Source organism: Rhinatrema bivittatum, unplaced genomic scaffold, assembly GCF_901001135.1.
Source record: "Rhinatrema bivittatum unplaced genomic scaffold, aRhiBiv1.1, whole genome shotgun sequence".
NCBI lineage: Eukaryota > Metazoa > Chordata > Amphibia > Gymnophiona > Rhinatrematidae > Rhinatrema > Rhinatrema bivittatum.
Window position 1 is genome coordinate 4,431 of NW_021821160.1, and position 70,683 is coordinate 75,113.

At 48.7% G+C, this 70,683-nt stretch overlaps 3 protein-coding genes across 5 annotated transcripts in view; all 3 read right to left on the reverse strand.

Moving 5' to 3' along the window:
• Positions 1–3,356: 3,356 nt before the first annotated feature.
• On the reverse strand, positions 3,357–20,843 carry LOC115082495 (SLAM family member 8-like). Its single transcript, XM_029586724.1, has 5 exons — positions 20,706–20,843; positions 9,000–9,326; positions 6,443–6,748; positions 5,766–5,879; positions 3,357–4,358 (listed from the first exon to the last, which is right to left on the reverse strand). The coding sequence occupies exons 1-5, from the start codon at positions 20,746–20,748 to the stop codon at positions 4,300–4,302; spliced, it is 849 nt and encodes a 282-aa protein (XP_029442584.1). The 5' UTR covers positions 20,749–20,843; the 3' UTR covers positions 3,357–4,299.
• A 4,482-nt stretch (positions 20,844–25,325) lies between these two features.
• Positions 25,326–50,054, reverse strand: LOC115082493 (Fc receptor-like A). 3 transcript variants are annotated; one of them, XM_029586721.1, is made up of 6 exons: positions 49,908–50,054; positions 45,962–45,982; positions 43,099–43,371; positions 40,710–40,976; positions 39,137–39,421; positions 25,326–27,976 (listed from the first exon to the last, which is right to left on the reverse strand). In XM_029586721.1, exons 1-6 carry the CDS (start codon positions 49,999–50,001, stop codon positions 27,600–27,602), a joined length of 1,317 nt encoding a protein of 438 aa, XP_029442581.1. In that variant the 5' UTR covers positions 50,002–50,054; the 3' UTR covers positions 25,326–27,599. The 3 variants fall into 3 exon arrangements, with proteins under 3 accessions (XP_029442581.1, XP_029442583.1, XP_029442582.1); XM_029586723.1 differs by lacking the exon at positions 39,137–39,421 and having other exon boundaries at positions 49,908–50,053; XM_029586722.1 differs by lacking the exon at positions 45,962–45,982 and having other exon boundaries at positions 49,908–50,044.
• Positions 50,055–69,370: 19,316 nt separating this feature from the next.
• The window catches only part of LOC115082496 (coxsackievirus and adenovirus receptor-like), a 14,515-nt gene continuing 13,202 nt past the window's right edge, over positions 69,371–70,683 (reverse strand). The window contains exon 6 of the mRNA XM_029586725.1: positions 69,371–70,201. Coding sequence (XP_029442585.1) covers positions 69,703–70,201 — 499 coding nt within the window. The 3' untranslated portion in view covers positions 69,371–69,702. The remainder of the gene's footprint in view (positions 70,202–70,683) is intronic.

Sequence of the window (70,683 nt, forward strand, 5' to 3'; positions counted from 1 at the left end):
CACCTGGGGGCAGATGGCGGCACCTTCCTGACTGGATGCCAGAGAGGGCACTGGCAATACGCAGCGCCAGCTGGCTCTGTCCTGTGCAGGGCAGGCTGACCCTCTTCTGCTTTTCCAGGGGGGATGTAGTCCTGCCACAAAAGAAAACACGTTCTGATTTCCTTAAAGCAAGTTCTTTACGTCTTTGTGTGCCCAGTGGGGATGGGTGGCAGGGCTTTCACCTCTCAAGTTAAACTTGTGCAAGCTCTCAGTCTCAGCCCAAAACCCAAGATCGAGCTCTACGCTGGGATCTTGCTTAAAAAAGGGACTGAGAGTAATAGTCCGGTTTTATTGGATCTGAGAGGAAGTCAAGGACACCTGTGCGATGGGGGGGGGGGGGGGGGGGGGGGGGGGGGGGGGGGTGAAAACCCGACTGGATCAGCCTGTCAGGGAGCTGGGAACCCTCCTTACATTCCTGCGGTCCCAGCATGGGCGAAGATCTGGGCTTCTAGTTACGTCAGTGGTGCTCCTCAGCTCCCCCTCTTCTCGCGCCGATTAATCTAGTTTTCAGGTTATCCCTAATGAAATAAGATATTTATATACAGGAGCCTGGTTCTCTACTGCAATACAGGCAAACCTCTTATTGCATATTCATGAGGGGTGTCCTGAAAAAAGAATCCGGGGGGCCTGGGAGGGCCTGCTGACCAGTTGGAGCACCGCTGCGCTAGGGTGACTGACCGCTTCCATAATTCAGGACAGGCCGAGCCAGCCCTGGTTCTGTCTCGTGGTCTTGCATGGACCTGTAGATCGGATTTCACCTAAGAAAAGCCAAAACGGCCCAATCCGTGCAGGTAGCGGGGTAAAACCAGGACTGGATCTGTAAAAAAAACAAAACAGGAGCCATCCTCCATCTTGCCCCGCCACAGCTCAAGCCTGCAGCTCCATAAAGGCGCCCCCGGGGCTGCGTAGCCTCAACGGGCAGAGGTAGGAGGGAATAAAGAGAGGGAGGAAACTGAAATGGAAAAAAAAGGATGAAACCCAAAGAAACGAAGCAAAGTCCACCCGCAAAGGTGACCAGGACAACTCTTTATTTATTTTTCTGTACAAAAGAAACATTTCCAAAAACAACTGAAGCTAAGTTGATAGAAGGGCTAGAAAAGCAAGTTATTTAATGCCCCCCCCCCCCCCCGGTTGAGCACTGGGTTGTGGGCCCTTAGACCGCAGGGGCTCACAAAATCACCCCCATGTGGCCCCCCCTGGTTTTAATGATTCGAGTCAGATCAACGTCCTGGGCCTTCCTCCCCCTATCCTGCTTGGAGGTGGGGGGTGGAAATCTAATTTGAACCAATTTATCCATTCCTGTATGATCTTAGCAAGGGGGGGGGGGGCCGCAGAAAAACGGCTCTGAACTGGCTCCGGGTGCTGGGGGGCTCAGCCTGGACCGGCCGGGTTTTATGCCTCCCTGTGGCCCCCTAAGGATCCCTGCATCCCAAAACCCAAACTACAAGTTCATGGATACGAAGGGGGGAGGGGAGGAGAAACGAGGCCTAGCTCAGCCTGAGCCCGGTGACCAGGCCGTGGTAATATCGGGGCAGCGAGGAACGAGGGGGGGGGGGATATTATTATTATTAAATACGCCTCCTCTTTCCGTCTCCTCACTGCCTTCCCGCTCTGCTTTCTTTCTTTTCGCAGAATGACTATTTTGTGACTTACGCCAAGCTGAACGACGTGAATCCCGCCGGGGCCCCGCCCCCAGACACCTGCGCATCCTCTTCTAACATCTATGAGAATTTTTAGTGCCCGCGGGGGATGGTAATTAAGGGCACCTCTCGCAGAGGCCAAAGGAAGATCCGACCTCACCAAACACCCTTTGACGCAGGTCATTAAATTCCCTTCCCCCCCCCCCCCCCCCCTCGGCCATTTCCTCTTGCTCCTTTGGGCTTCCAGGTCAATTGGAACCAAGGCCGGGCACCTGGCAACCAGGAGCCGTCGTCTGCAACTGCCCAGAGCTTCTTCCCCTTACCTGCATCTCCCCTCCCAGCTCCCTCAGTCACGTCATCGCAGCGATGGCCCTAGGCCGGGGGCCCACGCACCCGCACTCTTTCCAGAACCCTGCACTCGAGGGCCACCCTTGTGCAATAACTGCAGTGTCCCCCTCAACCGTGGGCTGTGCACACTGTGACCCTCTCCTCCCCAGCCCTGGCCATCCTAGGGACTGAAATCCTGACCCAGAAGTCAAACCCAAGTCCTCGGCGAGGCCGAACGCAGCTTGGACACCAAGCCGCAGAGCCGGCCGGGAGATCCTCGCCACGGCCTCTTCCTCTCACGCACTGAGATCCAGAAAGGATGAACACTGCCCTGCCAGGCACAGTCAGGAAGGCAGGAGAAGCGGCCAGATGCACAGCATGGAATGGGGTTCCCTGCCCCAAAGAGCTTACACTCTGATCAACTGACAAAATACTGAAGTCTGGTAAAAGAAGGGCCTGCTGATGGCACTGCTATGTGCATTCAGACTGGGGGAGGCCTATCCTAGCTCAGCTCCTCTACTGCGCCGGCCGAGAGGAAATCATTGACAGGTAACGACAGAACAGGCTGTGTTTTAAAGAATGTGGCATCCATTAAAGAAATTCAAAGCAACCCTGGGAATATTGTGCTACACTAAGAGGAAGACCAAAATACATCTTGTCAGTGCTCCATCATCTCTGGTTACTGCTTCCTGTCTCTCATACAGTACATGGCTCGGTCCCTGCTCCATCATCTGGTTACTGCTTCATGCCTATCATTATACAGTAAATGGTTCTGTCCTTACTTCATCATCTCTGGTTACTGCTTCCTGTCTCTCATACAATACATGGTTCTGTCCCTGCTCTACCATCTCTGATTACATCTTCCTATTTCATGTTATACTGCACATGGCTTGGTCCCTGCTCCATCATCTGGTTACTGCTTCCTGTCTATCATTATAAAGAACACAGCTTTGTCCCTGGCTCCATCATCTCTGGTTACTGCTTCATGCCTATCATTATACAGTAAATGGTTCTGTCCTTACTCCATCACCTCTGGTTACTGCTTCCTGTCTCTCATATAGTACACGATTCTGTCCCTGCTCTACCATCTCTGATTACATCTTCCTGTCTCATGTTATACTGCACATGGCTCTGTCCCTGCTCCATCATCTGGTTACTGCTTCCTGTCTATCATTATAAAGAACACAGCTTTGTCCCTGGCTCCATCATCTCTGGTTACTGCTTCATGCCTATCATTATACAGTAAATGGTTCTGTCCTTACTCCATCATCTCTGGTTACTGCTTCCTGTCTCTCATACAGTACACGATTCTGTCCCTGCTCTACCATCTCTGATTACATCTTTCCTGTCTCATGTTATACTGCACATGGCTCTGTCCCTGCTCCATCATCTGGTTACTGCTTCCTGTCTATCATTATAAAGAACACAGCTTTGTCCCTGGCTCCATCATCTCTGGTTACTGCTTCATGCCTATCATTATACAGTAAATGGTTCTGTCCTTACTCCATCACCTCTGGTTACTGCTTCCTGTCTCTCATACAGTACATGGCTCTGTCCCTGCTCTACCATCTCTGGTTACTGCTTCATGCCTATCATTATACAGTAAATGGTTCTGTCCTTACTCCATCACCTCTGGTTACTGCTTCCTGTCTCTCATACAGTACACGATTCTGTCCCTGCTCTACCATCTCTGATTACATCTTCCTGTCTCATGTTATACTGCACATGGCTCTGTCCCTGCTCCATCATCTGGTTACTGCTGCCTGTCATTATACAGAACACAGCTTTGTCCCTGGCTCCATCCTCTCTGGTTACTGCTTCATGCCTATCATTATACAGTAAATGGTTCTGTCCTTACTCCATCACCTCTGGTTACTGATTCCTGTCTCTCATACAGTACATGGCTCTGTCCCTGCTCTACCATCTCTGATTACATCTTCCTGTATCATGTTATACTGCACATGGCTCTGTCCCTGCTCCATCATCTAGTTACTGCTTCATGCCTATCATTATACAGTAAATGGTTCTGTCCTTACTCCATCACCTCTGGTTACTGCTTCCTGTCTCTCATACAGTACATGATTCTGTCCCTGCTCTACCATCTCTGATTACATCTTCCTGTCTCATGTTATACTGCACATGGCTCTGTCTGGTTACTGCTTCCTGTTTTATCATTATAAAGAACACAGCTCTGTCCCTGCTCCATCATCTCTGGATACTGCTTCCAGTCGCTTATTCAGTGCACAGCGCTGTCTCTGCTCCATCATCTCTGGTTACTATTTCCAGTGGCTTTCTATACAGGTTGCATTTCCACATTTGCTCTGTCTTCTGAGGCTTTAAGGGTTTTTTTGCCTGTTGGAAAAAAATAAAGACTAATTATTACTATGATATGATGTGTTGAGGTTCAGAAAGAAACCTGATTAATTTTGAGGGTCCTATCACTTGTGCTATGAATGTGTACTGCAACACTAACTGGTATCCTGGAAGGTGACTTTTCTCCAAATGTCATCTGGAGCTACTTCAGATAAAGCCACTAAGGGGGGTCAAACTTCAGAAGCTGTACTTGGGCTCGACCATCAGCCTTTGGGAAGTCTCTTACAAGGATCCGAAGGACCTCGAGCTCGTACCTTCTCAGTTCGACGACTCAGGGCCTCACGTCCCCTTAATGCCTAAGTCGGGGAGTTTATATTCTTTTTTCGTTTTTGATAAAATACGCTCTTCCATACCTGGATACTAGAGCTCAGTATGGATGGGAAAGGGAGCAGCCTACTGATTATAGAGTAATGGGCTGGAAACCAGGGTTCAGGTTCCACTTCTCTCTCTTCCATGCCTTATGACCTTGGGATAGTTACTCCGGCTCCTGTTGTCTCAGGTACCTACTTACAGGCCGATTCAGTAAAAATCGCGGGAGAGCGGGCTGCTCTCCTGTGCGCGCGATTCAGTATTTAAATGAGGGCCCGCGGTAAAAAGAGGCGCTAGGGACACTAGCGCGTCCCCAGCGCCTCTTTTTTGACAGGAGCAGCGGCTGTCAGCGAGTTTGACAGCCGACGCTCAATTTTACCGGCGTCAGTTCTCAAACCACGGGTTCGGAAACCGGACGCCGGCAAGATTGAGCGTCCGTCTTCCGACCCACGGGCCGCGGGAAGATTTTAATTTTTTTATTATTTTAAATTATTTTTAACTTTTGGGACCTCCGACTTAATATCGCCATGATATTAAGTCGGAGGGTGCACAGAAAAGCCTCGATCTTCACCGACAACTTCAGCGCGCAATCTCACATTTCGGAAACGAGTCGGCGCTTAAAATCACTAAGAGTGCGGCCACCTCCGGGGGTAGAATCAAATCGTCCCTTTTCGTGCCTCGGTGTATTCAGCAACAGTGGCCTAGTGGTAGGAGCCAAGGGGCTGAGAATCAGGGAAACCAGTATTCAAATCCCGCTTCCCCCACCAAGGCAGCTTGGGCAAGTGACGTTATCTTCCATTGCCTCAGGGGCTCGCTGAGATTGCACATGGTTTGGGGTAGAGACTTATTGTACCTGACTGCTTATTGGACAGCACTGGCTAGGTCTAGTAGTAGGATAGATGATATTACAATGCATCCATCATGCAGCCCTCCCCTAATACCGCCCTGCTGTACTGCCCTGCGAGAGGGTCAGCAGTGGAAGGACAGAGCCCTCCAGTCGCAGGATATCCCTCCGGCAGCGCAGCCCATCCCCCTGGTGTGCTACATTAGGGTCTATGCTTTTCTAACCAGTCTCACCTGAACACCTTGTGCAGAGAATGATCCCCAGGACAGCAACCGCGAACAGTAGGATCAGAAGGGGCAGGAGGATGAGCAGAAGGTACTTAGAGTTGTGTGAGGTGACCTCGGCGTCTGTCGGACAAAGAAGAGAGTGTTTTATACAGCGCTGCTTAGTATCCTAGCACTTTACGATGATCGGTGAACCACGGCTGTTCCTCCCTCAAGAGAGATGGCTGATCGAGGCCGTGAGGCCCAGGTGCACACAGATGTGACAGGCGCACACCTTAAAGAGAGCAGCACTGTCGCTCCGTAAAACCAGCCCTCCTTGTTCCATGTAACTTCTCGTTCCTTTTCTAAAGTTATATTACCCCAGTTCCACGTAAACCGATGTGATATGCTTTACGAATGTCGGTATAGAAGAAGTTTTTAAATAAATAAATAGCACTCTCTTTGTCACAGATGTCGTGGAACCTGTCTAGCATTTTCTCTGACTTCCTAGCATTTCTGTAAATCCGGAGCGGGAGCACCGTATTAAGCCCACACAAATACAATACGCCAAGAGTAAACCAGGCTTTGCTAGGCTAATGAAGGCTTCCGGATGGGAGCTTCTGAGACCACCACCGTTTCCCTCTGTGGCCCCTTCACAGCCTGCGCCAACCTAAGCAGCGCTTGGGCCGAAAGAGGGACCGAGATACCTGCTCTGCCTTCGCAGCTGTCCCAGGGGACGACCGCCGTCGATTCTTGGCTCACGGGATTGGCCGCCGTGCAGCAGTAGGACGCGCGATTGTCCGAGGGCTCCAGGCGAACCTTCAGCACCTTCCCCTCATCCAGGAAGGTGTGCGTGCCATTGCCTAGCGTGCCGCCTCCCCTCTGCCAGCTGTACAACACGCCAGAGCCCCTCTCCGCAGCACAGGTCAGGAAGACCTCACAGCCGGATCCAGCAGAGTGAGGCGGGTCGCTTCCTGGGGCAAACACTCTGATCGTCGGCTTGGACACGGCCTCTGAAGGAGAGGAATACAGGGGCAGAGAGACTTAGACCGTGTCCTAAAGTGCAGCAATAGGTTATAGGTTACTATGAGGTCCATATTCAAAAGCCATGTTATCCATCTTAATGGCTTACTTGGCTATATTCAGCCTTTATCCAGATACATTCTAGCCGGCTAGTAAGTTAGGGGGCTAGAATTTAGCCGGATAAGTTAGGGGCGGTCCAGGGGCACAACCTGAAGGAGTTGAGTTAGCCGGCTAAGTTAACCATCTAACTCCAATATTCAGAGTTGGCCAGATGACTTAGCTGGCCGAGCTCTTTATTTCTATGCCATAGCCTTTATTTCTATGCAATAGCTCTTAGGTGGCTCAAAAAAGAACAAACACAATACAATAGTTAAAACATAAAACAAACAGCAATAAAAATAGTTAAACAGCATCAATAAATAAAATGAGGTCAAAATAAGATAAAATTGCATTAAAAAAATGCTATTCTAGAGATTTCTCAAGCGAAACCTGTCCTTGTGGCAGAAGGATCGCTCGACTCTTCTTCCAGGTCATTGCAGCCTCATGGAAGGCCTCCCGGGGGAAGTTTCCAAACTCGTCGCACTGGGACAAAGACCCTCCTGCACAACCTTTACCTGCAAACCCTGCCCCGTCTTCCTCTGCCACGCAACCTGCCATGGTCTCTTGCACCTGCGGATAGCGTCTGGCTGGGAACATACGCGCTGAGCTTTCAACGTGCCATTTCTGCACGCACTCCTCCTCCCTGGGCCTGAACGCCTTCCATCAGTGCGGCTAGAAGTCTGCGCATTGTGGAAGAATTTTTAGCCACGTGGCAGGAGGAAAGTTCTCAGATAGCCAATCATTGGTGGTAACATAAAATTTGCCCTCTCTGTGACCACTCAACTCTTTTACACATTGCTACAATTCAATGGCAAATCTATCCAGTCCTGCTGTGTTAATAGGGCAGAGGCTGTGGGAGGGAGAACAGGCAGCAGGAAGAACTCTTCTATTGGTCAGAGGCTGTGGGAGCACAGGCAGCAGAGAGCTCTTCTATTGGTCAGAGGCTGTGGGAGGGAGCACAGGTAGCGGGGAGAACTCTTCTATTGGTCAGAGGCTGTGGGAGGGAGCACAGGCAGCAGAGAGCTCTTCTATTGGACAGAGGCTATGGAAGGGAGCACAGGTAGCGGAGAGAGCTCTTCTATTGGTTAGCAGAAGTCTCCAAATCTACATATCTGGGAACTTTTGAGTTGTGTCCCTCTGAGATTGCTGTTGATTAGAGGGTGGGAGAGGGGGGTGGAATGGAATAATATGTATTAGCATTCTCTCTTCCACTGCCCCCTCACCCGACTAATCCACACTTTATTTTCTCCCACCCATCACCTGTCCCCCCTCCCGAGATGACCCAGCATACTCCCCCTTCATCTCTTCCTCACCCTGGCACTTTCTTTGCCCCCTCCCCCTATAAGTCACAGCTCCATGACTTCAGCATCCTCACTCTACCCTTAGCTGAGGGAGTCCCAAGACCTGGAATCACAGCAGCAGACTGAGTTGTGTGTGTTGCAGCCCCTCTCCAGTTTCTCCCCACATGCTGCTTGCAGTGACTGCTCCAGGCTGCCTGAGGAAGGGGAGTGACTGAGCTGTATAGAACCAGGCCCTAAGGTTTCTAGTGTTTCCCCTGAGACCCTGAAACTGATGCAAATTCCTGAGACTCAGGGTGAAATCCTGAGAGTTCCCAGGTGTGCAAATCTAGTCCTGGAGGGTCACAATCCATTCTGATTTTCAGGATTTCCACAGTGAATATGCATAAGATATATTTATATGCACTGCCTCTATGATGTGGTTTGTGGCCCTCCAGAATCGGATTCAGGGGTTCCTATTTGGCCAGAAACTGTGGAAGGGAGTATGGGCAGTTAAGACGGCACTTTTATTGATGTGGAAGGGATCACAGTGGGGACAGCTCCTCTGCTGGTGACTGTGCTCCTGCTTTTGCTAATATTAGCTACTAAGTTAAATGTTATTTTTTTATATTCCACTTTCTGGCAATTCATGAAAACATTGTTTGCTCGCGTGAGCTCTAGGTTTGGTTAAGTGAAGTTCTCTTATTCCTGGTATCTCTTGAGGAACCTACATTTTCAGCCCTAACCCAATCATCTTCACTTTGCAGAGTTCATTCTTGGTTACTTGCACATCGCCCCTCTTTTATGTTGAGGGGAAACAGGACTGAGAAAAAGATAAAACATCTTAGCCTTAGCTCGTACCTACCATAGACAGTGAGTTGGAGCGTGCGCGTCAATAACTGTCCCTCCGTGCCCACCAGCAGTGCTTTGAAGGTTCCGCTGTCTCCCAGTTCCAATTGACTGATTTCCAAAGAAAAGTTGCCGAGGAGCCAGATTCTCTGAAAGAAGTGGGAGCGGTACATGGTCTCCACCGAGCCCTTAAAAAACGTGGCTACGATCTCCTCCTTGGACGTCAAGTATTTCCAGATGACTTCCCTGACCTCAAAGTCCGGGGGGAGATCAGCTGCCAGAGACACTGCTTCTCCCACCACTCCTCTTACTAGGATGGAGGCCTCGGCTGCTGCAGGCCAGGCTAGAATATTGGAAATTAGTATCGTATCATTAATACACACTCTCCTAAATGTTTCATGAAAAAGTCATAGTACAGTAAAAAAAAAACAAGACCCATAGACATTTACATAATAAAAAGAACATAGGGCGGGTAACTTCAGGAGGCTTAAAAGTCTTTGGACCCGCAAACTTTAGCCCGAATTATCAAAGCAGACTTATGTGAGTAAAGTCCACTTTGGAAATTTCCAGATACCGCCGGCAGGCACACAAGACATACGCGCAGGAAACTGCACCTTGCTCCCGAGCGGGCATAACTTCCCATGTGACTGCACGTAATGGGGTATAAATGCATTCCCCGCTCCGACCACCGCTCCCCCCATCAGAACGCCTTTTCCTAGGCCGGGGAAAAGCTCCTGGAGAATTGTGTTCCATGCCTTTCTTTCCCCCCACCCCCCATTGTAATTTTCAAAAGCAGATTTACAGGCATAAACCGGGGTGCAATGCACGTAAGCCCTTTTGTAAATGACCCCCGACGACTTTAATGCCAAACCCAGCTGGTTTTCGGTGGCACCTTTTCTCTTCTTATCTGCATTTGCTGAGCTCTCTGGGACACAGCAAGCAAAGCCTTTTGCTGTCCACGGCGACGGGAGTGTTAAGAGCCCTCAGAACCAGGCCGGTCCTCCCCCCGCCGGACCCCCCGAGTGACCGCTGGTTTCCCCTGGCTAGGTGCACCCCCTGCCTTTCAGAGTTCTAATTCTGCCACCCACCAATTTACCCTTACCCCCTGCCATTTGCCCTGGCTCCCGAGGAGGAAAGAATACACTTTATATGTCAATAAATGTATAATTTGCTTTATCTACGCCGCAGTATCCCCTGCCAGGGGTCATTCACTGGGCACCGGCCGAGCTCTTGTACCCGACGAGCTCCAGGAAGAAGGCGTTTGGCACAATGAAAGCGTCACAAAGACATTGAGCTCGTGCCCTACATACCCTGTCTGGCCTGGCGACTTATATACTGATACGCCTGTCCTGGGGAGGGGGGTGGTCAGTTTCTGAAAGGCTAAGATTTCTTTAAGGAATGGTCAGTCAGGAGAAAGAGCGACCACATCCTCCCTGTGGCAGCACTGTCGTGGCGGCAGCTGGTCTGAATTGTATGTATGGAGTCCAGATTTCCATTAGGCTAAAAATACACAGATGAGTAATTGCATTTACAATTTGAGTGGAGAGGTAACCCCCCCCCCCCCCTCAATGTCTAGCAAGGTCATAGGCCACTGTTGCACTCATGCTCCCGGGTTATCCCCACACAGGTGAAAGGGACAGTATTTCAGACCCCTTATTATTAATTTTTTTTTTCTGGAGCTCCTTTGCAAACAAATCCAACAGAAAGGACAAACCCTCCCTCCCCTCCGAAACTGTTCAACATTAACATCTTTTACTGGTGAGCTTGATTGCAGGGAGCAAAACTCACAGAGGTCACAACATGGTTCAGTGCACTTTTGGTACAGAAAAAAGAATATAAACTCCTTTTTGTCCTCGCAAGTCGCAGCCAACAGCAATTTTGCACCATCCCTGTGAGGGGGTACTCTGGGCGTAGGGCAGACCTCCCTGGGCACGTCTTCTGACCCCTGCCCTTCTGGAGGCAGCTGTAGTGACATCCAGCAGGTCAGAACAGGATCCTGCCCCCACCCTCCCACAAGGAACAAGCCACTCTAGAACCAACTCCTTTTCAGTCCCGGAATAATTGGTCAATCTTCAGAATAGCTCGGGAATCCATAACCAGACGTCCCTGGTCCCGGAGGCCTGGGAAGCAGGACAAGCAGTCCCTCTCCCTTTAGAGAGCCCATCCTGCAGCCCCTCGCTCTTACCCAGAGAGACCCCCGAAGGCGCGGGAGGTTTCTTAAAACACTGACACCTGCTACTGGGCAGAGCCAAACACCTTCTAGCTCTCCTACTTTACTCTTGACCTCTGCCACTGATGCCTTCAATAAGGGACAGGTTAGGATACACATTTCTAGATTTTTCCGTGCTGAGCAGGTGGGTCAGTGTCACAGGTCCGTTTCAGAGACCAAATATTTAGCATCGCTCCCTTTCTAGCGCGCAGGTTCTCCCGGCCTTCCCGGGAGAAGTCAATCTTTCAATCCGCTCTCCGGGACAAACTTCCTCCCGCCGGTGGCTTTGACTTGGAGCTTCAGGATCGCGGGTTACAGTTCAGTGGTAAAATCATGGATCACATCTTACTCCATCTTCAGATCTGCCACTCCGATAAAGCTCTGGGATTTTAGAGCGCGCGCCTTCTCCTCAGCTTACCCAGGACAAGGATCCTCTGACTCGTTCACTACAGAACGCTTTCAGCAGGTCCTACTGCGCGAATCCTCTCTGCAGTGCCGTAAGACAGGGTCTGGCGTTGTCCTTAGAGCGTGCGCGTTGTGTGAGTTCCCTGTTACTCGCTATCCCAAGTCCTTGCTGATTACACAATCTTACAGGTAGGGCTCCATGGGCTTCCCGGGAGCTCTGGCCTTCACTAGGAGATTGGCTTCCCATGCCTCGGCCATCTCTTCTGGAAGTCTCTGTATGTCTCAGCTCCAGGGCAGCAGTGGCTCCGTCACGCTGCTTCGCACCCAAACTCCTGCTTCAGCCTCACCGAACTGTTCAGCTCCCTCTCTAGAGCATGCTCACGACATCGGTGCAGGACACAACCACTGGGGCTCTAAACCGGGATCGTTCTCTTCTGGGGCGTACCCTCGTGTCCCAGGTGCTCCATGTTGTTCAATGGCAGGCCGAGATATCAAAGGAAACTCAGTAACCCCACCATCACAGCCGGGTTTGAGGCAACCCACAGGGAAACAAAAGGGAGGAATGTAAGAAATATGCGTTTTCTCCAGGGCAGCAAGGAAGGGTGAGACAAAGCAGAAAACATAAAGAGGGAAGGAACATGGGGGAGGAGAGCCCAGCACCATCAGAGACTTCTTGTGTCTCATTAATCTTCACCCCTTAAGCCTCACAACATCCGTCAAGTACCCTGTTGGGTACTTGTGCCCCAGATTGGCCACGGCTGGGAGACAGGATGCTGGGCTCAATGGACCATGGTCTGACCCAGCAGGGCGCTTCTTATGTTCACTATGGGGCATATAATCTGTAGTGGGCCCAGCTGTTGACCACTTGTGCATTGCTGGGATGAAGGGATACCATGGATTCTTGCATTGCTCATTATGGGTGGGCACGTTTTTCCTTCCATTTCGTTTCAGTGGTGGGATGGTGGTCGTTTCGTTACATTTCGTGTTTTCTGTTTGTTCTGGCTTGGTTTTAGTGGATGTGACTTTACAACAATGCACACTAAAATCAACATCTGTGCCACCTAAATTTATAAAAATCCCCCACCCCTCAGGGCTTTATTCCACCCCTTCCTCCCCCAACTATTCCCCAACTTACCCGCAGAGTTCAGTTCCAAAATGGTGCAGGAGTGATCCCCAGTGCTAAATTTCAAAATGGCGCCAGCTGGATCACCCTTGCCCCTCTCTGGATCCCAGACTATACAGGTAAACTGGGATAGGGGAGGAGCACAGCACAAAAAAAAAATCACATTTTGGTTAGTTTTTCTTTCATAGCTACATTGAAACAAGATGAAATAGGAACGCTCACTGTTTCAAATGAAAGGACGTCCATCCCTAGTGCTCATATTGGTTTCTACGAGACACTGTTAACGTTTTCTAGCCCAGAGATTTCCCGGCTTTAAGGCAGTCCTGTCTTGGGGTGAAGGCCCCTATTTAAGTTTTCCATTTTCTTGCGATTGAGTTTTGCTTGCCAGCAGTACTTGGGGGCTTGATAACGGTGACGCGCTTGATTACATGCGAGCATGTCCCACTCCTAAAGGACGAGGTTTAGGAAGTTAGTGGATGTCTCTCTCCTGAGCTCAGGCTTTGTGTGGCGGCATCAACACGATGGCACGAACGCAAGAGGACTTCAAAGGGGAGCTGCCAGGCTTTAATTCGAGGGTAACACTCTCAACAGGGCACATAACGGCAACGCTGCCCGCGTACCCCTTACACGCTGCAAAACGCTGGCGTCAAGTCCGTGTCTCAGAGGCAGGCCCACGGCGCGTGGACCTTTCTGGAGATTGAGCGCATCCGTGGAGCTTCCGGGCACGTTTCCGAAACCCCTCTTCTCTATGTGGCTTTCGTGTCCAGCCACGCTTTCAGGAGGCTGGAAATCCACCTACCCAGACATGGTTGAGCTAAAGGGGTTGACTGAAAATTTACACTTATGTGGGTGTTGATGGAAGACGACAACAACACAGCAGGACACTCAAGTTAAGAATGTTTGACTTTAAAAAAAAAAAAAAAAATCAAACCATCTCCTGATACGGTCAAAGCGGATGTGGAGTCTTGTTGTAGCTTGGTGAGGTTTTCGCTGGTAGTCACGAAGCCTGGTTTCACTTCCCTTACAAAATCTTCTTCCGTTTGTTGTTCCCTGAGCTGCAGAGAGGTGGGGGGGCAGGCATCCTGAGCAAGGAGCCCCGAGAAAGGCCAACGCAACGATTTCGGTGCCTGGAGGCTGACGTTAGAAAAACTGGGCGAGGGCAACGGCGTTCCGCTGGGTCCTGCGGGTCAATCAGGCCAGTCCCCTTCTCTCACAACATCCAGAACAGTGATGCAGAAGACGTTGGCACGCACAGGATTCGGATTTCAAGAAATTTTCAAGATTTAGGGACCCGAGATTTCTGCTAAAAAATTCTTCTAGATTTAGGGGCCTAACTTAGGGGCCTAAACTTGGGCTTTCAGTTACTTTCCCAAGATTTAGGCAGCTAAGGTCTAGATTCACTAAGTTGCGATTTTTCATTTCGGGAGGGGCCCAGTATTGCCGGGGGAGGGGGGGGGGGCGGTCCCATGATATTGTGCCCTTCCCCAATACGATATTGCGGCGCTGTTTTATTTTATGAAGAATTTGCTGTGCATTAGCTGCTTTGCATGCATTATGCGATTTTCTGCATGCAAAGCAGCTAATTATAATAGGGGCGGCTGGTATGCAAACACAATGCGTGATACTGAGCGATACACGCTATTTAACGTGCTATAGTAGCCTTATTGCAGCTTGACAATCTCCCTATAAGTTAGAACATAAGAACATAAGAAATTGCCATGCTGGGTCAGACCAAAGGTCCATCAAGCCCAGCATCCTGTTTCCAACAGAGGCCAAACCAGGCCACAAGAACCTGGCAATTACCCAAACACTAAGAAGATCCCATGCTACTGATGCAATTAATGGCAGTGGCTATTCCCTAAATAAACTTGATTAATAGCAGGTAATGGACTTCTCCTCCAAGAACTTATCTAAACCTTTTTTGAACCCAGCTACACTAACTGCACTAACCACATCCTCTGGCAACAAATTCCAGAGCTTTATTGTGCGTTGAGTGAAAAAGAACTTTCTCCGATTAGTCTTAAATGTGCTACTTGCTAACTTCATGAAGTGCCCCCTAGTCCTTCTATTATCCGAAAGAGTAAATAACCGAGTCACATCTACTCGTTCTAGACCTCTCATGATCTTAAAGACCTCTATCATATCCCCCCTCAGCCGTCTCTTCTCCAAGCTGAACAGCCCTAACCTCTTCAGCCTTTCCTCATAGGTGCCTCGTGCCTAAGTTCTTTCCCCCGCTCTACCTGTGCTCCTGTAACTCCGCCACCATTCAGGGGCCCAAGGAAATCAGCTTAATTTAAGCGCTCGGCCCTCGTCAGCTTTCAAAGGAGTCGATTTAGGCCCTAAATGTCTGGCACCTAAAATCTTTAAGCCCATCACTTCTTTCCTGTGCATGTTAGAAGGTTTGAGGTCATTGTTCACTAAGGTCATTGCCTTAGTGAGCCTGGGGTTATTAAAGTCGGAATCCATACCTGAAACGTAATTAAATCAAATGTCTCTCACGCGTATTCCTTGTGGGGGTCCTGAAAACCAGACTTGCCAAGTGCACCCTGAGAACTGGGTTTAGCCCCACTCTCCAAGGGTCACGTTCAAGAGAAGTTGGTAAACCTGGGCTACCCCGCACCCCCCCCCCCCCCCCCCCCCCGCAGCCAGTTGGGATTTCAGGATGTCCCCAATGCATACGCCTGAAACAAATGTACATGCATTGGAAGGGCATTTCTCTCACTCATATTCACATCCTGAACACCCGGAGGCAGGGGGGGGTCACAGGACAGGTTTTGGGGAACTCTATGGTAAAAATGTCTATGGTAAAAAAAACTCTATGGTAAAAAAACTCTATGGTAAAAATGTCTATGGTAAAAAAACTCTATGGTAAAAATGTCACTTAAACTGATCAAACAGAGCCCCAAACCACTATAAATATTTACATTAAAGGCTTAAACTGTTTCTTCAGTTACTAGATCAATGCAAGACAATTTATAGTGATCATTAAATTTAACAAAAATAACCAAGATTACAATAAATTAAAAAAAACCAGAAAAACAACATCAATTTATCCAATTTTGCTCTGTGATGATGAGCAAAAAAAAACATTGCGATCCAACTTTTTAGGTTGCAATCAACAGAATCTGAAGCTGGGAACACACACACACACGCACGCACACACGCACACACACACACACACACACACGCACACACACAGCTCTGCCTGCTCCTCCCCACTCCAAGACCCCTGGGCACACAAGATGGCCAGTAAAAAGAATGACCCAACAATAACGAGGAGGACAGTGGCCAGGAAGGGATGGAAACAGCACAGACGAGAGCGACAAGCTTCCCGTCAGCATCCCAAGGACTCCCGTCACAACTGCAAATGAAGCTCATGGGGAATTTCGAATGATCAGAACTGCTGAGTAGAGGAGGTGGTGGGGGAATTATGGCTGGAAACTATTTTGCCAAAAATAGACATTTGTACGAACATTGTGTGTCATCCCAGAAGACAATATCAGCTGTACTGTAAATGCAAAATGAAGCATGCAAATGTGCTTCATCTATATTCAAAATTGGACACAGCCAGAATATGTCGATAATTGCATTTTTGAGTGTCGATAATTGCATTTTTCCTTTGTAAAACTGTCAGAGGGTTGAACCGGTGGCAAGCTTCTTCTGCAATAGGCTGCCACCTTGCCATGGTCATCCAAGAGAGGCTGATCCAGTCCTGGTTTTGCCCTGTTGCATGCTTGGAAGTGTAGTTCCTACTTTTCTTAGGGGAAATCAGAACTATAGCTCCAGGCATGGAACGAGGCAGAACCAGGACTGGATCAGCCTATTCAGGCTGACCCAGGTTAGATGGCAGCCCTAATTGTAATAAATTTGCTGCATATTTCAGTGTAATAAGCAGATATTTTACTAGTTACCCATAGTTACAGTAGTTGAATGGCATGGACCTCCAAATCATAAAAAGAGAACTGGAAGGGAACTGAAGATGTCATCTACCTCAGGAAGTTATCTACAATTATAGCCAGCGCTGGATGAGTCCTCAAAGTCATCTAGAATCATAGAGAGAGAGGACTGGAAGCGACCTTAAGAGTTCATCTAGAACCATAGATAGGGCTGGAAGAAACCTCAATAGGTCATCTAGAACCATCAATAGGGCTGGAAGAGACCTCCATGTGTCATCTAGAACCATAGATAGGGCTGGAAGAGACTTCAATAGGTCATCTAGAACCATAGATAGGGCTGGAAGGGATCTCAACAGGTCATCTAGAACCAAAGATAGGGTCGGAAGGGACCTTAATAGGTCATCTAGAACCATCGATAGGGCTGAAAGGGACGTCAGTAGGTCATCCCCAGGCAGGATCCGTCTGTACCTAACCCATCCCACTGTTCTTAAAACCTCCAGTGCCAGAGATTTCACCACCTCCTTGGGGAGTTTGTTCCAGCGCATGAACCCCTTTAGAAATGTCTTGCTAATGCCTCACCTCCTGTGATTTAAGTTAATCCCTTCTTAGCCCATCCTTATTGGAGAGGAAGGATAGATTCCCCTTTGTGTATTTGAAGGCAGCTACCAAGTCACTTCTCTCTCCCTGAGTTAAGGCTTCAAGCTAAATTCTGCTTATCTGGAAATGAACTGGAAGCTCTGGGTGAGAAAATCAAAATTGGGGATATAGAAAAAGTGTGCATTAAAGCAAACTGTGCACACAACTGAAATGCTCTGTCCTTGAAAGCTCCTGCCCCAATAAACGGGTTCGTCTGTAAGGTGCCACCTGCCTCCTGTCATTCTGGCTACACCAGACTAACATGGCTACCTCTCTGAAGATTTCCATTTGGATCGTGTAATTCTAGATGCAGAGCGAAGCTCTTGTTGAACGTGGCTATCTTATGCATCCCACACCCTCTGATTCTGTCAAGACCGCTGCATCACAAAGAACATTTTAATGTTAATTTTAGCATCTAAAGAACAGAAAACATTCATGTAAAAGTGCAATACTCTTAGATGTGCCACGTGAAGGCCGACACCCCTCATGTATTCCACCAAAAAACTGTTAGTGATAGCTCAAGCCAGACGAGCATGAGCTGCCAACGCTAATGTGCAGCCCTCCCTCCTCCCAAAGTGCAGCTCCTCCCCCTGCCACCATGCACTGCACCACTCCCGTACCATCCGCTTCCATGCATTGCACCACTAACCCTGCCACTCCCCCTCCATGCACTGCACCACTAACCCTGCCACCCCCTTCCATGCATTGCACCACTAACCCTGCCACTCCCCCTCCATGCACTGCACCACTAATCCTGCCACCCCCCTTCCATGCATTGCACCACTAACCCTGCCACTCCCCCTCCATGCACTGCACCACTAACCCTGCCAGTCCCCCTCCATGCACTGCACCACTAACCCTGCCACTCCCCCTCCATGGATTGCACTCTATCCCTGCCACCCCTCTCCACATACCGTATCACTCCCCTACCATCCCCTTCCATGCGCTTTATCACTTCCTCTGCCCACCCCCTCCATGCATTGCACCATTCCCCCTGCCACCTCCCTCCATGCACCACCAGGCACCACTAATCCTGCCACCCTCTCAATGTACTGAACCACTCCCCTTGCCACCCCATCCCTGCCACACACCCCATCCCCTGCGACTCCCTAGACGCACTACACTATTTCTCCGTCTATCCTCCTCCATGCAATGCACTGCTCCCCCTGCCACCCCCTCCATGTGATGCATGCCCTGCACCACTCCCCCTTCTGTCCCCCTGCCCGTGATGTACTGCCCCCCTGCACCACTCCCCCTGCCACCCCCTCCAAGCAGTATTGCCATATTCCCCTCCCCTCCACACGTGCATGAGCTGCCCACGCTGGTTTTCTCATTTCATTTAATTGTTTGCTTCCATTCATCCATCTGCATCGCTCCCTCTCCAGCTTTTTTCTCTCCTTCCCATCCAGCCTCCTTTCTTTGTTCTCTCCCTCCCTTCCCTCCCCTTTCCTCCTTCTGGCTTCTTCCCTCCCTTCTCTCTCTTTCCAGTCTCCTCCTACGCCCCCTTCCCCATACTCTTCTCAATGGCACTTCCTCTGCTCTCTGCCCTGGGCTACAGAGGCAACCGTGGCTTCAACCCCTTCTTCTTAGCGAGCTGACAAGAGGGGGCAGTAGTGGCAGCTCCATCCCTTGCTCGCACAGTCGTTAACGGCGCTTGCTTCTAGCGAGTGGAGAGCTGGAGGCTAATCCATAACCGCATCATATTCCTTCTGCCAGGACTACAGCAGCCCACTAGAGCAGGACATTATCCTGAGGAACCAGCCAGGCTGCAGCCCATTCCTGGACCAGACCTGATATCAAATCTAATAACTAATAGTAATAACTGCAGGCCCTGGCTTCTCCACTCCCAGCCCCAAGCATTCTTGGGAATTGTGGTCCTATGTTTTCAGCTGACAAAAAATAAAAACTACAGGAACGCAAATTCCAAGAGGCGTTCAATTAAAAAACCAGGATTGCTTCAAAATGTTCCTGATGGTTTGGAGTCAGACAGGAACCTGTAACCTCTCCCTTTACTATTTAATCACTATCAGAATAACCAGATTTTTTTTTTGTTTTGTAATCAAAGTTTTCATGGGAGAAGTATTTCACAAAATAAGAAATGGCACGGTTCTCCTGCCCCATGTTTTAACCACCTCCTACCCACCCAACCTTTCCCAAACGTTAAAATGTGCCCCGCGCGTTCTGGAAACTCCTGAAATTTGGCAGCTGTCTCTTCATGAGATGCATCAATCAGGCCCTGGACAGTCTGAGACGAGAGCACGTGGTGTGTATTTTCCACAGACCCGTCCGGCCTTTCCCGGGTTATGTGAAGCAACGCTGATGGTTTTCTAGGCGGCTACCAACCAACCTGCTCTAGAGTTGGTTAGGGGTTTTTTTTTTTGGGCTATGAACTAAGGAAACCCAGGGGGTTCAAATCCTGCTTCTCTCACTGATGCTCCCTATGACCGTGTGCAGGCCGTGCTGACTCCTGTTGCATCGGGCACCGACACGGACTGTAGGTTATTTGGGACGGGCGATTATGGGACCTGAATTTAAAAAAAAAAAAAAGCTCAAAACTGTCCCAAGGCTGACTTGAAAAGGAAGGCTAAACCCCCAAACTTCCCTTGCTTTTCTTATTTCTGTGTATAGCCCCGGGGGTGAATTGTAAGACAACTCCCCAAAAAAATGCTGGAAAATAAAAAGGTGATTTCCGAAGGTCTTGTGATCATGGCTACAAGCTGTCGTGTTTTGTATTTTTTTATTCCTCCTGCGTGGTCATAAGATAGCGACATGCCCGCTGGGTCAGATGGCAGGACATTAACTCGCCTGTGCTATGGAGGTTTCTCTGTTTCAGCCAAAAGGCCAAGCAATGAGCATCCCAGAGTTCATGGCATAGGCCTTGGCCTTGCCTCCTCACTAACCAGCAGTAAAGGGAGGGAGAGCGGCCAGCAGGAAGCCGGTACCCGCTTATTGGTTCATGGTGGAAGCGCAGGAGAGAAGCAGAGGACGTCCCCCGGGCTCCTGCTGGGTGACCCTGCCATGTATCCTGCGCGGGCAACGCACCAGGTCTGCAGGAGAGCCCACCCCTCTCCCTGTGCCTCAGGGGAGTCTCCACTCTAGCAGGAGGACCAAGCATCAGTCCAGCAGCCCTTCAAGCCTTGCCGCTCTCCCTCCCTCCCTCGAATTTTGGTTCCCAAGGAATGGGGCCAAGACAGAAAAGAAAAAAAACAAACAAACCCCAACAACAGGCGTCTAAGCTGCAGAGACCCGATTTTCAGACGGGCAATGGGGGAGCTGGGGCTTGTGGGATGGAGCTTTTCTGTTCCCAGCGGGAGATTCCTTCATCTCCACCCCTGGGTGTCTCGGATCCCGATTCCTTTCCTGGCACCAGAGTTTTACAAGTGGTGCCAATAAAAAAGGGGCGAAAACCTGTTCTACAATAATAACAGTAATAGCCCGGTCTCTCTCTCTTACCGAGGTAGTGCAGTGACATCAGTAGAGCCCAGGCCGCCTGCATCGCTGCCGTCCGACCGGGTGTGTGAGCAGGAAGAAAGTGAAACTCCTCGCCCGGCGCTTAAACGCTTTCTAATTCCTGTTTGAAATTCCCCGTGCTTTTTTTTTTTTTTTTTTTTTAAGCTTTCTGAAAGAGGCCCTGACTCATTTCTCGCATGAAAACCACGAGCCGGAGCGGGGGGGTGGACAGAAGTAACTTTCGGAGCGATTCCTCTAGCTCCTTAGGTTTTCCGAGAAAGCGACGGGGGCTGCGGGAAAGCCCCCAGGATTCCTGGGACTCCTCGCAGCAGAACGGGGGGCTTGGAGAGCTCTGCAGGGATGAGCCTGGCCCTGCTTTCTCTGTGGACTTCAGAAGCCACCCCCAGGAGCCACGAAGAGGATGAGGTGAAAACCGCGACAGTTTTGGCACCGACGTCAAGCCTGACCACATTCCTTTCTTAACAACAAAACTGTTTTGGGTTTTTTTTTCTGACAGTGACTGTCACTGTCAGAAAAAAAAAACCCAAAACAGTTTTGTTTTGTTGCATGAATTCGGTCGTCAGCGTTTGCTTGCATGTGGCTGCTCTCCCAGCGCAGAGCCGCTCAGTTTACTGCTCCCTCCCTGGCCTTTAGCTACTGCAGAGGGAAAGTGGCAGGCGGCGCCCAGGATGTGTTCCTTCTGCAGCTGCTGTCACTCTGCAACAGTCTGCTTTTTGGCACATTAAAGTGGATTGCATTCAGGCACTGTAGGTATTTCTCCATCCCCAGAGAGCTTTCAGTCTAAGGGCCAGATTCATTAAAGCTGTTCTCCCATTTTGTCTCTATGGAAAAAACCCTTAGGGATTCAGGTACTCAAGTTTGTACTTGAGGCAGTGGGAGATGACTTGCCCAAGGTCACAAGGAGCAGCGATGGGATTTGAGCCCTGGCTTCCTGCCTGCTGTTGTAAGCAGTAGGCTACCCTTCCATGGCCTCACTTTGCAACAATATTGTCCAAGTGATGGCATCAATTAGGGAAAAAGAACACATCCCGTGCTTTACCTGTCATTGTCTCTGTGCAGTAACTGAGGAATGACTTTTTAAAGGAGTCATTCCTGCACAAAAAAAAAAAAAAGGGACGATCTAGGGGCATTCTGGGGGCAGAGCACATAAGTTGCTATTTTAAGAGATTTGCATGACTACATTCGGCAACTTATTCCTGCAATTTTATACCTGCTAATTATCTTGCGCAATTGAATCAGACTTGCCTGTTGTCTGCTATTGGCTCAGTGGGTGAACTGGGGGGGGGGGGGGAGGGGAGGGGAGGAAAAGTTCAGGGTGAAGAACCAGGAAGGTCTCGATGACCTGGAGAAGGACTGGGTGAACTGGTGGAGGCGCCAGCAAACTGGCGATTCCAATTACGCGCGCGTGTTTTAAAATATACCGACTTCCGCATATAAATCCGGCTTTTCTGGAAGTTATATTTTTTTCCATGCATAAAATACGCAGGCGCATGTTTATAAAATAAGTGTTCACGTTAACCTTGTGACTTCTTATGTGGGCGGGAGAGTGTCATACCAGAGACCTTTTTTTTTTTTTTTTTTTAAAGCCTATCACTGAAAGCCAGCCCCGTTGATCACTCCCTATAGCAGCCGGGATTCTGCTGAAAGAAGCGGTGGCAGCTTTTACAGTTGCAGGGGACGTGTTCAGGACCAACACCTGAATGCAGAGTGCCGCGCTGACGTTCAAGCGCACCCAGAACCAGCCCGATCGGCACAGGCCCAGGCCGGCTCTGAAGCTGGCATTGCCGAGCAGCTAAATAAATGTACATGCAGGACTGCGAGTGTAAATGGCAGGCCATTGATGTGCACCCCCCTCTATGAATTCAGGTTGCACGTGTAACCCCCCTGCTGGGGTACATATAATGATGGGGACCGGGGGGGGGATTTCCTGTTGTTTAGGGGGTCACCCCTTCTTTCTTTTGTGTGGGTTCTTCAGCTTTGCTCATAACAGATGGGAAAGTCGACCCCGATGCTCCACACGCATGCTCTTTTAATTTTTGATGTATGGACAGGCAAGATGTCCCTTCTCCCTCCCCCCCCCCCCTCCATGATCTCCCACAAACGCCCCCCCAAAAAAACCCAGGCTGGCTCAATGCTGAACACTGATGCACTATCAAATTTCAAGCAAAACTCGCAGCTTTATTTTTCTGGAAGATCCAGCCAGCCATGAGCTCTTTACCTGGATGAGAAGTTACTTCAAAACATACGGAACAAGCCATAAAAATCCTGGGATTATTACAATTTACTGCTGACCATAAGGTGTCGCCATATCCTCTCCATGGCCTTTTCTCTCCTTCAGCCCTGTTGGAGGCTGAGTTGTTCAAACATTGCCCTTAATCAAAATCATCATCCAACGGGCACCAAACCACAAGCACCGTGACAGCACCGCCCCTTTTCCCAGAGCACTGTGCACCCTCACAACAGTCATGGACTTCATTGAACTAAAGTCTCCCTTCCGAGCTGGTTCCCCCGCACATAGCAGCAGCACCTCAGTCCCATTCCCCCTCTAATTACCTCAGCTTCCTCCCCTCTCGAAGCTTTCTGCTCCACATTCTCGGGTAACTCCTCAGGAGGAGGACGAGACCTTTCCACTCTCGGGCCACTGCCCTCTTGCTTCACCACTCTGGTCGACTCTTCTAGGGAAGGAGGGGACCTCGCCTTTCCATCTCTGCTTGGTTCCCCCGGACCCCACACTTTCGGAATATTTCAGGGCAGTTCCCCACTTAGGTAACTCACCCTACACTGCACTTTAGGGACGTGCATTTGTCTAGGATGAATTAGGCAATTTCAATGAAACTGCCTAATTCGTCCTGATTCGGGGACCCTGAATCCGAGTTTTTCCCAAAATTTTGGGAAAAACTCGTTTTCGGGTTTAGTGTGCACGTAAAAAAGTTAGCGCGCACTAACAGGAGTTAGCGCGCCCTAACCCCATTAGTGCGCACTAAACCGAAATTCGGGTCCCGCTGAATTTAAAAGGCCCAAACCGCGGGAAATATGAAATTTCCCGCAGTGGGCTTCGCACACCTTCTCCCTCCGAGACGTTTGGTAATTCCCCTGGCCTCTCCTCTTGAGGAGGAGGAGAAGAGCCCCGGCAGGATCCCACTTCACTTGGATGGGCCTCTGGCCTCCCAACCCTTAGGCTGTGTATCCAACGTGGTCACATCCCTAGAAGTTCCTAATCCCCATTCTTTGTAAAGGGTAGGGAAGGAAAAGGGCAAAACGCTTCCTAAATCTTTCCCCTTTATACTGCCCGCTCTCTAGAATCCACCAATAAGAGGGTCCTGAGCTGTTAAAGGAACATACATTTTTCCTGAAAACACCTGAACAATTTAAATCACGGCCACCCAGTGGTCACTGCGTGGTACTACATGATAGCTGTTTAACCCTCCCTTTGTCATACCATGATGAAGGCAGCGTCTCCTCCAGACACGCAGTTTTAAAATACTTCAACCTGGCATAATTAGGGTCACCCAAGGGCCACATCTCCCCTCTCTAGCCACCAGGAGGAGGAGAACCACCATGGCTGACGAGGTCTTCACGGTCCTACCCCTCCTGATCTCTCTCCCCCACCCCCTTACTCCTGGCTTCTCACTCCACAGTGAATGCCTCGGGTGGGGTCTGCCTTTCCCTGGCAACCACCAAATGTCTAAATTCGTTCACTGTCGGGGATGTGAGCGTGGAGAAAAGCCACAGTAACACACAGGGAAGCAGGGGATTCCTCTACCCTGGCCGGGTCTCGAAGGTCATCCTTCCCCCATCCTCAAGTAGGAAACACCCCCCCCCACCCTTTGGGACAAGAAGGTTGTGAATGTGACGGCTGGAGTTAGCCCCGGGATCTATAAATTGTTTTACGTTTATTATTAGGGAAGAGGAGAATTTTCCCACCTTTTAAGGAGAGGGCACATTGAGTCAGATCCGAGGAGGAGAGGCAGGAGGAAGTGCACCCTGGATAAAGAAACTGCAGCTGTTAAGTCTCTTCTTCACACTCATGATTTGTTTCCATTCCGCCATGGACCCTGATTTTTTAAGATGAAGTAAAGCCATTTTTTTTTTTGTTGGACACCAGCCTCTGACCTCTGGCTGTGTTTCCTCTGGACGTATCAAGTTCACCGAGACTTTCTCAATGTGAGAACCCACCGGAGAGAGCGATTGACCTTGTCCCGAGTCCTCACCAGCCCTGGGCGCGGAGGAGATGTAGGGCCCCCGGAGGCCCCTACATCTCCTCCGCGCCCAGGGAACCCCGACATCCCAGTGGCTAACATTCGTTGCGTGATGACAGAGAGAATCAGGGGTCTGGGACGGTAGCGACTGGCCCTGGGAACCGCTGTGGCCCTTTAATCCGTCTACCGGATCTTAATAGTGAATTAAGGAAAAGACATCATCCCGTCAGCCTTATAAGTGACCAATCGCATACACCTCTCCGGCCTTTCTCCCTGTAACACAAGTTCTCCAAGAGACAGACTTAGCAACGAAGAACATTCATTGGCCCAAAGCAAATCATTTCATTAAACAGGATTTTAAAAGCATCAAAAATTATGTTTATAATAAATCAACCAAAGCATCTTTACTAGGTACATTTCTTTTTATTGCATTTCAATTTACACATAATATATAATGTGATAGGAAAAAGAAGGGTGATACAAGGTAATCAATAATGTACATTGCAGCACATTACAAACATCTTCTCAGATTATTCATGCAAAATAATACTGTGCCCCCTTTAAATCTAGGCACGCATGGGGGAGTAATAGCCACACGACAAGGAGCGAAAAATAGGAAAAATGCAAAAAGAAATTACTGAGAGAGCCTAAACGCTGCCACATGTACTGATCAGGTCACATTAGGGTGAGTATCAATAAAGAATTTTAACTGTGAGGGTTCAAAAAAGATGTAGTCAGCGCCACGATGCTTTATATAACATTTGCACGGATAATGCACTGTAAATTTAGTACATGTCATTAAAGCCTCGGATCTCAAACTTAAGAACTTCCTTCTCCTTTCCTGTGTGGTCTTAGTGATGTCAAGGTACAACCACACTTTTTGGCCGTAATACAATTCTGTTCTATTTCTAAAGAACATTCTAAATATATTATTTTTCTCTGTAACCCAAATGCAAACGTCACCAATAATGCACCTCTCTTTACGACTATATCTTCCTGAGATTCTTCCAGCAAATCAGTCACATTTCATTGACTCTGTTCTTCCGCCTTTTCTTGAACTCTCTCCAGCTGCTTCTGGGGCAGGTCATAAGCCTTTGAAATTAGTGGAAGAGCTTCCTTTGGAATTTTCAGCTTTTCAGATAAATAGTTCTTAAAAAGATCTATTGCCTATATCTGTGGTATAATTGGAAAAGTTACCACTCTGATATTTGAACTCCACAGGGATTTTTCTATGTTCTCCAGTTTCTTATTTTGAACATTTTCCACTTGAATTAAATTTTGTTGATGATTTTCAATCTGTTTTACTTTCTTCTCCATTTCTGACATTTTTTTCTCTTGAATGCTGATCCTGTCTTCATTATTCCGACTACGTTTATTTATTTCAAAAGCAGATCCAGATAAAACTTATTATGGCATTTTCTATCAAAGCCAAGGCATCCCTGATGGATTCCATAGTTATTTTAGCTGGCTTAACCAAAAAGGATTGTAATTCTGTTTATCTGCTCCCCTTTCCTCGTGGCCTCGGTAACATTGTCCCGATTTAATTCCAGCGCTGGGTAGCGGGGTTGGTATTTCTTTACCATCCCCCCTCACTTGCTTGTCCTAGACTGCTCTCCTTCCGGGCTTCCAGCTCAGTGGGGCTGTCTTGAGAGAGCCGACAATGCAGCCTCTCCCCGCTGATCTCATCCGCTGGGGTGGGGACTTGGCGCGCCGGGGCTCAGCGAGATTTCTTCGGCCTGTACGGGAGGCGTTCGCTCCGCGTCGCCCATCTCTGCGGCCCTCGCTCCCGGCTCTGTCGGTGTCGATACGAGAAACGTCTCCAAAGTCGGCTGTTTGGTGTCCAAAACTTTCAGCAACCGCCTGGCTTTCACGAAGCCCGGCCTTACGTTTGGTGTGAGGCATGAAGGCATTGAAGAAAATCCAAAGTTTAGGAACTAAATACCAAACAGTGACAGCGAGACCTCTTCGCCTGCCGCCATCTTGGCTCCTCCCCCGGTACATTTCTTTTTAATAACATTTTTTAATGCAATAAAAAGCTAAGATGGCATGACAGATATTCCCCGCACCAGCCAACCACAGCCTAAAAAGTATATCACAGGTTTGGTTGAAAGATGACGTCAGACTATCGAGTTGAACATTTTTCCAACCTCTCTCATTTAGGCCACCGTAAGCTTGTGGTGATCCTCGGGAAAGCGAGTGACCTGAATAACTCTCCATAACCATTAACCTCATACAAGCCATGCAGAGTCACTGCACAGATGTTCACAGGCTGGAGCGTTGTCCATCACCAGCACACCCCAGATATCCCCTTACTAATCGGCCTCGACAAACTGCTTCCCTTGTGGGCCTGTTCACAGACCTGGAAGAATGCGTCGGACTCGTGGCACCTGCAATTCTGCCAGCCACGGGCCACGCCGACAGATGAGTTGGCAAATATTTATCAGACCAAAGTATCCTTAAAGATAACCAGGGGTATTTCCCCTTAGAAGCTGCTGTGCTTAATTTTCCAAACTTCAAGTACAATACAAAAGCAAACTCGTGTTCAACATGTGAGCGTCTGTGAAGCTGCTAAAATCTGCCAGCCTTGCTTTACAGGTTACCCGCGCAGGTTGGGCTGCTTTAGCACTCAGGGGGCTCCCTTGCCGATAGGCTGCCTGCTGCTATAAGCCTCCTATGCCTAGGCCGAGTCATCGACAGGAGCCTTTCTCAAGGAGCTTGCAATCTGCCGGAGGGAGCCAGTGATGCTGGCCAGGTATGCGCTGATGGTCTGCATTTCCACGGCTATTTTACCTCCGTCGACCAGAGGATCAGTAGTGCACGCAGGTCTGGCTTCAGCTGTTTTATCTTCTTGAATGGCCTTTACAAGCTTCTTTATAGAGGCTAGAATTGAGGTTTCATCTCCTGGATCTTCCTTGCTGGCCTTCACCTGATGTCCAACTATCTCCTCACAGAAGTTGCCTAATGGTTTGTAGCTGCACCTCTCCAGGGTGGGAGAGGCAGGAGAAGGGGCAGGAGCAGGTGACGTGGACGTCTCGTCAGTGAGGCTGATGGAATCTACAAAATAAAAGAGGTGCGTATTCAGACACAGCCCGGGTAACAGAGCTGGCCGGATAAACTCAGCCGGCTATCTTGGGAGGCACATTCAGTAGTGCAGCCACGCTGTTGGATACAGCCGGCTAACTTTAGGACTTCACCAGCTAAGCCAACTCCTGCCAGTTGTGCCCCAGGAACGCCCTGGCTTAGAATTTAGCTGGATAAATGTTTTTTGAATGTGGACCTCACTATATTAAATGAACGCATTTCCAATAAGAAATCTGAGAGAAGACCTATGAGTCCAGGGAGTGGGGGTCCGGGGACCAGTCTGGACCACCAAGGCCTAATTTTTTGGGGAGAGGGTTCAGTGGAGAGGGGGGAGGTTGGGAGGGCACTTTTTCCACTCCGCGCTGCCTCAATAAGCAGTGGGGTGGGGAGAGGGGATATTTTTTTTTTACTCTGGGGAAGTCTACTTTTAACTTCAGATCCCTTTCATTGTTACTGAGGGAGCATCAGGACCCCGGGGAGCTGTTCTAAGCACCAAGATACTCCACCAGAACTCGGCTCCATCCAGTCACTATTGTAAAATGTTGACATTATTAATAAACATTTATATAAAAAGGAAAGGCGATGCCAGTGAGCAATGACTGGGACTCCCAGCAAACCCCAGCTCCGTCTGGGCTGAGGAACAGAAGCTGGGCCTCCAGATCCTACCCAGGCCTCACGGAGGTGAGCCGAGAGCCGTCCCTGCGGCTCAGGCCGCAGCCTGGGCCATTGCGGTGCGAGGGGGGGGGGGGCAGGCCCAGGCTCACCCGGGGACTGAGCTGCATGGTAGCTGTAATGGGACAAGGCACCTGGGTGTTTCCAGTTGCTGGCCCTGCCTCGTGGAATAGTTCGCCCTCCGAGGTGCCTGCTGAAAGGGATTACCTTTGCTTTCGTAAGGAATTGAAAAAGCCTTACGGCCAGATTTTAGAAGGCCTGCGCGCGTAAATCCCGGGGTTTATGCGCGTAGCCGGGCCTCACGTGCGTCGGGTAAATTATCAAAGGGACCGGGCCACCGCGCGTAAACCCCGGTCTGCGCACAAGTGCCGGGACTCCCTCGAAGGGGCGGACCACGGGGGGTGTGTTATGGGCGGGAAGGGGAGGGACGGAGGCTGGCCGGGATAGCGGCCATTAGTTACCACTGTCCTGGGGAAGCGCGCGCCGGCAGCTGGCTGGCGTGCGCAAGTTACTTGCTGCTCCTCAGGAGCAGCAAGTAATAAAACAAAAAAACTGAGCCAAGGTAGATTAGTTTTAGGGGGTGTGGAGGAAAGGTGAAGGGGGGTTAGGAAACTGGGGAAGGCCCGACTGCATCGCCGCGTGGAGTTTGCGAACGTATACCCCCCCATGTGCGTGCGGATTATAAAATCTACTCCTTATTATTTAAGCGAGCTTTATTAATGAAGGAGTTCGATTCCATGAACCCCTGAAGACTGCACAGCTGTGATGCCTCTCGTCTCATCATGCTGCAGTGAAACGCACAGCCATCTTGATTTACTAACATTTGCAACGCAAATAACACGTAATGACGTACTTACGCACTAACGTTTAGTGAACGTGACTCCATTTTGGATTCATATTTTGTATTGTATTAATACGAACGCTGTCGCGAATATCTAACCCGTCAATTAAATGACGAAACAATAGTCTGATCATAAGCTACACCTACTAGAGACCACGCTAGCTATTGCTTGTTCAGCAGTTTGTAAAATGTTTGTTCAGCAAAACCAGAACGCATGTGTGAAAGATAAGAACTGTAAAGTGTATAAAGGTTTGCTCCGAAGGGGGCGTGGCATGCAGTTGTACTAAGCCGTTGTCTTAGCTGCATCTTGCTGGCAATAAAAGTCTATCTTCACGGATCAGTTGTCTGGGCCTTCTTACTGACAGAAAAAGAGACGGTTACATTGGCGAGCTCAGCCAGGAGGTACCGGAGACGCTATTTTAGCTCTCCAGAAGGTCCGGTAGGTTGGTGGCGGAGCGGTCCCCCTGATACACCTGGTGAGTGGCCACCGCTGAGTTCAGCGATCAGGTTTCTAAGGGGATCGTTCCACAGAAATTCTGCCGGGACCTCTGGATTGATGATCCGGGAAGAAGGCTTTCCTGACGATCGGAAGACCCCTGCAGGCGAGTATTATGGGAATCTGGAAATAAGTAAAGACTAGCTAGCTCAGGAAATAGCCCGGTCTTTTCTGGCTGACCGAGGGGGCCTTGATCACACCCCACGCAGTGTGTTAGTAGGAATTATGCTCCGAAGACCACGCGGATAATCTGTATGGAAATAATAAGTAGCGTATACGACAGTGGGAATAGGTTTCTTGTTGTGTGAAAGAGAGTGAATGGCCTCGCAGTTCTAGACCGGGCGACCGCGTTCTAGTCGGGGCAATTGTGACCCTTTGTGTCTGACGGATACGGACCCCTTACCTATCCGTCTTCCCTTCCCTCCTTTGTCTGTGAACTCTATCCTAATGGGAGGGAGCGGGTCGACTCCGTTAAAAGTCATGACGGAACACTATAGCGAAGTGTTCGATGAACATAAATGTACGAAACCCGGAATTATTCAACGATGCACCCATAAATGGCCCGGTTTCTGTGTAAATTGGCCTCCTACAGGAACCTTTAATTTCCAAACGGCCACACGGGTCCAGAAAATAGTTATATGAGAAGGGAATCCGGGTTGCCCTGAGGATATACCATACATAACCGCGTGGATCGCAGTTATTGAAAATCCTCCATCCTGGGCGAAGAAATTAGTGGAGGGAGCCGCCCTCGTAATGGTGGCTCAAGCATGTAAGATGGGAGACCGGAAATCCCCAAACCGGAAGAGAAAGGGCAAAGCAGCCATATTGGACTCTACAGAGCATGCGTCAGCTGAGGCGGCCATATTTGTAGTACAAGGGAATCCACGGACTCCAGAAAAAAAAATTAAACCCCTGCCGCCTCCAGCATTGCCCGACGCTGAAAATATTTTGCCGCCGCCATATGCCCCTTCCTATCCCCCCACATATCCCATGCCACCAAGCCCCCCAGTCCCCTCCAATGCGCAAGCTGATCCAAGAATGGCACTAGCTCATGAAGAACGACCTGGAACGGCGACCGCGAAGGAAGAAGGCGGCGGCGAGGCATCCGTATCAGACGGAACTCGCAGTAAGACCCAAGCCGCAGCTAGTTTGCAATTACCAATCAGGGAAACATCAACTGTTGTTCCCGTAGTCCCAACTGAAGAAAACGAGCATCGTACTACGCAAACAATAAGATTATTTACTTACATACCTTTTACATCCAGCGATCTTTTTAATTGGAAACAGCTGGGGCCATCATACGCTGAAAAGCCAGAACAGATGGTAGACTTTTTACGGGGCATTTTCGCTGCCCACAACCCTAACTGGGCTGACATCCGGCACCTAGCCTCTATTCTTTTCACCACTGAAGAACGCCGGCAACTACAACTAAACATGGAAGAGGCAGCTCGATTAGGAGCCGGATCAGACGGACGTCCCGAAGACGCAGTAAGGGACTTAGCCCCGACTGCGGATCCTAACTGGGATTTCCAGACTGCGGCAGGGCGGGAGCGCATAACCGCCTATCAGACCGCGTTTCTTGAGGCTTTAAAGAAAGGGAAGCAGAAGGTTGTAAATATGGGAAAAATCAAAGACGTGGTGCAGCAGAGAGATGAATCCCCCGGAAACTTTTTGGAGCGATTAATGGACGCATATCGTCAATACAGCCCATTTGATCCTGAGGATCCCAAATATCAATCTATCATACTGATGAGCTTCGTTAGTCAGTCCTGCCCAGACATCCGCCGGAAGTTGCAAAAGCAGGAAGGGTTCGAGGGCATGAATATCAGCCAATTAAAGGTAATGGCTGATAAAGTGTATGTAAACCGAGAACCGGATGGAGACAGCAAGGAAAAGAAAGAAACTAGAAAGTTAAGAGAACGTGTTAGTCTGTTAGCCGCAGCGTTGGAAGAAACTAATTTCGGGAACCCGTCTAGGCAGTATAACGGGTATCCCGGATTCCGAGGAAGGGGCAACCCACCATCAAGAGGGCTGCCAAGAGGATGAGCGAATAGAGGAGGATTGGTTAGAGGTGGAAAAATGCCATTGGGAACCAACCAATGCGCATATTGTAAACAAGAAGGGCATTGGAAGTCTGAGTGTCCGGTGCGCCGGCAAGCAAAGCCGGGCGAATACGCACCGCCCAAATCTAAAGAAGCAGAATGGCAGATGACTGTAGGCGAAACTTCCGGCGAGGATAGCGAAGCATGACTAGAAAGGGGAACTCTTCCTCTAGACCCCCTTGTGGAGATAAAAGTGGGGGCTGAAACGTTCAAAGGACTGTTGGATACGGGTGCTCAACGATCTGTGATGACCACAGCCATCACCACGCCTACTTCAAGAAACATCTCTATAGTTGGGGCTTCCGGAAAACCACTAACTGCTCCCTTCCTTCAAAAACGGCAAGTTACAATAGGAGGACAGTTAGTGTCCCATCAATTCCTCTACGTGCCAGGGTGCCCAGTACCTCTCATAGGAAGAGACCTCCTATGTAAATTAAGGGCTACCTTGCAATTCGAACCTACCGGTGAAATCAAGGCATCCTTTGCCGATAGCCCAGTTTCCCTGATATGTCCACTACAAGAAGAATGGAGACTGCATCTCCCCGTTCTTGAACAAATCACTCTGCATCGATACGAAGGGGACACCCCTCTTAACGAACAGCGCAGACAACTGATGGATAGTGTGCCCCAAGTATGGTCCGAACAGAACCCGGGAGGAATAGCTATCGACGCTACCCCCATATGGATAGAAATGAAGCAGAATGCACAGGTGATCAATCAACCTCAATACCCCATTCCATACATGGCCAGAGAAGGAATTGAAGTACACCTGCAGAGACTGTATGATTTGGGAATTCTCAGGCGAATCCGATCTGCTTGGAACACCCCTCTACTGCCCGTAAAGAAACCCGGTTCTTCTGATTACCGACCTGTACAAGATTTACGGAAAGTGAATAATCAAGTAGCAGATCTAGTAGCCCTTGTACCAAATCCATACTCAATCTTGGCTCAAGTTTCTCCTACCTCCAAGTGGTACAGTGTCATTGACCTCAAGATGCTTTCTTCTCCGTTCCAGTAGCAGAAGAATGCCAGAAGATCTTTGCCTTCACATGGGAAAATGCACAAACTGGAATCAAGCAGCAGTACACATGGACTCGCTTACCGCAAGGATTTAAGCACTCACCCACGATGTTCGGGGAGCAACTGGCAAAAGACTTGAAGATGTATCAAGTCACGTATGGGCCAGTCATACAGTATGTGGATGACCTTCTGTTGTTTCGTGAAACGTATCACGAATGTGCTCTAGCCACACTCCACTTATTAAAGACGTTGTACTCAAAAGGATACCGTGCAAGTAAAAAGAAGGTGCAAATTTGTGAATTGGAAGTAGAATACCTGGGATTCCAAATCCGGGAAGGTACCCGTTGCCTTGGAATATCCCGTACCAGTTCAATACGAGGTCAACCTGTACCCACTTGCAAGAAAGAGCTCCGAGCGTTCCTTGGAGCTGCAGGATACTGTAGGCTGTGGATTGCTAACTACGCTGTTATCGCCCAGTCCCTGTACGACAAGCTGCGGGGAAAGGAGGCAGAATCTCAGCCTTTTCAGTGGGAAACCCATGAACTGACAAGCTTACAACAACTGAAAGATGCCTTGATTGAACCACCTGCACTAGGATTGCCAGATGTAATGAAACCATTCCATCTATTCGTCGATGAAAAGAAAGGCATGGCCATTGGGGTATTGACTCAAACTCTAGGCTCATGGGAAAGACCTGTTGCATATCTGTCAAAAGGAATGGACAATGTTGCAAAAGGATGGCCAGGTTGTCTAAGAAGCATTGCTGCTGCATGCTTACTAATTCCAGAAGCAGTCAAATTAACTTTTGGACAACTCTTAAATGTAACAACCCCCCACACCATTCAAGGACTGCTAGAAACCCATGGACCAAAATGGATGACTAATTCACGTCTTGTAAAATATCAAGCTCTGCTATGTGAAACTCCTGAAATCCAAATACAGGACAGCAAAAACTTGAACCCGGCCACTCTTATGCCGGCACCTGAACCCGTCGCACATGACTGTGAGGAGGTCATGACTACAATACATTCCAGCAGACCAGACTTGAGAGATCAACCATGGCAGGGAGCATGGACATTATTTACTGATGGAAGTAGCCAAGTTATTGATGGAATTCGAGTTGCTGGATATGCTGTAGTTTCTGAAGACGACATTATTGAAGCTGAGCCCCTACCACCTGGGACATCAGCCCAAAAAGCTGAACTAATCGCTCTCACTCGAGCTTTACAATTGGCAGAAGGACAGACTGTGAATATTTATACAGATTCCAAATATGCTTTCCTCACAATCCAGGTACATGGAGCCCTATATAAGGAGCGAGGGTTCCTAACAGCCGAAGGAAAGCAATTGGCCAATGCATCTGAAATACATCAATTACTAGATGCTGTGTGGGCACCACAAAAGGTAGCTGTCATGCATTGTAAAGCCCATACCGGAAAGTCAGATCCCGTTGCAAAAGGAAACCAATGGGCAGATAAAACAGCAAAAGAAGCAGCCCGTGCACATTTATTATCAATCCCAACTACAACATATCCACTTCTACAATTCCCAACAGAAACTCCTACCTATTCGACAGAGGAGAATGACTGGGCACAGGCTGAACAGATCCACCATCACAATGGCTGGTGGATTCTGCAAGATAACAGAATATGGATTCCAGAAACATTAGCTTGGACTATTGTCAAGGAAGCACATAACAAAACCCATCTCGGACGAGATGCACTGGTAAAGTTGCTGGGAAAGACGTATTACATCAATAAAATAATCCAACTAACAAAACACGCAATCAGCCAATGTGTCACATGTGCCAAAAATAATCCTAGAAGTGGACCTGGTCCATCACCTGGACATATTTTAAGAGGAACTACACCTTTCCAAGTTTGCCAAATTGACTTTACTCACATGACTCCGTCCAAAGGCTACAAAGCAATGCTGGTGGCTGTCTGCACCTATACCGGATGGATCGAAGCCACACCAACACGAACTGAAACCTCCAAAGAAGTTGCGTCCTTGCTCCTTCACCAAATCTTACCACGCTACGGATTACCAAGACAAATCAATTCAGACAATGGACCAGCATTTACCAGCGATGTTATCCAAAGACTAAGTAAAATCCTCGGTATCACATGGCATCTGCACTGTGCATGGCGACCGCAGAGCAGTGGATCTGTTGAACGGGCTAACAGAACGCTGAAGAATCAGATAGCTAAACTATGTCAAGAAACAAAGACCAAATGGCCAGACATCCTACCCTTAGCCTTGCTACATCTCAGATGCAGTCCAAAACGATCAGGGCTAACACCGTATGAGATGATGTATGCAAGACCTCCACCTCTCCCTTCTTTTCCCGAATCATTGCAGATACAAGGGGAGTTGTCACTAAGTAATCAGCTCAAAGGACTATATAACACAGTCATTGCAATTCAGGACTATACATGTGACGTTGAACCGTTAGTTTTGTTAACCCCAATTCATCCATTCCAAGTTGGAAATTCTGTATGGATGAAGGACTGGGATGAATCCGATTTCCTCAAACCACGTTGGAAGGGTCCATACACAGTACTACTCACCACTCCTACTGCTGTAAAGGTCTCTGGATGTCCTTCCTGGATTCACTGGACTCGCCTAAAACCTGCTGCCTCCAATTGGCAAGTCTCCAGGATTGGAGACCACAAATTAAGATTCACTCAAAACAGGCAACAAGATAGTCCAGATTAGATGATTATAGTACTTTGCTAAAGAGTACTAACATATACATTTTTTCTTCCTTTCAGAATTAATCTACTGAACTACTTACAATTCAAGTCCAACGTGTTCACCCTCAACTTTCGGCTATGACAACCAGACTACTACTAGTTATTCTACTGATTTCCTGTTCTACAGCTACATCTCTTGTTCTACCTCTAAGCAAAAACTGCACTGAATGTGTCAAGTTAATCCGTACCACTACTCTAGATGGATTCCAGATTGTCTCTACCATTATACACCAATCTCAGCCACCCGACTCATGTGCAGCTCAGCCTGCGTGCTCATTGAATACTACTCAAGGATACCAGTCTTTTCACCGGTGCCTACAAAATGACAAGGTCATTTGTCATACACCTACAACTCCCAAGTACTATAACATCACCCTGACCGCCGGATTACCAAAGAGCTATACCTCAACCATCGTTCCGGAAGGAAAAGGCATCCTGTACTACATCAACTCGACCAAAGTCCTTATTGGAGGAGAATCTACTGCCACCATTACCTTCGACGCCTGTGAAGCCATTGGAAAGCACCCGAACGCCCTCCACTGCGGATCCAAAGCCTGGAAACAGGCCTATGCTCACAACCATAAGTACCTTTGTCCTTACAATCGGGTGGCCAATCCATCTCAATGGCTACCCTGTCAAGGAGACTTAATTTTATCAGGATGGACTCTGGTATGTGACTATACAGGAGGAGGATATCATGGTTGCCATGGAATTGGCCGGTTAACTGCAGTAGCTGGTAATACCATGTCCATACAATGGCCCATACGGGGTGAAGGATATCCCTGGCAAGATACTTGGGGCTTTGGAATCGATGGAACAGGGAAAGACCCCATGACCTATATAACAATTACCCAGCGTCGAGACAAACCTCGACCAATCATTCATCAGACTACTGTTGTAGGCTATCAGTCCTTCTTTGATGAAATATCCCACGCATCAGAAGAATTGAAAAAACATGCATTCTCCAATCAAGCAAAGAATATGTTTGTCAATCTGGCTGAGAATATAGCTCTCTCTCTTGAAGTTAAAAATTGTTTTGTCTGCGGGGGAACGCACACTGGAGAACAATGGCCATGGGAAGCCAAAGAGGTCTTCCAAACTGATCTCAATCAATTGAACACGACTATAACTTACAAACGGAAACCACACCCATATGAATGGGCTCTCCAGACAGACGTCATTGGCAGACATTGCATATCTCGACAACATTCCCGAGTATATACTACCTCTGTTGGTAATTCCCCATGTACGGGGGTGCTTACTGCGAACCTAACCAAACAAACCTGGTGGCAAACTGAGAATTTGACAATGCCTACTACCATGTGGACTGAAACAGTCCTCAACAAAACGTGGACTGCTGCTGGAGCGCCAACTACTCTCTTCGCTGCACCAGACGGTTACTACTTCGTTTGTGGCCGCCGGGCATATGAATTACTGCCGCTCAACTGGTATGGCACCTGTTTCCTAGCCACCATACGACCAAGTTTCTTTCTCTTACCAATCACAGCGGGTGAAACGTTGGGTGTACCTGTCTATAGCCCTATGAAGCCAAACAAACGTCGCAGAAGCCCTAAAGTTTCTATTGGTGATTGGAAAGATCAGGAGTGGCCCCCTGAGCGAATTGTACAATACTACGGCCCTGCCACATGGGCTGAAGATGGATCCTATGGATATAGAACTCCAATATACATGTTGAATCGCATCATTCGCTTACAAGCAGTACTAGAACTCCTGACCAACGACTCTGCTATGGCACTCAATATCTTGGCCAAACAAAACACCAGAATAATAACAGCTGTCTACCAAAATCGTTTAGCCTTGGACTACCTCCTAGCACAAGAAGGTGGTGTCTGTGGCAAATTTAACCTCTCAAATTGTTGTTTGCAGATCGATGATAAGAGCAAAGTTATCGAGGAAATTACTGATCGCATGATCCGATTAGCTCATGTCCCTGTGCAAACATGGACCGGTATCCTTGATTGGACTTCCTCACTACCAAATTGGCTTACTTCAATCCCCGGATTGAAGGACATCTTCATTCCTCTTTTGTTTTTTATTCTAACTTGCATTCTGTTCCCTCTTTGTTTACCTCTTATTTTCAGAAATCTACGATCTATGATTGAAACCATTGCTGATCGCAGGGCTGCAGCTCATATTATGATGATCAATAAGTATGTGTCGATTTCTACTTTCCCTGATTCTGAAGCATCTGACTCTGATGATATCTCTTTTGATTCTGATAATGATTATTTTGATACTAAACTCTAAAACCACCTAATTCACCGACAGGACCACTTTTGTTGCTAGGGAAGCCGGGCTACAAAGGGGGTTGACGCCAGTAGGGCCCATCCGTCTCAAACCCGTGAAGTAACCAACGACCTAGTAACATTTTAGGGTCCACCTTACAGTTATTAGTATTGATTCTTGCTTCTCTTTTCAGTTACTTAACAGCTGCAAATGATACTTCCACTCTCCATCGGCGTTGAAAGTATCAAAGGGGGGAATGAAGGAGTTCGATTCCATGAACCCCTGAAGACTGCACAGCTGTGATGCCTCTCGTCTCATCATGCTGCAGTGAAACGCACAGCCATCTTGATTTACTAACATTTGCAACGCAAATAACACGTAATGACGTACTTACGCACTAACGTTTAGTGAACGTGACTCCATTTTGGATTCATATTTTGTATTGTATTAATACGAACGCTGTCGCGAATATCTAACCCGTCAATTAAATGACGAAACAATAGTCTGATCATAAGCTACACCTACTAGAGACCACGCTAGCTATTGCTTGTTCAGCAGTTTGTAAAATGTTTGTTCAGCAAAACCAGAACGCATGTGTGAAAGATAAGAACTGTAAAGTGTATAAAGGTTTGCTCCGAAGGGGGCGTGGCATGCAGTTGTACTAAGCCGTTGTCTTAGCTGCATCTTGCTGGCAATAAAAGTCTATCTTCACGGATCAGTTGTCTGGGCCTTCTTACTGACAGAAAAAGAGACGGTTACATTATGACATTGCTTGCTTGCTCATGGTGTACTGTTGTTACGATGCTAATTTTCTGGGCAGTTACGTTTTGTTCTAGTTTCATCGTAATGTGGTGGCTTTACAATCGCGTTAAGTTTACAGTGAGCGGAGTTTGGACGTTTCTGGAGGCTGCAGAATATAAAAATCCCAGCAAACAAATAAATTCCACATCTCTCCAATGTGCCCTCGGGTAAGCCCCCCCCCCCCCCCCCGATACTCACTCTGCACACGGATCTGCACCGAGGGGCTCTCTTTGTGAATAAACAAATTTTCAGTCTGCGCAAGACAGAAATAGTCCCCCGAGTTGTCAAATTGCATCTCCTTGATGCTGTATTCGGGAGAATCGCTTCTCTCCACCAAAGCCCGCGGGCCTTTGTAAAAACTGTAGCGCAGTTTCGTGTCCCGCCTCTGGGGGGCGAGCTCCGCTTTACACTTCAGCGAGACCAGGGCTCCCTCCACAGCCCAGGCTGAAGGTTTGACCTCTAAAACCGGAGGCCCGAACAGCTCTGGAACAGCAAGGAAAGAGAAAAACCCACATTAATCGCCTCTCGCCTTCTGTGATTTCCCCTTTACCATATTGGATTTAAAATACAGCATCTTTGGGTCAAGTTTTCTGCAATAATAGATTTTGTCTTTCTAGAATATTTTTCCGGTTATAGCTCGAAGTGCTTTACGATATGTTTTCCGGATACCAGGAGTCTCTTTTCCCAAAAAGCTCAGGGCTCTACGTGGGTACCTGAGACACAAGGACATAAACTGATCTGCTCAAGGTCACATGGAGTAAGGATTTGAACCCCCGAGTCTCAGCCCCACCGCACTGACAGCTAGGCCGTGCTTTCCGTCTAACTGCAAAGTCCTCGGAGTGGCCTAGTGGCTAGAGCAGCGGGCTAGGAGCCAGGGAGGCCAGCGCTCAACCCCCGTTCCTGCTCCTCGTGACCTTGGGCAGGTCCCTTTACTCCTCGGTCGCCTCAGGTGCACATGCAGCTCCCTGACCTTCAGGTACGCGCTTACAGGGTAAGCTTAGAAGGAACACACGTGTGCCCAGAGTTACCCTGCGGCTTTAAAAAAGAAAATCTCTCTCTCTATATATATATATATATGTGTCGTGCGTCGGCTTTTAAGCGCCGCACAAAACGTTTGAACGCCAGGGACCGGCAGAACTTGGGGGTCAGGATTTCGGGTAACCGTGCTGGCTTCCGAGTCATAACAGTTATATGCGGCGGCCCTGTCGTGTGCAATACCTTTTTGGGAAATGAAACTCGTGCGCGCAAATGTATAACGCGCGCCCCCCCCCGGAACCTCCTCTCTTTTATGTGGTCAAACCCGCCCGCGTTATGAACTTAAGGTGGGTGGTTTCAGATGGCCGAAGATCCTCGTAACTGCATCCGGCCACGCTTATGCAACACGCAGGGGTTGGAAATTGACAAGGCCCCTCCCACCCCCGCTGCTCAAATTCCCAAAACATGCACCGTTCCCTTCTGTATTTACCTGCGGATTCCCATCGCCGGATCAGCTGAAGAGCTGCGGGATTTTGCTGGCTGGACAGCAGCTAAGGCCGCCTCCAGGTTTGTAAAGGCGCATCCCCTGCCCTCCCCGCTGAGGAAAGGACCTCAAATAAGGGGGGAGAGGGGGGGGGCAGTCATGGTGCTTTTTCTCTAGCGAGGAGGGGCCAAGGTGACTTCTGTAACGCAGGGGCAGTCCCTGAACCAGCATTATACGTAGGATAAGGACCGGCCAGTTGGCAACCGTTTACATTACTGGAGTTAAGTTATTGGGGGTGGGGGGGGGTCTCACCTCTCACATTAACGCGCACTGCAGCTGATTTATGATGCCGCACTCCAGGCTTGCGCAGTTCCATCTCACACCCGTAGGTGCCGCTGCCGCCGCCCACAGTGATGTTCGGAATCAGCAGGGTGTTTCGCTCGTCGTGAAACGGCAGCAACTTTTGGCCGTCCTTTTCAAAGCCGACATCGTACGCGGTGTAGCGCTCCTGCTGGCGGCACCTGAGGGCCAGCGTGTCCCCGGCGAACACGGCCGGCTGGGCCTGAAGAACCACCACGTCTGCAAGAGAAGGGAGAGCCACGGGTCAGGCAACTAAAGAGGACGGTGATATTAAGTCAGAGGGTGCACAGAAAAGCAGTAAAAACTGCTTTTCTGTGCACCCTCTGACTTAATATCATAGCGATATTAAGTTGGAGGTCTCGACGAGTAAAAAAGTTAAAAAAAAAAAAAATTGAAGTCGGCTGTCGGGTCGAAAACCGGACGCTCAATTTTGTCAGCGTCCGGTTTCCGAGCCCGTGGCTGTCAGCGGGCTCGGAAACCGGACGCCGGCAAAATTGAGCGTCGGCTGTCAAACCCGCTGACAGCCACCGCTCCTGTCAAAAAGCAGGCGCTAGGGATGCGCTAGTGTCCCTAGTGCCTGCTTTTGCCCGTTTTTACCGCCGGGCCTAATTTAAATACAGATTCGCGCGTGGACTTTACTGTATCGGCCTGTCAGAAAGGTGCGTGGGCTTAACGCTTGTTTTTTTTTTCTAATGCAGGGCGGTGCTGGGGCACCTGGACGGGGCCCGCTCGTAGAATGCGCGCACGGACCCCCCCCCCCCCCCCCCCCGGGCACGCGACCCAGAATGCAAGCGAGGGGTGGCGCTAAAAGGTGGCGCTGGGCGCGATTGCGCACCCCTCGCCCCTGCTTGGCCCAGGAGAGGTGGCCGTCAGCGGGTTTTTTGGAAAACGGGACGCTTGATTTTAAGAGCCTCTGTTTTCTTAATCAGCGCAACCACCACGGGTGAGGAAAATGGACGCCTGTAAAGTCGAGCGTCCGTTTTCCCACCAGCACATTTCTTTAAAAAAAAAAAAAAGTATTTTTACCTTTTGGTTCCTCTAGCTTAATATCGGTACTAACATTAAGTCGGAGGATGTAGAGAAAAGCATTATTTTCAGCTTTTCTGTACAGTGTTCGGGGCTGCATAAAATGAATGCATCCGCCGCACATTTTTTTCTGTATCCCGGGTGAATGACTTCATAGCCTCAGCAACATGCATTTGATCCGATGATCGCTATTAGTTTCCCGAGGGGTTCGGAACCACGTTGTGGACGCGCTAAAGCCCCTTATTGTAGAAGGGACTGTGAAAGCGCGTCAAAAACGTGCCTCCAAACTGGGTTAAAAAGCGCACCCAGCCGCGCACACTTTACAGTGTCGGACTGGCTGTGTGCGCACAGGCCTCGTTTTCTGCCTCAGAAACCGTGATGCGCGCCCGTAGCACGGTATTTGCACACAGCTCCTACGCAAAAGGCTAACCGCGGCTTTAACGCGGGTCGGTGCGCACATTCTGGAGTTAGCAGACTCTTTTTTTCCCCTAACACGGCAGTGGTTTGCAGGCCATTAAGCTGACTGCATCAGTTAACGCACTAGGAAAGAGAACGCGCGCCGAAGGTCAGCTCGCAATTTTCACTGACCTCTTATAACGTAAGAAGGTCCCGGTGACGCCACGGCTGCTCAGGTTTCCAGGATCTCCGCAATGAACATGCAGGAGAGAAATCTGTGCAGCACGGTTGCAGCTCCGGTATATGCTAATGTTAGCTCATGCATATTCCTGGGGGATTATCCTGAAAACCTGGCTGGCGGTGAGGACTCCAGGACAGCACCGACGCTAAAGCCTTTCCACCCATCTACTTCCAAGGACTCAGGGCTTCATTTGCTAAGCTGATTTTTTTTTTTTTTTAATAGAAACAGAATGGGGGGGTAAAGCCTTAGTAAATCAGACCCTTAGTTGACTGCCCAGAAGAAGCAGGGACCTAATGCAATCGCAAAAGTGAAATTCTGGCAGCAGGGACAGTGGAGGGAGGCTCCAGGCACAGAATAAGTGCACACGCAAGCACATCAACTCTGCCTTAGTCCTGATATCTTTAAGGGTGGAGGTCAAATTCCGTTCTCTTATTAATATCTTACTGCCGTGTCCTTTCCCTTCGGCCTTGGTGGTGCCTTCCAGTAAAATTCTCCCCCCGCCTGCCTCCGTATATTTCTCTGGGGCCCTGTTCTTGGCTGTCGTGTCCCTGCTAATTCTCTCTCTCTCTCTCCATTTTTTTGTTGTATTTTGTGGCCTAGCAGTTTCCTCCTGCTCCACGGGCTTGCGGTTTCTTTCTCACACGCGCGGCAGCCGGGCCTCGTCCCCTCTCCACTTACCGTCTGAGACAATCAGGGGAACGGGATCGCTGCGGCTGTAGCCGGACACCTTGCAGCCGTATTCCCCGCTGTCGGTGGTCTTTGCGTACGTTAAATGGTAGAGATTTTTCCCTTTCTCCTCCACGAGGACGCTGGAGTTTTGGTACCAGGTGTACAAGGCTTCAGCGGAATAGAGGCCGCACATCAGGGTCACCGAGTCCCCCGTCAGGACGGTGCTCCACGGCGGATCGAGCGTCAGGAGCGCCTTCTTCCCTGAAGCCGCTTTGATGGAAACTCAAAAGGAAAAGAAAAGGAAAAAAAAAAGAGTGTAAAATCATTCCCTAAAATCCATGAGGCGCAAGCAGAGCAAACAAAGCAGGCCGGCCACGATCCAAAGCTGCGCTGGGGGCAGAACCAGGACCGGATCGGCCTCTTCAGGTTGACCTGGGTGAGGTGCCAGGCCCTGTGTGTGTGCTCCTGTGACCTCTCTCTGAACGTTGCCACCCCCCGAGGACTTGGTGAATGCAGGGACTGATCTGTTACTTTAAACCTCCATCCCCCGCAAAGAACTTTGGGATTTGAATTGAACACAAAAAGGGGGGACTGGACTAGCAGAAGTGTGAAATCTGTGAGCTCCGGCTGGAGACTTGGCGCTGCTGCTGCTCGCAGATTTCAAGCCCTTTCCGCGTCTCGTTACCGCGTGCCCAGGGTATGCGCAGGCACTTCCCTGTCTTGTAACAGCTGGGCGGATCTTGAATATGAAGCAAGGATCCAAGGACATGGACCTATGCGTGAGATCGCCACTTGGCCGCGAGGGCCCCAGGAGCACCTTTAATTAATTTGAACAATCCGGAGGCTTAAAGAATGAACAAGCTTTGAAATTTAGCTCATAAGAAGATGAGGATCGGTGGCTTATGTAGGATTCTTGCTGCATTTTTGTGATGTTAGCCCCAATCCCCCAAGTCCGACCTGCCAGCTGCTTTTATAAAAATTGTGCTTCTGCCCTAGCCCCCCCCCCCAGCTCTCTTCCTCTCCTCTGACAATCACAGGCCCCTGCCAACCTGTTCCCCCCCCCCCCCAAGGCATCCTTGCATTTCCTATCAGTTAACATCTGTAACGGCAACGTCCAGCCCTGTCTGAGCCAAGCACGAGGTGGAGGAAAGCAACCCCTGGCCTGGTTTTCGAGAGGATTTTGTTCTGGGTTTGTTTTTTTTGTAAAGTTAATTGAATCAGGAATGCATATAAAAGATGTGTGAAGGGACAGCAGCTCCTGCTGAAACTTTGATGACCGGTTGCTCCTGCTCGCTAGTTTCAGGCCTGTACCAATCCACCCGCTCCGCGTGCGCGTTACCGTGGGTTTGACAGTACAAGCGCACTTATCTTTCTGATTTCATTTCTGTTTCGCCCGCCAGACGGGAGGCTGCCTGAACGAGGTCGCCCTCCAGACTGAACCCCAGGGGGGTTACCCGATGGCCGCAGGGTCCTCGGGGGCAGGCCAGGTCTGTGCACGTCTCCGAGGACCCCGGAGCCATTACATGAAGGGGACACCCGGGGGGGAGGAACTCATTCGCCCTCCTCTCCAGGCCCATCACCTCGGTGACACTGCAGCCGAGCTCCGCCGGACGGGAGACTCAGACCACGGTTCCCCTCTGGGCCCCCCCCCCCCTGGCACGGGGGCCGAGCCACTGGGGTCACAGCCCAAGCCATTTCCCTTAAGGGGAAGCAAAAGGTCAGTCTCCAGCATTGGTTTGCACTGGGAAATGCCCCCCCCCCCCCCCGGTGTTCCTGGCATCGTCCGATCACCTTACTGGAGCGCATGCGGCAGAACCTGTCTAATGCATGCACTGCTTATTAGGGACAACGTGGGAAATCCGTCTGCAGCGATGGCGGATGGGGAAAGGAGCTTCATGGAGGGGGGGGACGGACACAAAAGGCACTTCTGACCAGATCTAAGGATCAAAAAACAAAAAAAAAGTGTGAAAAGCCTGCAGGGAAGCAAATCTTTACCTGAGGTTTGAATTTTAACTTCTGAAAGGGGAAAATACATCCACAGGGGAGGAAGTGTAAAACTATAAAACATAAAAAGGGGTTTGGTTAGAGCAGGGAGACCCGCGGGGCTGTGTGCACGGAGCGGAGGATCCCTGTTCCTATCCCTCCCCGTTGGGCCCGGGCTTGCCATCGATGTCCCGGGAGGAAGGGAAGGCGGCCGCTGCTTTAAACGGAGGACCCCACCACCACCATCCAATGAGCAGGGTGGAGGGTAAGGCCCGGGAGGAGGGGGAAAGCCATGCAATCCCAGGAAGGAGAAGAGAGACGGAAATTAAAAAGAAGAAATTTGTAGAAGATGGAAACCTAAGAAGAAGACCAAAAAAAAAAAAAAAAGCGGTAGAAGGAAGGTAAGGTGATCTGCTGAGTCCTGCTGGGGCTGGCACGGCTCCTGCGGAAGACGTGGAAAGGTCCAGAATGGGGGTTAAAAGTCTGAGTTAATTTCTCTAGTGATATGGGGGCAGCCAGCTGGGACCCCGGAGGAGACAAAATCCTACTCCAGTAATCAAGAGGAAACCAAAGCCGCACCATCGTGCTAAAGGAGGAAAGGGCTCAACTCCTCATCAGAATGGCAGGGGTTCCCCTTTCTCTGAATCAATGGGAAGCTGAGCGCTTTTCCCGGGAAGGACTGCCTGGCTGCTGTTTTATTGTAGCAGGAAGGGCTTTGGGTATCGGGGGTCTGCACTCGCCCCCCTCCCCCCCCCCCAAGCTGCTGCTCACAGACAGAACCCGGGGGTGGGTGGATCCGGGACGGGGAGCGACGCGTTCCCCCAAAATATTCCCCCGGGTCACCGCTTGGAGAAGTCTTTTGCACCCTTGAGAAGAGGGAGTCACTCACCGGCCGATCCAATGACGGCAACTGCGAAAAGGAGAAGAAGAAGAAAAAAAGTCAGGGGTTACAATGATCAACTTCACTGCTACCCCAAACCCCAGGCAGAAGGGAGCCAGTCCCGGTTTTATCCCACTGTGCCGACGGCGCTGCGGTTCTGATTTCCCTATGACAACCAGGACAGGTCCCCCCACCTACAATGGGGGTAAAACCAGGCCCGGCTCAGCCTGGAGAGGCTGCTAACACCGCTCCTGCGTCTGATGGTGACTCACACTGACAGGGTGCTCGAGGCTGAAGTTACAGGCCGATGCGGTACCGTCCTCTGGCCGCAGGGCGCACGGCTCAACGCGCGTACAAACCCCGCCCCCCCGATGCAAAATTGGGGGCTACCGCGTCCAAAACACGCGTCCAATCGCACGCGAGGCTAATAGCGCTCGGCGCGTGTAAATTCGTGTTGACGAGCGTTATTAGCTATTCCCTCCGAAGCAGGGGGAAAAAAAAAACCGTGCACCCAACATGCACATTTTTACTCTCCAAAATTAACACCCGCCCCCGAGCAGGAGGAGGAGGAGCCCAAAAAAAGTTTCAGAGAAGCAGAAAAAACTGCTTTCCTGTGCTTCCTCCGACGTAACATTGTGGCGATATTAAGTCGGAGGAACCAAAAGGGGTAAGGTCAAAAAAAAAAAGGTCTGTCCAGCTCCAAGGTCTGGCCCGATGGGCCAAGCGGTCCGGGTCAGACCCGGAGGTCCAGCGCCTCCTTGCTAACGCGACCCCCGCCGCGGCTGCCGGTTACGCAGACCGACGCCGGTCAACTCAGCATCCGTTTCCATAACCCACGCCGAGTTAGCCCAGCGTCGGTCTTCATCGCTCGGCGGTCTGCCGAGTTATTATTTTTTACTTAAGCAGTTTTTTTCTGCTTTTCTGTACTTCTTTTGCCTGCGCTCAGCTATTAACGCCTGTCTGGAGCGATACATGTGCGTCCGAGAAGCACATTCTATTTTGTTTTGCATGCGGAGTGAATGAGTAATAAGCCTCATTCGCGTGCATTTCCGTGTGATGAGCGCTATTGCATTCACTCCGCATCCGACGCGGGTTAAATAGGTACTAATCCCCCCCCCCCCCCGCCCCTCTTGCATTAGGGGACGGATCAGTGCCTATTTAACCCGCGTGGGAGTGCGGGTTATACAGCGCGCTTGGCTGAGCGCAGTGTATTGCATCGGCCCCCTTAGCATCCTTGCATGGAAATCGCATGCAAACGAAGGCATTAACGAAGGCATTAACGATTTGCCCAGCACCCCCACTGCTGGCTGAACTCGGGCTTCCTTAGCGCTGGAAATATTATTCCCGGTCGGAGGTGGAGTAAAAGTTTTCCAGTGTTTATGTTAATCTACAATTTCTTTCAAACTTTTGAGCTTTCGCTAATCCCAAACCAGGCCTGCTAAGCGGATTCCATCATGGCACATCACGGAGGAAACCCAGTGCCGCGGCCTGTAATCAGGGTTTATGTGCAGAAAAACCTGCTTTGCACACACAAAATGCTTTCCTCCCTGAAATAAATAAACGATGTTTTATGCGCACAAAACCTGAGTTTTGTAAGTCGCGGCCGAGAGACTGCCCGCCCCCCCCCCCCCCCCCCCCCCCTCTGTGTTTAAAATGTGTGTTGGGCTTGTGCGAGCCTTTTTTTTTTTTTTTTTTAAGTCGCGACACATTAGCGCGCCATTAGCTTTCTGCCTCGGGAGTTGCACGTTAGGGAACCATGCACCGACTTTCAGCGCACAGTTTTAACCCATAGGTTATTGCATCGGCCCCGCAGTTCCCTTCTGCTCCAGCATCACTGAAGTGCCTCAGAAAACCGATTGCAAACAGCCCCTAACGGAAGCAGAGAGTAGGGAACAATCCAGCAGATGCAGGACTAAACCCCGGCTTCCCTCCCACAAGGACATCTGGGAAAGGAAAGGTGGAGAAGAGTTCATTGTCCCATAAATTAGAGAGACTGCTCTCTTACAGACAGACAGACAGACAGCCTCAGGACATTCCCCTGGGCTAAGGAGCCTCCGACCCTGCCAGGGTCAAAGTCAGGCAGGAATTCCCAATCAAGGAAGGGAGCAGCGGGTTAGTGCGGTCCGGATCCGAGTGAGACCCCCATCAGTTAAAGTCAGCGTGATGGGGGCTGCAGTCACAGGACACGCGAGTCCAAAGCAGCGAGCACAGGCGTGAGAGCAGGCAATGGTCGTCTCCTGCCTCATTCAATCTGGGCTCTGTGGTCTTCGACTGCTACCCGGAGTCAAGTCACAAAGCCTCCAAAGAGAGGAGACTGCAGTGCTGCTGTCCCGGGCGAGCTCTCATGCGTGTGAGATCCGTCCACACGCAGGCTAGCCACGTGCAAGTGTGCACATGAGTGTGTTTGTCCATGTAAAGGACTGCACGTGTGTGTGTGTGTGTGAGTGCCTGTGAGATTATCAGGGCCGGCTGCAGCGCTCGATGAACGGTCAGGGCATCCAGAAATTAGCGGCCGGCCAGCCACCCTGTGAGAGAGGGTCAGACTGTGCGGCTATTTCACTTTTACATCCTTACCCCTTACTTTCTGTGAGCACAAGGCAGGGGCAGAGCCTGCAGGTACAAAGTATCTGTTCCAGCCCCCCCCCCCCCCCCCAGTCCAAGTTATCTAAGAGAGGTTCCCACACCGCCTTCCTTTCAAGGGGGCCGATGCAATATTCGCGTGCAGAAAATGCGTTGAGCGCACGCCCAGCAACTTCTCCCGGGCGCGCGATGCAATATTTAAATTAGAGGTCGCGCTATGAAGGAGGCGCTAGGGAAAATTGAGCCTCGCTAGCGCCTCGGGCACCCAGGAGAGGTCGGCTGTCAGGGCGGGTTGGGAAAACCGATGCTCAATCTGCGAGCGTCCATTTTCTCCCGCTACCGGCAAAGACACGCACAAGATACGCAGCCAGGACCGGGTATTTTCTGGGTGTATATTGGGCATCCAGAAACCTTTTTTTTACAAAAAATTTCTTTTTTTTTTATACCTAATTCTGCTTTTTGTGGTTCCTCCTACTTAGTTTTGCGACATTTTCTTTTTTTCAATGCGCCCTTGAGTGTGCAGTGCCTTTACGCTGCCCCGGGCTGGTGTAACATTTGCTGGGTTGCAATAGGTACATTGGCCGCGCGGGAAATTTTTTGCATCGCTGGGATTAGCTAATAACCTCATCTACATGGATTTTACATATGATGAGCGCTATTAGCTTCATGGTGGTTTGGATGCGTGTTTTGGACGTGCTAATCCCCGAATTGCATTGGGGGAATATGGACGCGCGTCCAGAACATGCATCCAGTCGCATATTAAGCCTTGTGCTAGCCGCTGCACATAGTATTGCATCGGCATTATTAAGTAGCCGTTAGTATCTGTGAGTGACCGCATTGTGAATGTGAGTCAGTGTGGCAGCGAGTGTCTGTGGCTGTCTCTGAGTAATTGTGATGTGAATGTGAGAGAGTGAGTGTCAGTGGCTGTCTCTGAGTGACTGTGATGTGAATGTGACTCAGTGTGAAAACAAGTGTCAGTGGCTGTCTCTGAATGACTGTGAATGTCAGTCAATGTGACAGTGTCAGTGGCTGTCTCTGAGTGACTATGATGTGAATGTGAGTCAGTGTGGCAGCGAGTGTCAGTGGCTGTCTCTGAGTGACTGTGATATGAATGTTAGAAAGTTTCAGTGACTGTCTCTGAGTGACCGCACTGTGAATGTGAGTCAGTGTGACAGTGAGTGTCAGTTTGTTGTCTGAGTGACTGTGATGTGAATGTGAGTGTCGAGTGTATTGTGAATGTGAATCAGTGTGTTGTGCCCTCTCTGAGTGACCGCAGCGTGAATATAACAGTGAGGTGAGCTGGACAAGCCCTTGGGGCAGCGTCCCCCTATCTGCCTTGCAGGAGAGATACTAAAGGGAGCAGAGAAATACTCACAGAGGCAGAGCAGACCTGCCCAGGCTGTCATCGCTCCTCCGATCACTGAGCAGAACACGTCCTGTTGCAGAAATGATCGAGATTCATTTAGCATTCAGGAAATAAACAGAATCACAACATCAGCTGGGCTCAGCCCTCGCTCCCTGGAGGATTCCCTCAGACCCCTCCCTCCCAAGATGACCTCTCCCTCCTTGGGAGAAAACCATTCCCTGCCTTAAGGAACCTTCATTTGTAAAACTACTCAAAGGGCAGTCCAGGAAGATTCGGGTGCTCTGTGCCCCAGGGACGGGAGGGTTGTGCTTCTCCTATTCACCCACGATTGCCTTCCTCATTATCCCTCCCTCCTTACATCTCCTTGCAAGGGTATTGGCGGCCCTAGGCTGACCTTTGATCCTGTGCCCTCACCCCAGGCTTACCTACAGGTGAGGCTCCAGAGCAGTGCTCCCTCCTGCCAGTGGCAGCAGCTCCAGCACTGCGCTCCCTTATTTTTATTTATTTTTTTATTTAACATTTTTCTATACCGGCATTCGTAGGACACATCACGTCGGTTTACAAGTAACTGAGAAAGGAAATTACAAAAAACAGGGAAGGGGGCTAACTGTATAATATATAAAAGTACAGATGAAGAGAGTCAAAGAGCAGAGTTACAACTTTTGCATTCATGCTAGGGTTAGATATGCAAGTGAACTATAAACAATGCTAAGGAGGCATGTGCACTTAAGAACTTAGCATATAGAACTTATTTACAGTATGAAAGGAGGCAAGTGCACGTATATACAGATAAATGCTGGTGCGGGGGGGAGGAAAAAGAAGGAGGGAGCGGGAAGGGAGAGGGGAAAGGGAAAAAGGAGCAGGGGGGTGTGGAGGGAAACAGGGGTACAACTGAGCAAGGGTATTTTTAGGGAGAGCTTGCTAAAGGGTGAAGAGGGCGGGGTAGGGAGGAAGGGGTACAGGGAAGGTATAGGGGAGGTCAGGGAGAAGGTAGGTAGGTTGAACGGGAGCTGAGGGGGTTCAATGAGGGAAAGGACTAGGTTTGAGAGGAATTGGGGTATGCCTGTTGAAAGAGCCATGTCTTGATTCCTTTTTTGAAATGGCTCAGGGACGGTTCTAGGCGGAGTTTGGCGGGGAGGGAATTCCAGAGGGTGGGGCCCGCAATGGTGAAGGCTCTATCCCTGGTGGTGGTGAGGTGTCCAACTTTAAGTGAAGGGGTTTGGAGAGTGCCAGCAAGGGAGTTTCTAGTGGGGCGATTAGCTTGGCGGAATTGTGGCATATCTTCAAGCCAGGGTGAGTTGTTATTGTATAGTGTGTTATGGAGGATGGTAAGTGTTTTGTATTGGGAACGGAAGGTGATGGGGAGCCAGTGGAGGTCTTGGAGAATAGGAGTGATATGGTCAGTTTTTCTGGTGTTTGTTAGGATTCTTGCCATGGAATTTTGAAGGATTTGAAGGGGTTTAATGGTGGAGGCTGGGAGGCCTAAGAGAAGGGAGTTACAATAGTCGAGTTTGGATAGTATAGTGGTTTGCATAACAGTGCGGAAGTCGTGGGCGTGGAGAAGGGGCTTCAGTTTTTTGAGGACTTGAAGTTTATAGAAGCCCCCTTTTAGGAGTGATTTAATGTGAGGTTTGAAGCTTAGTTGATTGTCTAGGGAGACACCTAAATCTCTGACACTGGGTAGCAGTGTGTAATTTTGTGAGGCATTTTGGATCATTTGGTGGATCGAGTCGATTGGTTGATTTGCTAGGATGAGGATTTCAGTTTTAGAGGCGTTGAGTGCTAGATGTAGATTGGAGAGGAGAGAATTGATGGATGTCAGACATTTTTCCCAGTACTGAAGGGTTTCATTGATGGATTTCTGAATGGGAATAAGTATTTGTACGTCGTCTGCATATAAGAAGAATTTTAGTCCTAATTTGGAAAGGAGGTGGCAGAGTGGAAGTAAGTATATATTGAAGAGGGTGGACGATAAAGAGGAGCCTTGGGGAACGCCTTGTGCGAGGGGATTGTGAGTGGATTCAAAGTTATCAAGCTTGACTGTGTACTTTCGGTGATCAAGGTATGAGGAGAACCAGGATAGGGCTGTGTTAGAGATGCCTATCTCCGCTAAGCGTGAGATTAGGATTTGATGGTTCACAGTATCAAAGGCGGCAGAGATGTCAAGAAGGGCAAGTATGTAAGATTGGCCATGATCCATGCCTTTGAGGATGGTATCCGTTATTGCAAGTAGGAGTTTTTCGGTGCTTCGGTCTTTACGAAAGCCATATTGAGCGGGATGTAAAATATTGTTTTCTTCTAGGAAATCTGTGAGTTGCGTGTTGACCACTTTCTCCATGATTTTGGATATGAAAGGCAGATTGGAGATGGGCCTGTAGTTTGCAGGGTCATTTTGGTCGAGGGTGGGTTTTTTTAGTAGTGGCTTCACGATGGCGAGTTTGAGTGGGTCGGGGACTGTCCCGGAGGTGATGGAGCAGTTTATGATTTCTGCTATTGGTTTTGCAATGGCGGAGGGAATGGTAAGGAGAATTTTTGATGGGATGGCGTCTGCGATATGTGTGGCTGGTCGCATCTTTTTTAGAATGGATTCAACTTCCTTCGAGGAGGTGGTGTCAAGGGAGTCGAGATTAGTTTTGTTGTCGATAGGTAGTGGGTCTGTAGGGGCGGGATTGGATGGGAGTTGAGTTAGAATTTTGGAAATTTTACTTTTAAAGTAGTCTGCTAGTTTCTCACATTTCTCTATGCTGTTTACTTCTTGGGAGGAGGGGAAGGGGGACCTCGTGAGTTCTGCAGCGAAGGAGAATAATGCATTTGGATTGAATTTATAGCTATGGATTTTTGCTGCGTAGAAGTCACGTTTGGCATGGAGGGTTGCTTGTCGGTATGTATGCAATATATGTTTGTAGGCCATTTTGTGTGTGGGTGTCGGTTGTTTGCGCCAGGTACGTTCCTTGGTACGGAGGTCTTGTTTCAGTTTTCTTAGTTCAGTGGTGTACCATGGCTTTCTCTCGGTGCGTGTGGGGGTTATTATTTTGTGGATGGTGGGGCAAAATTCGTTGGCTATGTTGGAGATAGATTTATCCCATGACATAAGTGCGGTGTCTGGGTTAGTTAGGTCGAGGTTTTCACTTACTTTGCTGAAGGCTAGGGAGAGTTCCTCCGAAGAACATGGTTTACGGAAGGAGATTGTTTTTTTATGTGAGCTTACGATCGGTGTGTTGGTATTGATGGTGAGGTGGGCATTGATGAGAAAATGGTCGGACCAGGGGATGGGGGTGGTGATGGGTGCTTGTGGTACTGTAATGCTTGTGTTAACAAAAAGGAGGTCGAGTGTGTGGCCAGCTTTATGTGTGGGCTCAGAGATTAAATGTCTGAAGCCCAGGGCTTTGAGGGTGACAAGTAGAGTTTCACAAGCAGGCGTAATGGGGTGGGTGTCTACATGGAGATTGAAATCTCCGAGTATAACTGCGGGTGTGTCCGGCTTTATGTTGTCGGTGATGTATTCAATGAGGGGGGATGTGTCCTTTTCAAGTATACCGGGGGGGGGGCATAGACAAGGCAGACCTGCAGGGATTTGGATTTAAAAAGACCAATTTCAAGTTTTGGGGGGGGGGAACTGGTTTGTAGCTTGAGGTTAAGGTGTTTCTTGGTAGCTAGGAGTATGCCTCCTCCTCTTTTTTTGGGCCTTGGGATGGAGAAAATATCATATGTCTGTGTCGGGAGTTGGTTGATGAAAACATGGTCTGAATTCTTTAGCCAGGATTCTGTGATAGCACAGATATCAGGGTTGGTGTCAGTGAGTAAATCTTGTAGTATGGGGGCTTTCTTTAGGATGGATTGAGCATTGAATAGGGAGATGGCAAGCGTGGCTAGGCCTAGCAGTTGTGTAATGGGTGAAATCATGATGGGTACTAGGGATTTATGTTGGGTAAAAGAGTGCGGGTGTGCTGGGCGGAGGATCCGATGATGGGGGTGGTGTATGATAGGTATAGTAGGGAAGCACATTTTGGGGGGGACAGGCGGGTGGTAGTGAGACGGGAGGGTGGGGGTCAGTCGTGAGGTTAGGAGAGGGCAGGAAGTGCAGTGGCAACACAGGCTCTGACATGCCCCCCCCCCCCCAAAAAAAAATCTCTCTCCTCACCCTCTGCCCATCGTGCCAAGCAAAGCCTCTCCCTCACTCCCTGCACAACATCGTATCTTCATGTCTTCCTTCCACCCCATGCCCAGCCCACCCTCACCTCAACCTATTTTGTCCTCTTTCCTCACCGCCAGCATCCTCTCTCGCTCCACCTCAACCTCCACCACCCAGCTTGAGCGCCATTTCTTTCTCAGCCCTGCCAACCGTTCCAACGTCTTCTCACTTTCTCTACCCTTTCACCCACTCGGCATGCTCTCTCCATCCCCACTCACTCAGCACTCTCTCTGACCACCCCACCACCCTCCCAGTACAGCCTTGCCACCCCATCACCCCAACACGCATCTCACACCTACATCCAGCACCTTCTCTCTTTTTCTCACCCCCCCCCCCCCCTCTCTCTCTGTCCCTTCACTGATGCCCATCATTCATTTCCCTCCTGATATGGAAGCTGTGGCTTCTTCCTGCAGCTTCCGGTGGGATAGGCTCCGCCAACAGCTCCGGACCATGCACGGACAGTATTTTTGCTGCCCCAAAACTATTGACGCTCGAGGTGACTGCCTTGTTCACCTCATGGAAGCACCAGCCCTGTTCATCAGGAAGTCGCTCTTGTGTTTCAGCTATTTTATTGAAAACAAAGAACATAACCCCCCCCCCCCCCTCCTGCGCCTTTATTCCTTGAGCACGTGAGGGAATAAAGATTTCCAATTTTCCTTCACATTGTCTCTTTCCCAAGCTCCATCCTCCTGCCTCCTATACAGGTGCAAGCAATTCCCAAGCAGCATCCATGGAGAGGAGCAGAGATGAACAAGAATGAAGCTACAGGCGCATGGAGAAAGGCTCGGGAAGTAACCATCCCGGGGGGGGCGGTCCCAAACCATCCACCTATGTAAGAACTTATGTTTCAAGGCCAAATTTTCCATCTGCATCATACTTGGAAGCAAATTACGTTCCTGCCAAAAAGCGGGCAGGGACTCTCCAAACCGACCAAAAAATTGATTTTTATACCCAACGGAAAGGCTTTCCTAACAAAAAAGCCTGCTTCCTTTATCCTTAAATATTAAGGAAGACGCGTGATCAGAGAGCAAGGCCTCGGCAGAGCAAGGAATGCGCTGGGCTGAAGACACGGGCAACGCAGCCGAGCATTTTCTGCCCAAAGCTCTGGACTTTAGGGCAGCGCCGCCACGCACGCATTGAGGAACCCCCGGCCTTTGTTGGACACCCGGCACGCTCCTCCGACTGCGATAATTTGGCTCGGCTTGCGAGATGTACGCGCTGCGAGGAAATTTCAAGGGGAGCTCCCTTGAGTACAGATTCCCGGAAAGTTCTCTCAACTTGCCAAAGCATCCCGACAGCATATCAAGGGTTAAGAGGAAGGCCGCGTCCCTAAGCCAGCTAACCAAGAGCTCGGCGCAGGAATTGTCTGCAGGTACTGTTTGTAGAGCCTTATGCAGCTTTAAGAGAGAACTCTCTTCGATTTCGCCAATGTAAAAAAAAAAAAAAAAAATGTGTCCAATGTAACCAACAAATGTAAACAAATGACCCTCCATACCCAAGGACTGTATTTCATGCCTTAGCTGCAGGGACAGGTAGAAATCTGATTTGCTTAGCTGAAATTGCTCCTTCAGCTGTGAAAATGGGATTATTTCACCATCCTCCCCTACCACATGTCGTATCTGAGTTATTACCCCTTCTCACCCACTGCCTAAAGTCTGAAATACGATCGCCAGGCCTAAAGTTGGCATTGCCCTGAATAGGCAGTAACGATGAGACTTCATAAGCCCGATGATATATGTAGTTATATTTTCAATGTAGAATTCAACAGGATAGATAAATTAAAAAGATAACACGAACATCATCTAGGAAATTACATTTTTAACAATCTTGAAAAATTAGGAGAGCCGAAGAAAAGAACAGAAAAAATAAGAACAAAGGAACATGCCATACTGGGTCAGACCAAGGGTCCATCAAGCCCAGCATCCTGTTTCCAACAGAGGCCAATCCAGGCTACAAGCACCTGGCAAGTGTCCAAACATTAAGACCCCAAGCTGCTATTCCTTATTGATTAATAGCAGTTTATGGACTTCTGCTGTATCCAAACCTTTTTTTAAACCCAGCTACACTAACTGCCATAACCACATCCTCTGGCAATGAATTCCAGAGCTTAATTATGCATTGAGTAAAAAATAATTTTCTCCGATTTGTTTTAAATGTGCTACATCCTAACTTCATAGAGAGCCCCCTAGTCCTTCTATTATCCAAAAGAGTAAATAATTGATTTACATTTATCTGTTCAAATCCTTATATGATTTTGTAGACTTCTATCATATCCCTTCTCAACCGTCTCTTCTCCAAGCTGAAGAGGCCTAACCTCTTTAGTCTTTCCTCATAGGGGAGCTGTTCCATCCCTTTTATCATTTTGGTCGCCCTTCTCTGTACCTTCTCCAGTGCAATTATATCTTTTTTGAGATGCAGCGACCAGAATTGTACACAGTATTCAAGGTGCGGTCTCACCATGGAGCGATACAGAGGCATTATGACATTTTCCATTTTATTCACCATTCCCTTTCTAATAATTCCCAACATTCTGTTTGCTTTTTTGACTGCTGCAGCACACTGAGCCGACGATTTCAATGTGTTATCTACTATAAGAACATGCCATACTGGGTCAGACCAAGGGTCCATCAAGCCCAGCATCCTGTTACCAACAGTAGCCAATCCAGGCCATAAGAACCTGGCAAGTACTGGTGTCTCCAGGTAAAAGTCCTTCACAGGGGACCTTTTCTCTCTGTGCTTACCTCCCGAGGACCATTCCTCTCGGGTTTGTATAACTGGTAAAGAAATTTCTCAGCCTTGTAACTAAGCAATTATCTTTTATTAAGTAACAGTAGGAAATAAGAGACAGTTTAAGAATGCGAGAAATACAGTCGATTCTCGGGAGTAGTTTGAGACAGTTCCAATAATGACTTGTCCCAGAATCTACTCAGCTTATACATCACATATAGCTTTGTTATATAGCACAGTGTTTTTACTTTTTTTTCTTTCTCCGGGGCTTACCATATTAGGCATGGAAAGTTACAGAAACTTCTTAATACTAAGACTAGAATTGAGAGCTGCCAAATACCTTTATCTGAGATACTTTTCTGTTCACTGGTTTCTGGCCTTGGACTTATAATGGGTGATTTTGTGTAGCCACTGTTTCAGTTTCTTGCTCAAGGTCATGCCTGTTTCTCACTTGTGCTGCATTGTGCTGAAGTCTTCATTTCATTTCTTATTATTTATTTTAACCCATTCCATCTTCAGTACCCAAAAACTAAGTCTATTTCATGTTACTAGTAATAGCAGTGGCTATTTTCTAAGTCAGCTTAATTAATAGCAGGTAATGGACTTCTCCGAGGAGAACTTATCCAATCCTTTTTTAAATACAGCTATACTAACTGAACTAACCACGTCCTCTGGCAACAAATTCCAGAGTTCAATTGTGCATTGAGTGAAGAAGAACTTTCTCCGATTAGTTTTAAATGTGCTACATGCTAACTTCATGGAGTGCTCCCTAATCTTTCTATTATCTGAAAGACTAAATAACTAATTCACATCTACCCGTTCTAGAACTCTCATGATTTTAAACACCTCTATCATATCCCCCCCTCAGCCGTCTCTTCTCCAAGCTGAAAAGTCCTAACCTCTTTACTCTTCCCTCATAGGGGAGCTGTTCCATTCCCCTTATCATTTTGGTCACCCTTCTCTGTACCTTCTGCATCGCAATTATATCTTTTTTGAGATGCGGCGACCAGAATTGTACACAGTATTCAAGGTGTTATCTACTATGACGCCTAGATCTTTCTTGGGTTGTAGAACCTAATATGGAGCCCAACATTGTGTAACTATAGCATGGGTTATTTTTCCCTATATGCATCACCTTGCACTTATCCGCATTAAATTTCATCTGCCATTTCGATGCCCAATTTTCCAGTCACACAAGGTCTTCCTGCAATTTATCACAATCTACTTGTGATTTAACTACTCTGAACAATTTTGTATCATCTGCAAATTTGATTACCTCACTCATCGTATTTCTTTCCAGACCATTTATAAATATATTGAAAAGTAAGGGCCCCAATACAGATCCACTCCCTTCCACTGAGAAAATTGTCCATTTAATCCTCCTCTCTGTTTCCTGTCTTTTAGCCAGTTTGTAATCCACGAAAGAACATCGCCACCTAAACTATGACTTTTTACTTTTCCTAGAAGCCTCTCATGAGGAACTTTATCAAACGCCTTCTGAAAATCCAAGTATACTACATCTACCGGTTCACCTTTATCCACATGTTTATTAACGCCTTCAAAAATGTGAAGCAGATTTGTGAGGCAAGCCTTGCCTTGGGTAAAGCCATGCTGAATTTGTTCCATTAAACCATGTCTTTCTATATGTTCTGTGATTTTGATGCTTAGAACACTATTTTTCCTGGCACTGAAGTCAGGCTAACCGGTCTGTAGTTTCCCGGATCGCCCCTGGAGCCCTTTTTAAATATTGGGGTTACATTTGCTATCCTCCAGTCTTCAGGTACAATGGATGATTTTAATGATAGGTTACAAATTTTTACTAATAGGTCTGAAATTTCATTTTTTAGTTCCTTTAGAACCCTGGGCTGTATACCATCCGGTCCAGGGGATTTACTACTCTTCAGTTTATCAATCAGGCCTACCACATCTTCTAGGTTCACCATGATTTGGTTCAGTCCATCTGAATCATTATCCATGAAAACCTTCTCCGGAACGGGTATCTCCCCAACATACTCTTTAGTAAACATCGAAGCAAAGAAATCATTTAATCTTTCCACGATGGCCTTATCTTCTCTAAGTGCCCCTTTAACCCCTCGATCATCTAACGGTCCAACTGATTCCCTCACAGGCTTTCTGCTTCGGATATATTTTAAAAAGTTTTTATTGTGAGTTTTTGCCTCTACGGCCAACTTCTTTTCAAATTCTCTCTTAGCCTGTCTTATCAATGTCTTACATTTAACTTGCCAATGCTTATGCATTATCCTATTTTCTTCTGTTGGATCCTTCTTCCAATTTTTGAATGAAGATCTTTTAGCTAAAATAGCTTCTTTCACCTCCCCTTTTAACCATGCCGTATGATGCCTAGATCTCTTTCCTGGGTGGTAACTCCTAAGAACCTAACATTGACTAACTACAGCAAAGATTATTTTTCCCTATATGCAACACCTTGCACTTGTCCACGTTAAATTTCATCTGTCATTTGGATGCCCAATTTTCCAGTCTTGTAAGGTTCTCCTACAATTCATCACAATCTGCTTGTGATTTAACTACTCTGCATAATTTTGTGTCATCCGCAAATTTGCTAACCTCACTCATCCTGCCCCTTTCCAGCTCATTAATAAATATATTAAAAAGCAAATCTATGTTGGAGAAAATGTGGTATGGTAGGCGATTTCTACCATGTGTGGTGGTCCTGTCCACAGATGTTGCAGTTGTGGGCGACTGTGGGTAAATGGTTAAGTGATGTGTTATCTACGGACTTTACCTGGACTGCAAGGGGTGCATTGTTACATGATAATATGGATGGACTCTCTAAGATCCACAGGCCCTTCATCAGGGCTGTTGCTCTGGCGGTGAGAGGGGAGATTGCGAAACGCTGGAAGGAGGAGAGTGCGCCCTCTTTAACATCCATACTGCTGCGCTTAAAATGGATACACTATATGGAACGATTAACGGCTTTACGAAGGGACACTCTTACCCGCTTTACTGCTATCTGGCGGAACTTTCAAACTTGGATTGATACAACGGATACTTCCCTAGGACAAGGACGTAGATTATAATAAACGTACGGGGGGGAGGGAGGGTGAGGGGGGAAGGGTATATATATAAAAGTTTTGGTGTTCTGTCATAAATATGAGACATGTGGCATATCTTATTGTTGTATGGATTTATATTTTGTTGTTGCCTTAATAAACAGATATTTACAAAAAAAAATATATTAAAAAGCACCGGTCCAAGTACAGATCCCTGAGGCACTCCACTGTTTACCCTTTTCCACTGAGAAAATTGACCATTTAATCCTACTCTCTGTTTCCTGTCTTTTAAACAGTTTGTAATCCACGAAAGGACATCGCTTCCTATCCCATGACTTTGTAGTTTTATTAGATGCCTCTCATGCAGGACTTTGTCGAACACCTTCTAAAAATCTAAATGCACCACATCTACTGGTTCTCCTTTGTCCACATGTTTATTAACCCCTTCAAAAAAATATAGGAGATTTATAAGGCAAGACTTCCCTTGGGTAAATCCATGCTGGCTGTGTTCCATTAAACTGTGCCTGTCTAAATGTTTCGTGATTTTATTCATAAGAGTTTCCACAATTTTTCCTGATACTGAAGTCAGGCTCACTGGTCATAGTTTCCTAGATCTCCCCTGGAGCCCTTTTTAATATCGGGGTTACATTGGACATCTTCGAATTTTCAGGTACATTGGATGATTTTAATGATAGGTTACAAATTTTTACTAACGGGTCTGAAATTTCATTTTTTAGTTCTTTCAAAACCCTTGGTGCATACCATCCGGTCCAGGTGATTTACTACTCTTCAGTTTGTCAATCTGGCCTACCACATCTTCCAGAGTTATTTAAATATTCTCTATTATTGTTAGCAAAATCAGTCCACTTTAAATATTCTTGAAATTCTTGATCGTTTGCTAAATACATTAGGAAACTCCGCCTTTAGTGCCCTCCTCCTTCCACACCGAAGGTCCTCTGGATCCAAACTGGTGCGGGATCGGAAATCATTATTGTGCCAATCCCTGGATCAGTGAACCTTGAAAAACAATTCATAGAATTTAGGATATAGTCAATCCTAGAAAAGGTGGAATGGATTCTAGATAAATGTTTAAAGTCATTTTCAAGGAGATGCAAAATTCTCCAGGCATCTTTCACGTGCACATATTACTTAAAAAAAGGAATATTTCATTCATTCATTTATTAAAATCTTACATTCTTCAAACTTCTGTAAAGAATAATCTCCAGTGCAGATTACATATTCAGCACACATAATATGAAAATAAAATACATGTCAACTAAAACATTTACAATATTAAGACAATCTGTTACAGAAATGGCACAAATCTGCAGCATAACCATTGGTGATGTTCGTCAAAACATCAACATCCAAAGGTCTCCTGAAACAACAAGGTTTCAAGGCCTTTCCTGAACTTTGTAATGTCCACCTCTTGTCGCAGATTCATCGGCAGGGCATGCCACAGCAGAAAATGCTGCTGGTTGAAATCCTTAGAGCATGGTATTCTCAGTAGTAAGTGGGACTGTGAGCCAAGAGACCGAGCAGGACGGTACCAAGCTAACTACTTCCCAACAAATTAAGATTAAGAGAGGTTTGTAACTTTTTGTGTGAAAAAAGTGCGTTTAGCTAAGCGACAAACCCTTCCATAGTCAATTCATTTACTATGGTAGACCTCGCTCAATACTTCTTTATAGGTTTTTCGCCAATGCTTCTCAGTCCTATGCAAAATTGTACGAGTTTCATTCGTTCCTGTGTAAACCAAGGGGCAGAATTTGCCTTGGAAGGTGGGGTGTTATCATTCGTCCGGGATAGGCAGGCACACCATTTTTCAACCAAGCCCTCTGTTGTGCTGGTTTCCCCAATGTCGATTTCCAATATTAGCCCTCCAGCATGTGTCAAATTGGGCCATCTCAAAATCTGGACGTTTTAAATGTCTTGACTTTGTAACAGTTCTTTTGTCCACTGAATACTGCAAATCAAACGTAACTAAAAAGTGATCGGACCATAAAACTTTTTTTTAACCGTAAGGGCGGCGATTCTATGAATCCATTACTGGTGACAAAACAAAAATTCTAAAATATGTCCAGCTTCATGTGTTGGGGGAGCCTCGATTAACCGGTCGTATTGCACAGTCGATAAAAAGTATTAAATTCCCTGGGGCAACAACCAGCTTCCTCGTCCCAATGAATATTAAAGCCTTCCACTATTAATAACTTTTGGAACCAAAGGGTAAGTGAAATTCAAAAATCCCGCTAAGTCCCTACCACAAGTATATTGGTGGTGATGGTGGTGGGGGAGTATAAAAGACAAGCCCAGTTCTGAGTTTGTACTAAAGGTGCTTCACTCGCAGTGGTGTCACCACAGGCAGCTAAATCATCTTCAAATTCTGACTATAGATTATAATTAGGCCCCCACCCAGTTTATTCACTCGCGCCTATTGGATGTACGCAATGCCACTTGGACAAATGTCATTGAGTAAAACTAAATCATAATCGTAATTCCAAGACTCCATAATAAAAAAACAAACCCAGATCTGATTGGTTTATTACCTCTCATATAAAAACCTCTGTTGCGTATGGATCTTGGGTTGGCAAATTCCATACCCAACCAATGAGTCTTGGCATTCAAACACTCCACAGACCTAACGTTTGATTTATCTAAAGAAGGATCATGGAGATAATTAAAGTTCATCCCCCACACACTACAGTCATTCATAGGAGGGATCATAAAACTTTGCGATCATAAGTAGTCGGGCCTTATAAATTACACATTATTATCAGTTACTGACATAACTCAGCCTTTACAATCAAAGATCGCCCTCCTGAGGTCTTTAATTTCCTGATTAATAAGCACAGGTACATTTTTATGGATTGGAATGGCACCGGCAGCTGATCTTGTAGACGCAGGTGCAAAATGCACATCTCCTTCCCACCGGTGTTTAACTTTCCTATGCTCATCATCATTCAAATGGGTCTCCTGCATAAACACAATATCTGACTTAAGATTTTGTCTTTTAATTGCAGAATTGATGCCAGGATGTCTATTTTAACTCAGGAACATTCACACCAAATAACTAAAGATAAAGGAAACACCATCAACAAGAATCCTGCTTCTAAGGCAACTACGTTCTCGCCTATAAATGTGTCATTGCCATGATGCTCTTTAGCAGTTTTATTCAGGATGTCAGAGAGCCTTAAACTGACCTCATCTCCTCCCCGCCAGCCTTCAAAGAGATTTTTGTCCCTTAGGTAGGGACAGACCACATTTAAATGCACGAGGAGCACCTCTCCACCCAACCACCAACTCAAGTAGCCAGCATTTCAGGATATTACAAAACTAACCTTCTTAACAAATGGACCCGCTCCAAGTGGACGAAACATTGAACGCCACAGCACACACTGTTCCTGCACAAAGGGTGCTTGGTGGACGGATGCGTAAATAAAACAGTGCGCCCTGGGGAAAACGATGTCTCAGAGCCCCGCGATGCAGGCGTGGATAAGCAGGCGGCGAAAGGGGAGCGGGCTGGGAGTGTGGGTCTGGAGTTTCAGAAGGTGCTAGTGAAATCCCTTCCAAGTAGGGACCTTCATTTTATTTGAGTTTTCTCGGGAATTTATCAGGGTTTATTTTTGGCAAGAATAAAAACGGGAGAAAGACCAGTGGCGAGAAATACAATGGCTCATCATTTTCCCGGATGAATATCGGAGTTTGTTTTGGTGGGCAGAAGCGAGGACAGGGGGGAAAAGAAAAAAGCAGATTGATTGTTCGAATAAGCAGAATTTGCCCTTTGCTTGCTGTACAAGTAAAGAAACCTTTGTAACGGTCACGCTATCGTGTGTTATTAACAAATCCTCAAAAAAAAGATAACTGCCTTTGAATCCACAGCTGACTTTTTAATAAAATCCCCAAGCACAGAGCCATTTGCATCGGGCGAGGGGGTCACATCATTGTAGTAGGGCCACCATGGGCATGGCCTGGCCAGATTCATGTCCTGAAGACGTGTGGTGCGGTTTTCTTTTTAGCCTCACTCTCGGTGGGACCATTGCGGTAAGACCTGCTCTCCGGCTGCAGTTGCGGTGATGCTCCTGGCTGGATGCAGGCAGCATCACCACCTGCAATTTAAAAAAAAAAAAAAAAATCCATCACAATAAAAGTGGTTAGGGATGCGCGAATGACTGCAAATACATTCAGCCTCAGACAACTCCGGCTGAAGTCAAAGGAGAACTCCCCCAAAATATTCCCTGGGGGTAGCCTCTCAGAACCACTTACACTGGAGTCCCATTCAAAGTGGCATCCTACACTAGTGCTGCTGAAGAGCCAATGAACTGATGGGTTGGGAAAGTTGTGCTTGCTGCAGTCTGATTATTTGCTTTAAGCTGCCTGTACTCAACGGTATTGTTAGTATAGATTTATGTGTTATATTTAATAGTAATAATAAAACATTTGTTTCTCATACTCTTCACAATCAAATTGACGTACATAAAGATAAAAGCAAAATGTCATCAAACTACAAATGTCACAATAAAATGAATGGCAAAGTATTTCTTGATTTTATTGTTTTATGAGGAATGATGGTGTTTCTGTTTTTCCATTGTTGCACTGCATACAAGTCTGGCTTGTGCAGTCTGCAATTCCGTTTTTGTCTGCACGTCTCTGACTATACTTTGTGGTGTTTTTATTCTGTATTTGGTGAGGATCTGTTTGTGTTCTGCAGGTGGAACCGAGGCGAGGTATTCTGCGAACATGTAGTTTCTGTGTAAGGATCTGTAGCAGCCTGGCTTGCTCTGTTTTCCTAATAGAAGGTGTAGTGATGCTTTAGGGCCTGGTGTAATTTTTGCAGTGTTGCCTTTTCATAGATAGGATTGTTACTGTTTTGAGTGTTGGCAGTTTCTGCAGTTTTGGTATTGGAGGTTTACTAAATTGTAACTGTAATTCAGTTTACTCAAGACTTTCAGAGGGCCAAGATCACATTGAACGCACTTTACAATAGGCCTAATACCATATGGGTTCCAAGTGTTTTTTGGCAGGATTTTCTACTTGGCATCACAGCAGTGTAAAAATAATATATGTTAAGGGAGATTTTCCATGAACAAACAAACATTCATTTAGCTGTGGAAATCCCTTCAAACAGCAGTTCCCAAAGCTATTCCTGGGGACCCTCAGCCGGTCGGGTTTTCAGGATGTGCACAATGCCTATGCATGCAATGGAGGAAGTGTATGCAAATGTATCTCATGCATATTCATTGTGGAGATCCTGAAAACCTGACTGGCTGGGGTCCCCCGAGACAGGTTTGGGAACCACTGCCTTGGAAAATGGCCCAATAGACATCTTAAATATTGTTTGGTCTTTTAGACAAGGTGCCAAGCCCCAGCCAGGGCTCAGTACTGGTGCCACGCTGATCCCAAGGTGTTTAGTATGGCACGAGAACGAGTGGCTGGGCCCAAGCTCTGTCTGATTGGCTCGCTGTCCCCCCCAATCCTTGCTGATTGCACCTAAAGCAGCAGTGTTTGTGGCTGGTCACTCTCTGTCAGTCACGATTCAGGATCGTTCTCTCCCTGGCAGTCACAGACCATATCTAGTTCATTCATTACTGGCATTTCTGCAGGCTGTGTTCGTCCCACCAAGGTCTTGCTGCCGCCCCCTTCCTGGTACCGCAAGCACAAGAGCGACAAACATAGCCACGAGAGTCTCCCCGTCTAGGCAGCCTCCCACTTCCTGCAAGCTGGGACTGGATCTCCCCCCTGAGGAGCCGTCAGGCCCATCTTCCCAAAACCTAGGATTGCCCGCCGTTGGAAGCAGGACGGCTGTGCTCGAAGGACCGCAATTTCTCCGCATCCCCCTCCCTGGTTGCCGCCATGTCTGAAAGAGTGTCACAAATGACCGCAGGTGGAAACGCGGTCATTTGTGACATCGCAGCCGACCAATCAGATCCAGTCTGTGCAAAGTAATGTAAATCTTTTTTCCGGACAGGGCAGCACCCGGGGAGCGGCCTAGCTGCTCGGCTGGGGATCAGGAGCGCCCACGATCCAGTGCACAGGCGTGGCTAGATTTCTTTTAAAGATAATCTGAACATTTCAGCAGTCCAGGAAGTTTGTGAACCAAACTTACTGTAACATGCCTCGATCTCTCAGACTGGACAGGCGGGATGCAAATAAACGATGATAACCTTACTGCTGGGTGGCAGGATGAGTCCGGCGCTGTGGCTTTCACGCACAAAACACTTTATCCAATATTTTTGCTTTAAAAAAATCAGTTTATTCCTCCAAAAACAGAAGTAAATAATAATAATAATTTACAAAAAGCCGCCTCGCGGTGGAACCTTCCCATCCTCGACAGTAACAGGACTCACATAGCTGCCCTGAATCAGTTACATCACAAAAGGTATTTAACAGTTCATGTGCAGCAGGCACGGCGGGGCAGCAAGGCCGACTTGGAAGCTAGGAAGGAAAGTGCATTTCTGGGGAAGGGCTGACACATTCCTGAGAAAAGCCCGACCCGTACGGCTAGAAACTGTACATAGTTTGCCTTCAGTGCAGGGGGAGCTAATGTTTCCCAGAGGCAGGGCCGGAGTATTTATTTATTTAGATTTATATTCTGCTTTTTGCACTTTATTTTTTCAGCACTTCAAAGTGGATTACATTCAGGTACTGAAGTAGGTATTTCCCTGTCCCCAGAGGGCTTACAATCTAAGCTTGTACCTGAGGCAATGGAGGGTAAAATGACTTGCCCAGGGTCACAAGGAGTGAGCCGGGCCGAGGCCCTAAGCTACGGCAAGTTTAAGAGGCGCCATCGAATTACCCACAAGTAGCAAAATTTGAAATTAAGACTTTTTTTTTGGGGGGGGGGGAGTAATCTACAAGGCCTAAGCTGTAGCTGATGCAGCGTGTGCCTCGTTCAGGGGGTAATCCCTGGCAGACTGCAGGAAAAAAAAAAAGCGGCACAGGCCATTTCTGCCGAGTGACCGTTTCCTTCATCCTGCCCAGAGAAAAGGCCGTCTGGTACCGATCAACAGCAGGCAGGGGGGTTAACTTCCCTCCACTCGGGTCCAGCAGGGTAGCACAGGCAGTCCAGGGCACAGACCTGCAAACCTGGAGCCCGCTGGCTCCGTCCTTTCGTCCACAACTCGCTGCCTGACCTTGAGAAAGTCACTTAACGGCTTCCTCCCCAAAGCGCTAAGTCGGACTCTGTAAGCTCTTTGGGGAAGGGGCTCGATAACCAGGCCCAGCTGGGCTGGAAGGGCCACCTTCTCCTCCATCCTGCTGGCATCTTCTGGGCCGTGGTCTCCTGTTGGACCTTCCCTCTTAAGGAGGCAGGGGCTTATGGGCCGCGGGCATTAGGACCGATCAACAGGATCCTCTACCAACTCGCCCCTTTGCCTTTAAAAGAGGGGTGGCTGCGACAGAACCCCCCCCCCTCCCTCCCCCCACTCATTGTGGTGGCACTGGGACAATGGAGGAAACGTCTCTTTCATCAAAGTCCCCCTACTAACTTGGCTTCCTCAACCACCTGAGTCTGGGGATGCCGAATGGATAAAACTAAGTTCTGACCCATGACAAACGTCACAGGTCCTCTCCCATTATACTGACACCCGTGGCCGCTGCTGGTACTGCAGGCTCTCCCCAGACAGACACACAATGACCGTGGAGGCCCTCCTGGTGGCTTCCAGGGTCATTTGGGGCTTCAGCCTCTCCGCAGTGAATACGCACGAGATCAATTTGCATATACTAGGCCTTCAAGGAGTGCAAATTGATCTCGTGCATGTTCATTGTGGATAGCCTGACACGGCTGGGTCAGCAGCACAGGTGTGAGAGCCCTGCTGTAGAGGTCATGCAGTGTGCAGAGCGCTGCCGCTGGAGCAGATTCCCCTCTCGTATTCTTGCTGTGTTTTCTGTGCTGGGCCTGAAGAGAGCTCCTAAGGTCCCAGCTTATCATGAGAAGACGTTTAGACAAATGCAAAGTTTAGAAAGGGATCTGGGACTCCTTCAGCCGGCAACGGACGACGTTCTGAGCAGAAATGAGTCCAGCCATCAAGAGGGGCAAAGGCGAAAGGTTTCATTTTGCATTCTCCACCTCCTTGATTCCTCCAGATATCAACTAAGAAAGTTTTCCAGTGCGCAGAAGTTCTCCACAGTCTATAAAAAGCAGTGCCCCAGGCATGAGGTGGTGATAAAAACCACATTGTGCCACCTGTATTACTGTAACATTTTTTATCCAAACAGGATGGCAGCGGGAAAGAGAACAACGTTATTACCAGGTAATAAGGAAATAACTGGCCTGCCCCAAGATCACACAGAGCTGTGATTTGAACTCGTAACCCGGGCACTCTTATCTCACCACATCTCTGCAATGATTTCAAGAAGCAGGGGGTATATTAGATAGTTTTTCCAGGCAAAGTGTGGGGTTTTTTTTGTTTTTTTCAAATTAAAAGCCCGAGATTTGTCCTTCTGCCAAGGGCCAGCCAAGCACCCACTGAACATCCATGAAAAAAGGCTTAAGCTTTCACCGTGGCAAGCTTGTTCTCGCTCAGCTGACGGAGGGCAGAGGCAGGAATAGGAGAGAGCATCAGCCGCCTTCATCTCTTGCTTCGTGCGTGTTCCAGGAACCAATAATTCCCAAACCTGTGGTGAGCCACCGAAGATCGGCAACTGGCTTGCGGCACTGGAAGCAGCGCCCGTAGGAAAGCTGCGGGGCGGGAGGGATTGAGACACGCAATTGCACTTTCTTCACGAGGGTCCAGCGGATGTCGCCCGCTGCTCCAGCAAACCGCAGACGCCGCAGCCCGCAGCTACAAGGCAGTTGTGGACTTGTGTGCAGGATGCCCCTTCCTCTGGAATTCACGTGGATTTGTTAGGCAAACGTTTTTGGACCGAGCTGACCGTGGAGCCTGCCTCTCCCGCCGAGTAAACACGCCGCTCCGCCTTCGGGTATGGCCACGGGGACGCAGCGTCGCGTCGTCACGCCGTCACCTTTGGGTTCGCAAGCCAGACGTCGCTCCACTCGCTCGCTTTCTCCCCCACGGCAGCGGCGGGCTCCGTCTCTGTGCATTTATATTAACCCCGCGTCATCCCCGCTCCTGTACCTGCGAAAGCCCTTTCTATGGGCTGGGGGGGGGGGGAGTGAGGGTTTAAAGATGTGATTGGGCAGATTTTTTAGCTTAAAAGCTTTGATTGCAAGCGAGGTCACCGGCAGGGAGTGTTTGGGGCAATTTCTCCCATGCTCTTGTGAGGACAAAACTGCATCGTGCCGGTGGGGGGGGATTCTAAGATTGGCCGATAGAACTGGCTATTCCGGGAAGGGGCCTGCAAGTCTTTCAGGTGAATTTCCTTCTTCCTTGCGTTACTGTGCAGTAGTCACTTCACCTTCCCGCCTCCTGCTCAGGGCGGCAGCTGTGCTGCGTTTTCGCCTCTGCAGGTGTCTCGTCCCAGCAGCTCAGGGACAGGGAGGAAGGGGAGGGGGGGGGGGGGGGGCTTAATTTTTTGTATCCGCAGCCCGCCAAAAAAAAAAAAAAAAAATGTAAAAAGTGTTCTGCCTTAGTTCGGGACAGCTCAGACCCACGTCCCACACCCTGGCCGTCCCCACTGTCTCATTCCATTAAAACGAGGGATTCTAAAATGGGAGCACAGCCAAGAGGTCGTCCCCCTCCCCCCCGAGATTTTAAGAGCACAGTGGAAAAACAAGGCTGTCACCAAAGAACATCACAGCTCGTTCAGGAAGGGAGGGGTCTGCGGAGACAGCAGAACAGTTTGTGGGGGGACTGGAGTACAAGAAATGAGATGGGAAAGGTTTGTCCAAGGGTCTTCTCTTCCTGCCCTAAAAAAAAAAAACGAGTCCATGCAGCCTGTGCTCCTGCTCTCTCCCTCACACCAGGAACCCCTCCCTGGCCTGGGCGGGTATCATGACGGGCACGCCGCCGACCCGCGTGACGTTGTAGGGGGTGAGCTGGCTGGCTCCGGGCAGGGCGCCGGCAGGGCACGCCTCTCCCTCGGAGTCCGGGGTGTAGCTGGGGGACCTGACGTGGATGCTGGGAAGGTTGCTGTAGCCGGGCGCCGGGGTGCGCACGGGGGGGGCGGCGTCGCTCGTGGGGCCGAGGGCGGTGGTGGGCCGGGTGGGAGTGGCGTTGCTGGCGTCGCTCCTCTGGCTGGGCACCCTCGCGGGCCGGGCAGAGGCGGCATTGCTGGCACTGCTTCCGCGGCTGGACGCCCGCCCCGCCTGGTTGGGATGGCTCTGGTCCTCGGTGGAGGCCGCGTTGTACTTCTTGCGCAGGGAGTAGCTGATGTGGTGGGGGCGGTAGGCCATGGCCGTGCGGATGCTGCTGAAACGGCTGCTGGGGTTGCTGGGCGGAGCCGCCACATCCTCCCTAGGGGAAGGAAACAAAAGTCAGCGGCTGCAAACATTCCCTAAAATTATGGCTGTAAACTCACATCCCCCCCCCCCCCGAGGCCAACCACCGTAAACCTTTCCTATAATTGGTAGCCGTAAACAAACATTCCCTTGAGTCATTCACTGTTAACATTCCCTCAGGTGTAAACATTGCATACAGCCAGCAGCTGTAAACTTTCCTTGTGTTTTTTTTGTCCCCAGAGGATTCCTGCTTAGTGGTTTACCATCCACTGGCTCACCGCCATTGTGCTATCAGAGAGGGGGGGAGGTGGATTCGGCGTGCTGGCGATCAGTCTGCCTTCAGCCCAGCTTGGCCTCGCACCATAAAACCCACCCTCCTCCCCGTTAACATTCTACTGACCTGAGCCTCCCCCAGTTCCTTCCTCATTATTCCTTACAAAGACACCGCATTCGCTTCAGTCACTGCCATGGCCTCCCTGCCTCTGTGCTTCACAGGCG

Excerpts from the sequence above, each read along its gene's own strand:
- LOC115082495 (XM_029586724.1), bottom strand. The coding sequence starts at position 20,748 with ATGCAGGCGGCCTGGGCTCTACTGATGTCACTGCACTACCTCG. Across the intron at positions 9,327-20,705 it reads GATGTCACTGCACTACCTCG|CCTGGCCTGCAGCAGCCGAG; the intron begins GTAAGAGAGAGA and ends CCAATATTCTAG. Across the intron at positions 6,749-8,999 it reads GCTCCAACTCACTGTCTATG|AGGCCGTGTCCAAGCCGACG; the intron begins GTAGGTACGAGC and ends CCTCTCCTTCAG.
- LOC115082493 (XM_029586721.1), bottom strand. The coding sequence starts at position 50,001 with ATGCTAAATGAATCTCGATCATTTCTGCAACAGGACGTGTTCTGCTCA. Across the intron at positions 39,422-40,709 it reads AGTGCGCGTTAATGTGAGAG|AGCTGTTCGGGCCTCCGGTT; the intron begins GTGAGACCCCCC and ends TTGCTGTTCCAG. Across the intron at positions 27,977-39,136 it reads GGTGCAGATCCGTGTGCAGA|ATTCCATCAGCCTCACTGAC; the intron begins GTGAGTATCGGG and ends TTTATTTTGTAG.